We start from the raw sequence: 72,089 nt of genomic DNA on the forward strand, positions 1-72,089 counted from the left end.
ACATTTTAAGACAAAAGTCTAGGCCCAGGGAATAAATGTGACTGTTGGGGTCTGAGTGTTAACATCTTCTCAGATCCCAACAGTAATGGGAACCATCTACAACCCCCTTTACAGTTTCCTTTTAAAAATACCACTTCTGGGCTTCCCTGGTGGCGCAGTGGTTGAGAGTCTGCCTGCCGATTCAGGGGACACGGGTTCGTGCCCCGGTCCGGGAAGATCACACATGCCACGGAGCAGCTGGGCCCGTGAGCCATGGCTGCTGAGCCTGTGCGTCCGGAGCCTGTGCTCCGCAACGGGAGAGGCCACAACAGTGAGAGGCCTGCGTACTGCAAAAAAAAAAAAAAAAAAAACAAACCACTTCCGGGACTACCCTGGTGGTCCAGTGGGTAAGACTCCATGCTCCCAATACAGGGGGCCTGGGTTTGATCCCTGGTTGGAGAACTAGATCCCACATGCACCCCACAACTAAACATGTTGCAACGAAGATCCCATGTGCCACAACTAAGACCAGGTGCAGCCAAAATAAATAAATAAATAAATAAATAAATAAATAAATAAATAAATAAATAAATAAATAAATATATACCACTTTTCTCTGGGCATCCAGATCAGACTAGCTCAGATGGAACGGAGAGAAATTCCAAAAGATGGGGACTTGATGTGTCCCCTTATTTATTTTTTTATCATTCCAATAAAACATCTTTTTATTTTTTATTTTATTTTTTATAGCATTTCTTACATATTCTTTTATTTTTTTAAACATCTTTATTGGAGTATAATTGCTTTACAATGGTGTTTTAGTTTCTGCTTTATAACAAAGTGAATCAGTTATACATATACATATGTGTCCCCTTATTTTAATCAAACTACCCAGGTTCACACCCCACTTACTTAAGTGGCCTTGAGTAAGGTGCTTCCTCTCTCCTGCCTCCGTTGCCTGACCTGTCAGATGGGGATCATAGTAGCACATACTCATGAGTGGGGTTAAATGAATCACTGATGTAACTTATTGGGAACAGGGCCTGGCACATAGTAAGCACACAATAAACATTAGCTAAGCCCATGGGATGGCCACCTTTACACTACCATTCAGTTACTTAATGGGTTTTTACTTTTTTCTTTTTCTTTTTCCTTAAAAATCTCAGAATATGGTATTTAAGTGTTACCCTATCCCCTGTATTCCACCCTGTGGCCTGGCACAGAATACCGCTCTAGTTCATTTGTAAAAGTTCATCCAACCCTGCCTGGTAACAATCACATTACTACTCTCCTTGCCTTTCTTCTAGTATTTAGGGTTGAATGCCACTGGCTTTCAGGCCAGCTTTCCAAAATGAATGAAATGCTGAGCAAGAAGCAAGCAATGCTGAAAAGACCAAGCCAAATCTGACCATGGAGATGCTAACATGCTGGGGGAACCCCAGGCATGGCCTGGTTTGCAGCCGCATCTCCTAGAAAGTCTAATGCTGTGCTGGGGGTTCAGTAGGCCTAGTAAGCTTGATGACATTCACGCCAAGGTCACAGGGAGAGGGGGTGGGAATAGTGAGCAACAGGCCTCATTTCTTTTCAGTAATACCCATTGATAAAAGAAAATTTCACATATTGAGATATAGGGAAGTCATTCTGGCTTACACATGAGTTAACCTGAATTTTATGCTCAATAAAACAGCCTGTCTGTGGCCTATCAAACATACATTGTACATCTGCATTAATCATTAAAGAAAAGGGCACATTGACTAGAAGTAAAGAATGTCCATGATAAAAATAAAGATTAAATGCCCCTCTTCCTGGGACGCCAATGCTGGTACTTCTTTGATAATAAGGCTCCCTTCCCAGATGCCAAGGCCATACTGTCCATGCCGTATGTGTATGTGCTGGCATGGTTTTTGAAACCTTGAAGAAATGTATCTCTGACTTGTTTAGTATTCTTTACTCTGACAAGACATAAAACTGCTGAAAACCCTGCTTTTCTGGAGCAGCTTCTCAGAGAGAAGCTGGCTTCTGGGCTAGTCCTCAGTTTGGCTCAAATAAAACTCTTTTCTATTCTTACTATTGACTGTTTATCGGTTATTTTCATCGACACCATCAAGCAATGAGATGGCTAGACGGTAATTTCAGGAAGGGCAGACAGCTGCTGCTCTAGCACCATGCATGGTACATACAGGCACTTAACAACTAGACACGAGTTTGTTTTCATTTTCCCCTGCATCCAGCCCCCGTTAGGCCTAATGCAGGCCCTAGACACGCAATAGATAGTTAAAAAATATTGGTGGGTACCTCGAGCAATTATTGTGCTGCAAAATTGGTGTTAGCCTCAGTGAGCTGAATCACTGACAGGTATTCACCTGTCTTAAGTACTTTTCTGTCATGTTTGGTAAGGATACACATCCTCAATATGTTACTGTAGGGGAGAACGTTAAATCACTAAACAAATGCAGCTGTGTCCACTAAGTAAGTTGTTTTGCCTGCAGTGTTGAAGTATCAGGTTTACTGTCATTCACAGCAGCAGCAAGTATGTGTGAGGAAACAAGCCAGGTTAAGAGGGTACAAAGAGGCACCAGACACCAGCCCACAGGAGAGCTCAGCAAGGCTTTGATAAACAGAAGCCCTAAAACAGAAGGCAAGAGGAAGGGACAAAAGAGCAAAGGCCAGCTCTCACGTTTGCCTCTACCCTTTAGAAAATCAAGAGCTTCCAGGACTGCGAGAAATCACCACTGATGATCCCAGCTGCCTCCAGCATCAAGGTAGGAAATTTTCAGGGGACCACCCAGCCACACAGGTGCTTCCACAGCCAGAGGAGCAATAAAAACACTTCTGCCTCTCTTTCTCACTCAAAATCTCAGGCGAATGCGTCTCATTTGTGGAATCCAGCTGGGAACATGGGCAGTAAAGGATTCTGGGGAGTGTGGTTCTCAGGCTTCTAACCCCTGAGATAAGGGCGGAGTATAGAAGGGATGGAATGATGTTGAGTTGTCAACAGACAATTCAGCATGAAAGGCTTCTAAGGTAAACTTAGAAAAACAACACTAGAAGGCAGTTAACCTGTGCTAAGGACCTGAGAAGCAACACAATCTGTGCTTAAAGACAAGCATTGTCATTAAGACAAACTACTATGTATAAAATAAATAAGCTACAAAGATTACTGTACAGCACAGGGAATTTAGCCAATACTTTATAATAACTGTAAATGGAGTTTAAGCTATAAAAATTGTGAATCACTATGCTATACACCTGAAACTAATATAATATTCTAATATAGTAATGAGGTAAACCAACTATAACTCAATAGAAAATAATAAATTTTTGAAAAAAGATTAGGATTGGCATGAGAGTTGGAGCCTTTGAAGAAGGCTTTGGATACAGTCAAACCCCACGGCAAGACTTCATCAAATAGGTAATGAAAAAGAGGAAGAGCACATGGAAGTGAGCAGGCATACATTTATTGACTCATGCATTTAGTCATCCATATTCAGTGAATGTTTATTGCCAAGCATTGGGCTAGGCACTTGGGCTTCTAGACAGTGAGGAGCCACCGACTGTTTCTAAGAAAGGAAATAATATGATGAGATTTTTAGTGTAAAGAGATCATTATGAAAATGCATTTCCTTTCAGCTGTGTCTATGCACATATGCATTTTCATAATGCATTATGAAAATGCATATATGCATAGACACAGCTGAAAGGAAATTCACTTCAGTGTAATCAGTGCTCGTCTTTGGATGGTGAGATTGTGAATAAATATTATTTTCTTTTCTAAATCTTTCAGTATTTTACAAATATCCCACAATAAATATGTACAACTTTTTATCAGAAAAAAAAGTTTTAGGAAAGAAGATAGAAAGATCAAACTGGTAACAATGTGAAAGAAATTCATCACACATTTGTCATTTGATGCTTTTCTGTAGGGATACCCTTCCTTTGCTTTCACTTTCTTCCTCTTCCTTGTTGTCTCGTAGTCATTGCTCCATTTTCAGTTGAAACTGTCCTTCACTGAAAAGACTTGCCTGCCCCCTAAGGCTAGGTTAGTTGTCCATGTTTGACACTCACAGCCCCTGGGAGTGTCTCCCACCACTTGCTACACTTACAGGTATGGGCTTGATGCCCGTCTTTCTCATCAGAATGTAAGCCCCATAGGGAAGGCATCATACTGACCTTGTTCACAGCTGTTTCCCAAGTACATTTGTCATTCCATAAATATCGTTTGAATGATCAACTACCTCTATAAAAGATGTAAGACTGGAGACAGGCAGATTAGTAAGAAGGTGATTATGATAGCCTGTACAAACTAAACTAAAGAAAGGGCAGAGCAATGAAGGGGAGGAACCAGCCTGTGGAGTTGCTATGGTATCAAATCTGCAGAACCTAGTGACTTCTTCCTGGATTCATTCAACAAGAAGCAACGGTTTGGGGAATATTTGGTCGGTAGAACTTATTAAGACTTGCTGATGGATTAAACGTGAGAATGATGGAAAAAGAACTACCAAGAAGGCCTCAGGAGTTTTGGTCTTGAGCAGCTGGATATATCACGATACAATTTCCTGAGATGGAAAAGGTATTTGTGGGGGTAGGAATCAAGAGTTGCAATTTTGGATGAAAAGTAAGGATGGGGGAGAAATGTAGGGGAAGTTGCCAATTTGGGCTAGGGAGTTATTCTCTTAGGCAGGAAATACAGAAGGTGAACTAAGCTTGAGGAGAAATATTAATTCAGTTTTGGACATGTTAAGTTTGAGGTGTTCACTGAGACATCCAAGATATCCACCGAGATTATCAGGGTCTAGAATTCATGAGAGATTTCTGGACAGAGACAGAGATGCAGACTTAGTGGTGGTAGTTGAACCCATTGGGTGAATGAGAACATGTACAAAATGAGAAGGGCAGAAAGATACCAACGTTAAACCCTTGAGAAACTGATATTTATGGAAGAAGAGGTGCCCTAAAAGGAGATTGAGAGGGATTCAGAGGAGTTAGAATATCAGATTACATGAAACAAGGAGTGCCCTTTTGATCAAAACAAGAGTTCAAATAAGGGAGTAGTACATTGGAGTGGTAATAGAAGCCAGATTTTGGAGGTCCTTGAATGCAAGGCAAAGAAGTTGACTCTTTATCCAGAGCCTTCGTGATTAGTGCTGGTGACCGTGTATATGTTCTGGCTGTACCTGACTGAGCCTCCCAGCCCGGCAGGGAAATTGAGAAACATCGGTAGGTGAAGGGTCCAAAATCTTGATCCACATGGTCAAGACTTGGAGACAGGAAGTAGAGAGTGGCCCATTAAAAATATATTTCTTAAACAACATGTCATCTAACCCAAGTCACCACTGACTTGAGTAAGCTGAAGAGTACAACCCAGACTTTCAAAGGCCATCATTATTTTTGGTTGGTTCTTATAGCCAGACCCTCAGCAAAGACAAAGCAAAAACATTCCCCAGGAATCCTCCCAGTCTAGCCAACTCCAAAACCAAACACAGTGCATCCAATAGCCTCCGTGATAGCCTCTTTGGCACCACATGAGCCATGTGTTAGTTTATGTTCCAGAAGGAGCCATCAGACAAGTGCAGAAAAAATGTCTCTCCTCCTTTCCATTACAGTGTTCCAGAAGAAGAAGAAGATGGCCTGAGGCAAGGGAAGACAGGCACCAGGACTCTTCTAAACCCTGGCAGCTCTACCTTCTACCATACCACTGTGGTTTGGGGAGAGATTTGAAGCTAAGTTTCAAAAACAATTACAAATTAAGGGTCTGGCTAAACATAACCACAGAGGGAGAGGAAGATGAGCTGGATCTTTGCAGAAGGCATCAGGGTGTATATGGTGAATCTGTGAACCTGAATGTCCAGGAAGGTGCCTCAGCAGATGTCTTGGTGGGCAGCGCATATTAGGGAGCATGCATGTCACAGAAGGATACGTCTCTCCATGTAGATTGGAAAAATGAACAGCAATTCAGACCAATGGAAAGAGTACCAATGATGGTTAGCAACTGGCAGCGTGTTTGTGAATGTCTGCACGAGACGCACTTGGCATAAACACGTTGCAGACACACATTGTGTGGTTGCTTTCAGAAAGCCCTAAGGTTCCAGCCACTGACAGAAGCCAGGAGCTGCAGACTCTTGACTGGGAGATGAGCTGGACAGGTCTGCTGCCCTCGGGGGAATGGGCTGGCCCTGAGAACTCTGTGCTCGAGAGCCTGGTTGGGGAGAATAGGGAAGAAAGAGCAAGGTGAGCCCAGCTGAATAGGAGGCTCTTTGTTCCAAGCTTTTGGCCAACTCTCTCCCCAGTCCCCAGTTTCACTTCTAGGGGAAGGTGAGTGAACAGGCAGAGAAGTCTTTTAAGGAGAGAGGCCACCTCTGAGGGATGCAAAAGCCAGAGCCTGAGGAGCTGATGTTCTGAAGCACAAGAAGCCTGTGGTTGATCCCTGTAAGTGTCCTCAAGATGCGCCTTGTTGAGGCAAAAGAAATAAAAGCAAAAATAAACAAATGGGGCCAAATCAAACTTAAAAACTTTTGCACAGCAAAAGAAACCATCAACAAAACAAAATTGGGAGAAAATATTTGCAAATGATGCAATTGACAAGGGGTTATTATCCAAAATATACACACAGCTCATACAACTCCATTGCAGAAAAACAAACAACCCAATCGAAAAATGGGCAGAAGATCTAAATAGACATTTCTCCAAAGAAGACATACAGAGAGCCAACAGGCACATAAAAAGATGCTCAACATCACTAATTATTAGAGAAATGCAAATCAAAATCGCAATGAGATATCGACTCACACCAGTCAGAATGACTATCATCAAAAAGTTTACAAACAGTAAATTCTGGAGAGGGTGCGGAGAAAGGGGAACCCTCCAACACTGTTGGTGGGAATGTAAATTGGTGTAGCCACCATGGAAAACAGTATGGAGGTTCCTTGAAAAACTAAAAATAGAGGTATCTTATGACCCAGCAATCCCACTCCTGGGTATATATCCAGAAAAAAGTGAAAACTCTAATTCAAAAAGGTACATGCGCCCCAATGTTCATAGCAATATTATTTACAATAGCCAAGACATGGAAAAAACCCAAGTGCCCATCAACAGATGATTGGCTTAAAAAGATGTAGTATGTATATGGAATATTATGGAATCTAATAGTGGAATACTACTCAGTCATAAAAAAGAATGAAATATTGCCATTTTCAGCAACATGGATGAACCTAGAGAATATGATACTTAGTGAAGTTAAGTCAGACAAAGACAAATACTATATGATATCACTTATATATGGAATCTATAAATAATATAAATGAATAGAGAATGGATGTGTGGACACAGGGCAGGGGGAGAGGGGTGGGATGAATTGGGAGATTGGAATTGACATATATACACTACCATGTGTAAAGCAGATAGCTAGTGGGAATCTGCTGCACAGTGCAGGGAACTCAGCTCGGTGCTCTGTGGTGACCTAGAGGTGTGGGATGGGGTGGGGGGGGTCCAAGAGGAGGGGATATATGTACACTCATAGCTGATTCACTTCACAGCAGAAACTAACACAACACTGTAAAGCAACTATACCCCAGTTAAAAAACAAACAACAACAAAAAAAACCAGAAATAGACTCCAGACATAGGAAATAGACTATGGTTACCAAAAGGGAACAGGAGAGGGGGAGGGATAAATTAGGAATATGGGCTTAACAGACACAAACTACCATATATAAAATGGACAAGCAGCAAGGATTTACTGTATCTTGCAATAACCTACAATGGAATATAATGTGAAAAAATCTACAGTTGAATCACTTTGCTGTACACCTGAAACTAACACAATGTTGGAAATCAACCATACTTCAATTTTTTTTTAAAAAGTTGAGAAGATGTGCCTTATTGGAGAAGACAGGCCCCTCTTGACTCTTGACTCTGTGGTGAGGCCCAATATGTTTAGTGAAATCAAGGAGGCAAAACAGCGAGAGGGAAAGTCACAGGTAAAGAGGGACCAAGAAGGGGTCAAGGATAATAATTAGGTCTAAAAGTGAGGTCTAAGGCTAAGGGTATGATATCAAAGCCGGGGTGAAACAGGAAGCTATGCACCAAAGAGACAACCTCTGCTAGTTCCACCCAGTCCTGTCCTGTCCAGCAAACACGCAGGGCACCAGGCATCCTTCTGGGCGCTGCAAATCCAAAAGACAAGGTTCCCGCACTCACAGAGCTCACAGTATTCTAGACAAGCAGGCTCCTAAAAGTCTGTTAACACAGTGAATGCTGCAGGTCCAGGGTGCTAGGAACCAACAGAGGAGCAGCCCAAACCCTGTCTGGGGTCCCCAGAAAAAAGCCTCCTGGAGAAGACAGGTATAGGTGTTTTGAAGGTAGAAATAACATTGTGTGCACACGTGCATGTGTGTGTGTGTGTGTGTGCCCACGGGCACAGGTGTATAATCTATATTCCCCAAGGTCCTGTAGAGCATTTTGCATATGACAGATAATAATAAAGCTTGTTGAGTGAACACAAGGATTAGTTATTTTTTCTATTTGTATCTTTCTAACTGTTCCTCTGCTTCTTCTTCTTTTCCTTTGCTGGGAATGACCAGGGAGTTTCATTTGGAGGTAAGGTCCAATTATCTGGATGTCAACAAGATATAGAAATTGCCATTTTGTGACATGAGGCAATATTGGAGGAGAGGATACAGTGGCCTACAGTGAGAAGGGAAATCATCGTCATCATAATCATCATAGAGCATTTATTGAACAGAAACATCCAGGTGCTGTTTTAAGGGCTTTTAATATGAAATGTGCTAAATCAATACTATCACAGGTGAGGACTTCAGTCGATGTACCAACAGCTCATGTAACTTGGGCAAGGTCCCAGAGCGAGTAGATGGTGGAACCAACACCATCGGGCTCCAAACCTGCACCTTCTAACGCATCCCACCCTCAGGACTGAAGACGAAGGGCAAAGCATCTTGAGCTTGCCGCCAGTGTATGGGCCAGAGACCGCTGACTATTTTTAAACTTTTTAAAGTTACGTAATATCCATCAGTTCATTTTCCCTATTTCCTTCTGTTTCCCTGTAGAATTGAGCAGATCCTAAATTCAAGGAACTTTATAGATGATCACTTTTGCCTCAGCTATTATTCCAGTGGTAAGAAACATAAGTCGTAAAAAAATGAGATACTATTAGAATCACAGAGCACATTACTGTCTCCATCAGATAATAGTAGCAAGCCAAGGGCCTACTGCTTTCTGGCAATAGGAGCTCAGGAGGGCCTGGGGATTGGGATAAAGGACCACAAGGGCAGGACTGGCTTTACTGGCCTCAGGTCAGTGTCCATACTTTGGTGTCATCATCCAAAAAAATAGAGCTATTGCTTTTCGGGCACTACAAGATGAATAAAGTCATGTCTGTATCTGAGAAGTCTGAGTCTTCTCAGAGGAAACAATTATCACCAAGCTCAATTAATCCAAATATGACCAACAAGGACTAGTTGGTGCCAATCCTCTTTGATTCTTCCCCCATATTAAAATCAACATTAATCAAAACCCAACCTATTACTATAGAGGGGTAAAGGATAAGTAAATGAAGCAAAGGGAAGAAAGAGAATCCTGCAAGAGGCTTCTGTGGTAACCACGGCTGTCCCACACAGGCAATCATATTCTACAGTGAAGTGGCCACGTGTGCGGGCCTGTTCTTCCATCTTCATTACATCAACTTTTCCTACTGGGCAGCCACTCCCCTTCAGGACTGCAAATGCTCCTTCTCTTCCAGAAGCAGACCCTTGTGGTTACTGGAAGCATGAGGCTGAGGTTTTGTACCGAATCCCAGATCAAATCAGAGTGGGAGACACTCGGCCTGAGTCAGACCTCAAATGCATGAGAGGACAAGTCTAGTCTCTGCTGATTAATATAATCTGTAAGGATATACCGAATATAACCTGAACTCTATTCATTCAAATATTTATTGAATGCATGATATGTACTAGGGACTGTTCTAGGAGATGGGGATATAGAATTGAACAAAATAGACTCATCATCATCGCTGCCCTCTGAAGTTTCCATTTCTAGAAAGAAAGACAGATTAGCTCTCCCTGTAGTAGAAGTGAATCAATATTAGTGAAGTGCTGCCCTGTGGTTCTATGAAAGAAGTAAATGAATGAGTGGCAGTTTATGTTCTTCATGTGTCTTTTAGGGAATATACACTACAGTTCTCAGTGCTCTATAGGATACTAATGACCCTACAGCCTGAATCCTATGGAGATGTAGCAATTTAGGTAATTACCATTATACTTTGTTTCTCTTTTCTCGTTCCTAAGCAGAGAAATCGAGGATGCTTCCTCACCATGAGTTGCACCCAAGAAAGAAAAAGACAAAACCCCAAGTGGAACCCTGAAAGCAGATGTCCAGCAAGTCAAACTCAATCCGGTAATTTAATTACTTGATGAAAAGGTATTTACTGAGGACTGAATGCCCATTATGTGCTGTGCACTGTGAGAAATCCAAGAAAGTGTCATGACATGAATCCTACCCTCAGAGAGACTAGACATAAAACAAGTAGTGAATAACACCAAAGATTATATTAGCTATCTATGATGGCAAAGAGCAGAGAATGAAAAACACATCTAGAAATATAATTTTGGGGTGGTAATTTGGTTTTGCTAATTTTTATCGAAGTGTAGTTGATTTACAATGTTGTCTTAGTTTCTGGTGTACAGCAAAGTGATCCATATATATATATATATATTCTTTTTCAGATTCTTCTCCCTTATATGTTATTACAAGATACTGAATATAGTTCCCTGTGCTATACAGCAGGACCTTGTTTTTTATCTATTCTATGTATAGTAGTGTGTATCTGTTAATCCCGAACTTCTAATTTAGCCCTCCCCGCTTCCCCTTTGGTAACCATAAGTTTATTTTCTGTGTCTGTGAGTCTGTTTCTGTTTTGTAGAAACACAATTTTAATTTCCTTTTCTAAAATAAATCAGGACAAAATCCAAATCCACCCAGTTTTCCTGACAACTGATAAACTCAGCAGAAGACAAGGTATACCCAGGAACATTTTTCTTAGTCTAACTATGTTAGCCTGGAGGTGAGGGATGGGAGAGAACTTAAGGATTGTGGGTTTCTGGGAGAAAACCATGGAGAGGGCTGCTGGACAGACATGTAAAGTGAGTGTGCTCTCCCCTGGCTCCTTCCCAGGCCCCAGCATGGACCACGAACATGAGGACATGATACACACTTCTGCTCCGGGGCTGCTGGGTGGTCTGCAGAATCACACCATGTATCTTCTCCAGGAAAGGGAACCTCTGCCTTGTGCTGGCATCATCAGGACTCACCCTGTGGCTCTGCAGAGGTTTTCTACCCTTGAATCCCACTAACTTCTGACTCTTTGGTATTTTTGTCCCTCTAGCTACCAAAAGCGATGCACTTCAGCTAAACTGCTAATATTTTGCCTTTTCATCAGGGTTTGAAATTTAGAAAACTTAGGAAGAGGAGAAAGAAAAAAAAAGAAAAGGGGAAACAATGTGAAAGAAAGAAGCTACTTTCCTATCAACTGTTTATTCCCCCAAATGAAAATCTATTAAGAACGTTGCAAAAGAAAATGGGTGTGACCTTATCCCTGAAACCACACGAAACATTTTGTTTCAGCCTGGGCCACAAGCAGCTGGAGGAGAGGGCCTTGGAGGTCCCTGAGTTGGATCCAAAACCTCAGAGTAAGTGTAGACTTTCCTCTGGTAAGAGGAGAAGGAGGCACCCACACAGCTGGAGAGGCAGGAGTGAGCAACAGAATCAGATTGACAATCAAGAGGACCATGCTGGGGGGGAAAAGGCAGGGGGAGGGATAAATTGGGAGATTGGGATTAACATATACACACTATACACTACTATATGTAGTATAGTATAAATAAGGACCTACTTATAGCATAAGGACCTACTTCTAGCATAAGGAACTCTACTCAATACTCTGCAACGACCTATATGGGGAGAGAATATAAAAAAGAGTTGGTATATGTACATATATAGCTTATTCACTTTGCCGTACAGCAGAAACTAACACAACATTGTAAATCCACTATACTCCAATAAAAATTAAAAAAAAAAAAGAGGACCATGGCCTTGGGCAAGGAGGCCACAGGGAAAGAGAATGTCGTAGCCCTCCTGGAATTCCACTGAGGCAGGAGGTCTGGAATCCACGAAGGCCAGACAACCCTGGGGGTCCTGTCTCTCCAGGTAGCAGGCCAGGCTCTCTTGGGCATTCCAGGGGGTAGCAGAGCGACTACATGTGCTTGGGTTTCAGCCAGATTAATAAGCATTGTCATCATTATCCAGGGTTTGTTGGGTCTGGCGTTAGGGCAACATGCTTGATCCTAGGAATAAGGGGGCCAAGCCTGATCTTTACTTTCTTGCCAGGGGACAAGGCACATGCTTTATGACTGTGTTTTAGAGAAGGCCATGAGAGCTCTTCACTCCCCCGTCGTCCTCTGAGCCAGCTCTTGTTCTTCTCCAGAAGAGACTAAACGTCTATGTTACCCCATCAGCACTGCAAGCATGGTCTTTGCCATGCCTGGAAATGGAGAGACAGAAGGGCATTTTTTGCTAAAATACTAGGCCAGCAAGTTGTATTCATAGAGGCTGAACTTGAAGGGAATCCCACGAACCATGAAGGGAGAATTTTGTGCCAGTCCAGTTCTTTCCCATTCAGATCGACAGTGTCTGGTTAGGACATGGTCAAATATAAGAGTTTGAACAATTTTGATCCAACAAATATTTATGAACACCTACTACATTACTAGACATTCTGCTAGGAACTTGGGTATTAAGTTGAAAACAACATGTTGCCTTCAGGAACTTTCAAATAAGTAGGGGAAATTAATAAAAATTAATAAAACATGTCAAACAACTACGGTATTGAAAGAGCTATATGTGAGTCTATCAGTCCCACCCTCCCTAACCTTGACTTCTCCCCATGAGAAATTCTAGTAAATAGGTGCTTACCTTTGGATATCTCTTTAGAAAGTCAGGATGGTTGAATCTGGAGCGCACAAAGTACGAATCACTCCTAATGGAGTCAGATAGGAAAAGAGGAACTTGGAAATGAGACTGGGAAGAGCATTAGAAGTAGATGTGCTGCACTGCCATCTTGATAAAGCTGATGTAGTGAGTTGAATAGTGTCCCCCCAAAATTCATGTCTACCCAAAACCTCAGAACGTGACCATATTTGAAAATAGGGTCTTTGCAGTTGTAATTAAGGTTAAGGGCTGAGATGAGACCATTCAAACGACCTACATTCAAATGAGAATGTTCTTGTAAGAGGCAGAAGAGTGAGCAAAGACCACACAGGAAAGAAGGCAAGGAGCAGAGGCTGGAATAATGATGCTGCAAACCAAGAGGTGCCAGGGGCCACCAGAAGCCACAGGAGGAAGGAGCCTCCCCTAGAGCTTTTGGAGGGAGTGTGGTCCTCCTGACATTTGACTTTGGACTTCTGGCCTCCAGACCTGTGAGAGAATAAATTTCTATTGTTTTAAGTCACCCAGTTTGGGGCAATTTGTTGTGGCAGCCACAGGAAATGAATGCAATGAAGAAAAGTAAACCAGGTCCTTGGAATGGGGAATTAGCCCGAGAGGAAGGAGGCAGGTAGCTAAGATCGAAAGAGGAGTTGGTAGTAGGTGCTTCTGCATGCAGATACCAAGGCCATGACTGAGGTTATAAATCCTGGGAGCTGGATGGAAGGGTTGGGAATGACCTGCTGAGCTGTGTCTCATTGGTTAAATAAGATTATCTTAAACCATATCTATCTCAAGCACCAACTTACTTGACATCTCTGAATCATAGCAGAATTAAAGAAAAGCAACGCACCTACGAGCCAGGGAGACAGGCCTGGCAAAACGAGGGGGCCGTCACCTTAGCCAGTGCCAACCTGCACACCGTTTCCAGCGGCCTGCAGGCAGAACCAGGGAGGTGGAAAATCAACAATTCCAAGTCCTCGAGTCAGGAAGATACCGAATATGGGGATGGAACATGAGACTCAGAAAGGAAAAACCTCTTTGTATGCATATTATCTGCAACAAATCAAAACAAATATGCAAGCATCTCCTTGGAACTGCTGGGAAGAAAATGTAACATACTTTTTGAGTCGGGGAAGGTAAGTGGAAACTGAGTACCACATCCGCTACTACTAATTTAAAATGTGCAAGATATTAATTGCATCGCCTTTATTTAGATATCAGTCTTTATGATTAATGTAAAAATAAAAACCTTTTCATATATTTACCCCCACTCAGAGCCTTGTTTTTCCACAAGATCTCAAGTTCTACAAACGCAAAATTTCCTATCTCCTTACCAAAACCCCAGCAGTGGTTCTGGCCTGGTGAAAAAGTATTTTCAGTCCTCTCCACTGAGGTGGACTAGCTAAAAGCCTTTATGTGGGATTGTGTCCACACGTGACATATCCTGTGCTAACCCCAGTAACGTGTAGCGTCTTGAACTAAACAGAACTGGATGGAAAGGTTGCCTGAAATAAAGTCTTCACGAGAAAGAGTCACCCAGGGGAACCTTAGAAGGGGGTAATCCGGTGTGTCTAGGGGCTCTCGTGGGGATGGAAAGGGAGCTGCAGAGGGCTGGACTTCATTTTGCAGGAGAAAGGGAGCTACCAAAAGTGAGTCGTTGCAGTGTTTTAGAAAGTTCACTCTAGCAGCAGAAAAGCGTGGAGGTTTTGCAGGGGAAGGAAATGGGTTACGTTTTAAAAAAAAGGAGGCGAAAGAGCAATTAGGAATACACTTAATACTAGTTCAGGCAGAGATAAAGAGGGTCTGACCAAGAGGAACAACACTAGGAGAGGAGAAAACGAAAAAGACAATTAGAAGTAGTATCAGCAAGATTTGGGACGATCTGTTGGATGGGATATTTTTGTCTTAGCCTGAGCTCCCCTACGCACCCACCACTTGCAAAAGCAGACTCCATGACAGAGGTTTACGTGCGAGTAGCTGATATGGGCAGCAACCCCAGGGAGCAGGAATGAGGGGTGAGGGTGGTGACCAAGAAAGGGGGAAAAGGCAACACAAGGATGTGTTACTGCATTGGTGACAGGTGTTTCTATCGCTGAGAACTTCCAGGAGCCACAGGAAGCCCGTTATCCATAGGCTTCCATTGCTGGTTGGTTCAGAGTTTCCCAAGGGCGTCCACAGCCCCTGCATTTGGTGGCCGTGCACGTGTGGGTGCCGAGCTGTCCCCTGGTTCCTCAGGTGTCCCACATCAACCTCAGAGAAGGCCCAGAGCAAGAAGTGAGACGTGCCTGAGGTAAGTCCGAGGGGCTATCTCACTGCACCTGAGCTCCACTGGATCTTTTACTACCTTTAACAGTAGCTTTTTCCTGCTTTATGAACAAAGGGCCCTTACATTTTAATTTTGCACTGAGCGCTACACATCATGTAACCTGTCCTGCTCTTGAGTCCTACAAAAGAGGTAAACTCAGTTGCAAACACAGGTCGTACCTGATGATAGGCAACCTGTCATCAACTTACTTGGAGGACAGGTGTGGGGGGGGGGCACAGCCTGCTGGCAGGTGTTGGAGCTCAGATGTGCCGCTACTGCCACCTTGTGTTCAATTCCATGAACTACACACAGCTCTAGGAGGAGACTTCCGGGCCGGGGCCACGGCAGGTGCTTCTAGAAAGAAGTGCTAAGGCCACGACACTCCAGGGCCAAGCTGGTACAGCAGTAGGATTACTTTTCAGCTGGTGGTGTTTAATGAAAGCAGACTATCCATACACACTATTTCAGAGCCAGGGCTGAAAATGCTTGTGTGTGTGTGTCTGTGCCTTTCTCTCTCCCTCCAACACGTTCTTTTTCTCCTCTCTCACGTTCCTCCTCTTTGTTTTTGCTCTTGGCTGTCCCCACACACAGACCACCACAAGCCCAAGAAGTCTGGTTCTTTTGAGTCAAACCATATCCAGCTTTCCACGTGGGGGAGGCCTGGCCCTGGAGGCCCCTCCGGGAGGACGTCGTGGATGGGAAACACTGCAGGGGTGAAGCCGGGAGGGTATTCAGGTCCTAGGAAGTTGCTGAGTCAGCCTGGGCCAGACAAGGTCTCTAGGGACAGGCATAGACAGACATATCACCAAGTCAATATTCTTACTCTGTGACTCGAAGGGCTGCAGCCAAGTTAACCCTGTTATTTACCATTTACAAAACAATGAAAAGGAGTAATTAAATAATCCTCCCCCAAAACAGAGAGGCAAAGGACATGATCAGTCCTGTATTAGGTATAGACTAGACACCAAAGGAACAACTTATTTGATGGTAGATACAGAGGAGGCAGAGACATGAAACCCAAAGGGAGAGTGAATGACTAGTGCTAAATAGGAAGGCAGCAAGCATCCCTGGATTCTTCATTTCTTCCTGCTTTGTCCAGGGTTCTGACTGTGCCTGTCCCCAAGGGTTAGCATAGGCTATGGACTGGGGCCAGGTCGTGACCTTTTCCTTCATGCCCTCTGAGAAACACATTTTTCAAATATTTTAGGTGAAATAACAGAGGCATAAAAAGACAAGAATAGGTTAATTTTTTTTTTTTTCTTGGCTGCAGCGGCTCTTAGTTGCTGCATGCGGGATCTTCTTTGCTGCATGCGAGATCTTCGTTGTGGCATGCAGGATCTTTAGTTGTGCCATGCAGTCTCTTAGTTGTGGCATGCGGGCTCTTAGTTGTGGCATGTGGGATCTAGTTCCCTGACCAGGAATTGAATCTGGGCCCCTTGCATTGGGAGCACAGAGTCTTAAAACTGGACCACCAGGGAAATTCCAGTTAATATTTTTAAATCAACTTCAACATTTTTGTGAGTCTAAAAGTAAAATCTATACATGATAAGGAAATTGAAAAAACTTTTAAAACATAAATATCGCCAGTAATCTGGTCACTCAACCTATTACTCTTAGTATCTGAGTGTATTTCCTTCTTCATCTTTTTTCTATCTATCTGTCTATCTAACCTATAAATATACTGGTACGTTTAAACATATATATCTAAAATTTTGGAACCCACCAGATTTTTTAAACTAGAATTATAACATGTTATTTCTTAACTCATTTAACTCTCCCCCTACTGTTAGACTTTTAAGTTATTTGTTTGTTCTTATTATAAATAATCCCAGGGTATGTGTCCTTGTATATAAGTTTTAGAGTTTCCCAGTATTTCCTTGGTATAGATTCCTAAAAGTGCCATAACTAGGTCAATAGATAAAAACTTTGAAAAGAACCTTGCCAAATTGCTTTGTAGACAAGTTATACCAATTTATTTTTCTACCACTAGATTAAATCTCCCATTTCCCTATACCCATAACAACACCAAACTTTTTTTTTAACCTTTGTTAATTTGCTAGATTAAATTGTCATTGTTTTAATTTACATTCTCTTGGAAACTAATGAGGTTGGATAGTTGTAATGTTAGTAGACATTCTGAGACTTGTCTACTGGGATTTAAGTTTTAAAATATGTTCACCTAATAAGAACCTGCTATATATAGAAAAATAAAATAAAGTAAAATTCAAAAAAATAAAAATAATAAATTAAATAAAATTTGTTTGCCTATCTTTTCTTCTTTTTCAAGGCATTGTTAGCATTTAACTTTAACTTATCTAAAATTTATTTTGATAAATGGTAAGAGGTAAAGATATAATTAAAAGTTTTTCCCAGTTCTTTAACCAATTGTTCCAGTACCACTTGTTCAGTGATTTTATGCTTCCTTTAAGATATAACAAACTGTAATTACACTGCGGTTTCTTTCTGACCTAACTAATCTAGTTCATATACCTGTCTGTTGATTTTGGCATCAGTATCACACTAGTTCAATCACTATGGCTTTATAATATATAGCATTTTATAATCTGGTAGGGCAAGACCATTCATTATTTTTCCTCTTTGAAAATTTCATAGCTTTCTACCTCTTTCCCATCCCACTTAATCTTTTATATACATTTTAGTAGTATTTTAAGAAAATTTGCATTGAGGGTTTTTATTGAAATGGCATGAAACCTATACTTTAGCCAACTGATATGTTTTATAAGTAAGGATCCCAGGACAGGAGTCAAGCCTTTGTCCTGGAGCTGTCGCTTCTCCAGAGGACAGTGTTGAGCGGGGATTAAGGTTGTAGGTCTTGGTCTGGGACTAGTTCTGTGAGCTTGGCAAGTCATCTAACCTCTCTGTGCCTCAATTTCATCATCTATACAATGGTTCCTCTTATTTTATTATACCAAGAATCAATATGGTAACTAAAACAGTCTCTCACAATCAAATTTCAAAATGTTTAACAATTAACTTTTAATCTGTCTACCCAAAAAATAACGTTTAAGCCTCCAAGGGAAGGACTATCTGAAAAACCAAAGGCAACATAACTGGCAATGCTGAATATCTCCACCTACATCTAAATAATGCCCAACTGCATCAGAAGGGCAGGGATTTCTTTCTGTCACTGCGCCTCACACACATACACCATGGTACATGACAGGCATTTAATACATGTTTCTTAAATGAATAAATGAATGAATGCTGATGTTTCTCCTGATCTTAGAATTCCAGGACAGTAAGGCCAACAGCTTTCCCCACTTTCCGTCAAATGGCCAGGGAGAATCATAGACTTTTTTGGGAGAACATAAGGTAAAGCGATTCTTCTTTAGGCTTTGCCAGGCTTCCCCACCCAGTAATGGGGGGAGGGTGCACTGGGGGAAAACTCTTAGGCTGTTTTACAAAACCAACACAATTAATTAAAGAAAATCCTGGAGTCTTCTCTTACTGTCTCAGAGCTTCCTATCTTACCAGCCATTAAATTGCTTTAATCCCTTCTAAAGAAAAACAGCCTAATAACATACTAATACTGTTTAAGATATTTGTACATACATATATATTCATAGTAGCATTATTCACAATAGCCAAAAGGTAGAGGGAAAACAAGTGTCTATCGACAGATGAATAAAGAAACAAAATGTTGTACATCCACACAATGGAGTATTATTCAGTCATAAAATGTAAGGATGTATTGAAGCATGCTACAACAAGGATGAACCTTGAAGATGTTAAGTGAAAGAAGCCAGACACAAAAGAACAAGTGTATGATTCCACTTATGTAAGATATAGAGAGAGTAGAAAAATTCATACAGACAGAAAGCAGAATGGTGGTTGCCAGGGGCTGGGATGCAGGCGGAAGGGGAACTTACTGATTAATCAGTACAGAGTTTCAGTTGAGAAGATAAAGATGTTCTGGAGATTGATGGTGGTGATGGTTGCACAACAGCGTGAATGTACTTAATGCCACTGAACTGTACACTTAAAATGGTTAAGATGGTAAATTTTATGTTATGTATATTTTACCACAATTTTTTTTAAGTTACAATGCTGTTTAAAGATGCTTTCAGAACTAGTCTTACAGAAAGAAAACAAAAGGCTGCTGTGTATAAAGCTGACTCACCTACTTCGTGAGCTAATTGTGTTACTGAGTCTAAGCTCGTACTGCCCACCACACAACAGGCCAATAAATCAAGAGACAAGTTGTTGGGACAAGGAATAGTGACTTTATTTGGAAAGCTGGCAGACAGAGACAATGGTGGACTAGTCTCTTGAAGAACCGCCTTCCCAGAGTTAGAATTCAGGCTTCTTTTATACTAAAAGGGAAGGGGGTAAAGTCTTGGTTCTGGCCAGACTCCGGAGGGGACGAGTTAATTGCTTCCTTCCTGCAGCCATTCACAGGTGGGCCTGGTCAGGATGTTTCCCGTGAGCTAAATAAAGGTATTTTAGCTTAATGCTTATTATCTAGGAGGCAGGGTTCCCAGAAATGCACCATTACATATAATTTAAACTTATAGGTAACATCCCTTTAGTGATTAACTTGTAATAGAATACAACTGCAGAAGATAACCCTCAACTGTGCAGAGGTATTACATGGGCTAGAATTAGGACTAGATGCCTGCCTGACACTGGTTCAGGAATTTTCTGATTCTACCATGACAGGGGCTTATGCTGTCCTTTCCTGCCAGCTGGCCTCAATCAGTCCCTCCCCAGTTCATTACACATGTTCCAATACACTTGAATCTCTCTCTAAAGAAAGGAGTCTGCACTCAGCTTCCCTTCCCAGAAGACTCCTGTCCAATAATGTAGATGCAAATAGCACACAGGGGAATCTCCTCACTTCATCAATCAGCACATCTAAAATACAGGTCTTTGCCAAGCTAATATATACTCCTTGATACTCTTCTACCAGGGTGGTAGGTGGGTGGTACTTGCCTTACATCTACACAAAGTAAAGGAGTCCCACAAAAGGTTCATTCCAGACCAAGGACATTTGCTATGAAGATGAACTGAAAGTACCCTTTCAGCAATTTTTAAATGGCAATGCTTCCGGCCCCAGCCCCGCCCCCGAAAAAAAAATATTTTAAGCGCTTTTCACCTAAAGCTCCAATACACAATATACATATTTTTAAACATATATATTTTTTAAACCCTAGACATATAAATGGGAAGTATAGCATTCTCAACATGAGCACTATCTTTATAGCAGAGAGGAGAGATTTGCAAAATCCACACAGGAAGGAGGACAGAGAAGGAGGAGCTGTCCATACTTGTAGGTTTCTGGCAAGTAGCATCCTAAATTAATGGAGGATACAGGAGAAGTAGGTTGAGCGAGAAGAATTTGGGGAGAGAGAAATTAGTAACAGTGAACTGGTAGGTAAGGGAGAGTGGAAAAGGAGCTGGGTGGGGACGAAGGTAATTTAAGAGGGTGTGTAAAGCGCTCAGGAAACGAGGAACAGACAATGACCGTCAGACTCCAATATCAGTATCACAGCTCCGCTCCCAGATAGTTAATTTGCCCATATTCCGTTGAATACCGCGAGAACGTACATCCAATTAACTACGCCCTCCTTCCTATACGCTAAAGACCCGCCTGCCGCCCCGCCCCCTGCGGCCCAGGTCCCGCCCCTCGTGTCCTCGCTGTATCCGGCAGCGTTAATAAAGTTGCAGCAGTTTGACATTTGCGGCGGACAACATGGCGGCCTCCACGCTCGGCTCTCTGCTGCGGACAGTCCGGCAGGTCTGCGCCACGCCCTTATACCCTCCTCCCCCTCTCCTCTGAACCCCCAAACCCACGGGTCCCCCACTATTATGCCAGCTGTAGCGCCCAGTGCAGACTCGTCTCAGGGTTTTCGCTCTGCCCACTTCCCGCCTCCGGCCTGCTTCAGGGGAGGGCCGAGCTGCAGATGTAAATTTGATATTCGTAAGCTTAGAGCTGACTGGCGTTGAAAGCTACAGATTGACAGATAAGGAGTGTAGGTGGGGAGAGAAGGTGTCCGAGGAATGAGGCCCCAGAGCCTTCAATGTTAAGAGAGCCCAGCAAAGGAGACTTGAAAGAAGCAGAGCGAGGGAGGAGAGCGTGGTGGCCCGGAAGCACTCCAGGAGCAGGGAGTGGGCAACTCTCTGCTCAAAGTCAATTAAAAGACGAGCTGAGAATTGCTTGTTGGGTTTAGCAGAGTGGAAATTGTTGGGACCTCGATCTTAGCCGTTTCGATGGCGTGGTGGGGGCGAAAGCGTTCACGACAGAATAGGAGGAAAGAAATTGGAGACTACGAATATAGATAAGCCTTTGAAAACGTTTTGCCGCAAAGGGGAGCAGAAAAATGGGTCAATAACTGCAGAGGAGGTGGGTTAAGAGTGGGTGTTATGTGTTATTTTTTTTTAACGTGACAGAAGTAACTGCATGTTTTTGTATTAAAGGGAAAGATTCTGTAAAGTGGGGAAAATGGATGATGTAGGAGAGGGAAGAATTGCTGGAGCTGTACCGCTGTGTAGGCAAGAGATGTTGAGTTTCGTGTTCAATTGTTTGGTCTTAGGAACATAGTTAATCTGTAATAGCGTTGTCCAGTAGAAATAAAATGCCAACCACATATGTAACTTAAAAGTTTCTAAGTGGCCACATTAAAAAAAGTAAAAAGCAGATGAAATTAATTTTATTAAAATATTTTATTTAACTAGGTATGTCAAAAATATTATTTCAATATGTAGTCTTATAAACGTGATGTATGAGGTATTTACATTGTTTTTTTCATACTAGATCTTCAAAATCAGGTTTGTATTTTATACTTAAAGCACATCTTAGCTTGGATGCTAAATTTTCCACCATTAAAATGGAAAATGTAGGAGCTTCCCTGGTGGTGCAGTGGTTAAGAATCTGCCTGCCAACGTAGGGGACATGGGTTCGAGCCCTGGTCCGGGAAGATCCCACATGCCGCAGAGCAACTAAGCCCATGCACCACAACTATTGAGCCTGTGCTCTAGAGCGCGCGAGCCACGACTCCTGAAGCCTGGGCACCTAGAGCCTGTGCTCTGCAACAAGAGAAGCCACCACAAGGAGGACCCAATGCAGCCAAAAATAAATTTTTAAAAATAAATTTATTTTTTAAACGGAAAATATAGTCCTACCAAAACACTAAAGTTAATGTTTATCTTGCTTCCGTTTAAATTTTTTAATTAATTAAAATTAAATAAAATTAGGAATTACGTTTCTCTCGTTATATTTCAAACTCACTAGCTGTGTGTGGTTAGTGGCTACTGTATTGGACAGAGCAGATCTTTAATAACAGGATGGAATGTAGTACATGTGACTACAGATGCTTTTTTAAAAATTTATTTTAATTGAAGTATAGTTGATTTGCAATGTTGTGTTAATTTCTGCTGTACAGCAAAGTGATTCAGTTATACATATTTTTTTCATATTCTTTTCCATTATGGTTTATTATAGGATATTGAATATAGTTCCCTGTGTTATTCAGTAGGACCTTTTTGTTTATCCATTCTATATAATAGTTTGCATCTGCTAATCCCAAACCCTCATCTGTCCCTCCCCCTTGGCAGCCAGAAGTCTGTTCTCTATATCTGATTACAGGTGCTTTTAATTTCGTAATTAAAGAGAAATTGAAGTCATCAGCTAAATGTGGGGATGTGGGAGCAGGTGTCAGAGATTTGAGGAAAGATGGTGTAAAATAGTCAAGAGTAGATCGGAAGAATAGTGGCAAGAATTAGAGCCAGTACAGTGAAGTGAGAGAGGGACCAGGGAGTTGAGGGTGTCTGAAAGATGACATTGTATTTACGGACCATGGAATTCAGGCTGGGTAAGCGGGAGATAGGAAATCAAAAGCTGAGAGCCAGTGAAGAGCTGGTAGGAACAATGGATTAAAAGTCTCAGAGGAGCTGTTCTGAGGTGTTAGAAGGAGCAAGCTAGAAAGAAGTGATAGAGAATGAGATACACACAGCTGAGACAATGGAGGGCTTGCACCTACTGGTAATAAAAGACCTAGGGCATGGAAGTGAATAGGTAAAGAAGAGTGGAGGACAAAAATCACTGGAGGAAAAGAGTTCGAGGAATGGAGAGATCACAGTGTAATTTCATGTGTGTTGAGATCACCAGGAATTAAGACAGGAAGAATATTGGAGAGAGCGACAGTGAGCCAGCATTTACAGTGAGTGAAAAACGAAAGGGAATGGTGGGGGCTGTGGTAGATGACTGCAGTGGTGACCTGTGGTGGGAGTACAACCCAATGGCACAAGAGCCAAAGCTTACTTTCAGGAAGGAGGGACAGTCTGGAAGCTGCAGCAAAGAGCCAGGAAGCTTTCTCTCACTCGTGAGAGAAAAAAAGAGCTACGGGGAAACTATCTGGGATTCAAGATTCTCTAGAGCAAATATCTGAAGGAGATGTTAAGGAATTGAGGATTTAGAAAATTTCGGCGATGGTAGACCATGAGTTGAAGAGGGCCCAGTGGAAGAGTTTTAGGAGGTGAAGAGCGGTGAGAGAGAGGGGCAGGATAGGATAAGTACAGAACAATGCAATCTTAATATATAAAGCACTGTTATCAACTGGTAAGAAAATACTGACAATAGAAATGTGGGCAAAGGACATACACTATTTACAGAAGAAATTACTATAATAGACCAATAAATGTTTATTTTAAAAGTGTATTGCTTTTATAGTCAGAAAGAAAGTTGTGGAAAAAGAATGAAAGGTGTTTTGTTTTGTTTTCTTAAATAAATAGAAACCTGTTAGGAGATGGTAGAGAGGATGTTGATTAGGAATAGTCTGGAAAAGAATTGAGGGGAAAAATGTTTAATTTTGTTTTCTAATTCTCTTTAACTTTCAATGTCATAGATAAAAACAAACCTTGCATTGACCCTTAATGTGAATTGTTTCTCTCAGCCAAAATGATCTCCTCAGACCTTACCACTATATCTTGTTCATTTCCTCTTTTGGTTTGGAAAAACTTAACCTTCTCTTCCTTCCTTTCCATGATGCTCATTTCCAGCCACAGTGACCACGTGTTCATTTGACTCAGTCGTGTCAAATCGATATTGAAATTTCCTTCATGCTGTCTTATTTCCAAAAAGCAGATTTTAGAGTTGTTGTATTTCCCCATGAGACTTTGAAGCATTGAAGATGCTCAGTTTATCTTTTGTTAATAGATTGAAAAAACGTTTTCTTTCTAATCTACTATTCTCATTTTCAGCTTTATATTCTGTATAATGCTGTACATATATTTGTTTCTAAAACAGCAGTTATAAGAGACCATCATTATTTTCTATAGCTGCAATTTAACGAACATATAATATTTGCTCTGGTTTGGGGGAGACTAGAGTTTCTAGTGGCCTATACTCTCTCTGCCTGTACTGTCAGTCAGAATTGTAAACTCGCACCATGTAAACATGTGACAATGAGGAGCCTACTATTTTATTACTGGACAACTCATGCTAAGAAATATTAGGTCAATGATAATTTCAAATTATAATTTTGAAATAATGCTTTGACCCAGCAGTTCTGCTTCCAAGAATTTATCCTACTGATACATAGAAATATATATGAAATGATTTACATAAGACATTATTCATTGCAGCATTGTTTATAATGATAACTGGTGAGGTATGGTCTAGCTGTCCACCAGTAGGTCACAGGATAATAAATCATGATGCATCTGTGGGGAGGAAAAAGTAACTGCTTTATCTTCTTCTAAGTTCTCAGCTGGGGCCCTTGTAACAAGAGAAAATCATACAAATTTGTAAGTTTTACCCGACACAGGAAGTTTCATAGGGAAATGAAGACCCAAAGAAGTTAAACCTGAGTAGTTTTGTGCTAGGTTTGATGAAGCCTGGAAAGTCATGGGGAAATTTGATAAGACAAAAGGTATGGGCTAAGTGTAGAAAACTAAGGGAAACTTAGCAAGGCCTGTTATTCAGATTCTTCTCAGTGTCCCTCAGGCTTCAGACATAAAGATGCTTCTTTCATGCCCTGGCTATAGGGAGGGCACCTCTCACATAAGGGTCTTATGACCTGTTTCAGGGGAAGGTCAGAAAGCCCTTCTTGCACCTGCTGTTTCTCAAATTCCATTTGCTTGAAATAGTCAGTATGCCAAAGGAGCCATATTTTGAGGTAGTGTCTCCTGAACCTGGTCACATCCATATAGTGGAATATTATGTGACCTAAAACAATGTGGAAGCTTTTTGGCATATGGATATGGAAAGATCTCCAAGATGTATTGTTAAATGTGAAAAAAGGGGGTAGGGGAAGAAACATGGGAGTGGGTGTGTGTACATGTATTTTATAGACAAAAATCTCTGGAAGGCTGCACAAGAAACTAGTAACTGGATACCTCTGGAGGTGGGGGTGTGGTCACTTGGCTGGTGAGGGACGAGGTGGGAGGGTGAATCCACTGTATGTCTATACTTTTTTAAAATTTCATTTTTTTATTGAACTATAGTTGATTTCAGCAAAGTGATTTGGTTATATTTGGTGTGTTTTATATATTTTTTTCGATTCTTTTCCATTATAGGTTATTATAAGATCGAATATATTTCCCTGTGCTATACTGTAAATCCTTGTTTATCTGTTTTATATATGCTAATGTGTATCTGTTAATCCTATATTCCTGATTTATCTACCTCTCCTTCCTCCCGTCCTGTTACCCCTTTTGGTAACCATAAGTTTGTTTTCTGTGTCTGTGAGTCTGTTTCTGATTTGTAAATAAGTTCATTTGTACTATTTTTTAGATTCCACATATAAGTTATATTTATCTTTCTCTGACTTGCTTCACTTAGTATGATAATCTCTGGGTCCATCCATGTTGCTGCAAATGGCATTATTTCTTTTTTATGGCTGAGTAATATTTCATCTTCTTTATCCATTCACCTATTGATGGACACTTAGGTTGCTTCCATGTCTTGGCTGTTGTAAATAGTGCTGCTATGAACATTGGTCTTCATGTATCTTTTCTAATTAAAGTTTTTTTCCAGATATATGCCCAGGACTGGGATTGCAAGATCATATGGTAACTCTATTTTCAGTTTCTTGAGGAACCTCCATACTGTTTCCCATAGTGGCAGCACCAATTTACATTCCCACCAAAGTGTAGGAGGGTTCCCTTTTCTCACAACCTCTCCAGCATTTGTTATTTGTAGACTTTCTGATGGTGTCCATTCTGACCTGTGTGAAGTGATACCTCATTTTAGTTTTGATTTGCATTTTTCTAATAATTAGCAATATTGAGCATCTTTTCATATGCTTGTTGGCCATCTGTATGTCTTCTTTGGAGAAATGTCTATTTAGGACTATTTAGGTCTTCTGTCCATTTTTTGATTTTTTTTTTATATTAAGCTGTGTGAGCTGTTTGTATATTTTGGAAGTTAATCCCTTGTCAGAAGTATTGTTTGCAAATATTTTCTCCTAGTTGGTTGGTTTTCTTTTTGTTTTCTTTATGATTTCCTTTGCTGTGCAACAGCTTATTTTAACTGGGTCCCATTTGTTTATTTTTATTTCCATTTTGCTAGAAGGTGGATCCAAAAACATATTGTTGCAATTTATGTCAAAGAGTGTTCTGCCTATGTTTTCTTCTAGGAGTTTTATAGTATCTAGTCTTACATTTAGGTCTTTAATCCATTTTGAGTTTATTTTTATCTATTGTGTTCAAATTTCATTCTTTTGCACATAACTGTACAGTTCTTCCAGGACCTTTTAATGAAGAGACTGTCTTTTCTCCATTGTCTATTCTTGCCTCCTTTGTCATAGATTAATTGACCATAGGTGTGTGGGTTTATTTCTAGGCTTTCTATCCTGTTCCATTAATCTATGTGTCTGTTTTTGTTCCACTACCATACTGTATTGATTTCTCTAACTTTGTAGTATTGTCTGAAGTCAAGAAAGGTGATTCCTCCAGTACCATTCTTCTTTCTGAAGATTGTTTAGGCTTTTTGGGGTCTTTTCTGTTTCCATATAAATTTAAACATTGTTCTAGTTCTGTGAAAAATGCCATTGGTAATTTGATATGCCTTTAGATTACACTTGTCTTTTTCTTGTGGTTGATTTCTATCTAATCTATTGCCATTGGATTGCACTGAATCTGTAGATTGCCTTGGGTAGTGTGGTCATTTTAACAATATTGATTCTTCCAACCCAAGAACGTGGTATATCTTTCCATCTGTTTGTGCCATGTTCAGTGTCTCTCAGTTTTTGCAGTACAGGTTTTTTGCCTCCTTAGGTAGGTTTATTCATAGGTAGTTTATTCTTTTGATGGGAAACTTTAACTGTGCTGTCAACTTTGGAGAAGTATCCCAGTTGTACCATGTTGGGTTGGCATTGTACAGAAGTCAACAGCCATATTGGTCTAGAAACGTTAAACATAATTTTTTCCATTTGTACAGGGGTAGCACACTGTATTAAATATGTAAGGTCTTATCTACATGGGTTTGATTACAGAAACTAATAAAGTATTCTCTAAATAAAAAAATTGTTTATATTATTGTTAATAATATAAATTGTTTATATTGTTAATATAACAATATAAATTGTTTCCTCAATTTCTCATTCTGATATTCCATTGTTTGTGTATAGAAATGCAACAGATTTCTGTGTATTTATTTTGTATCCTACAACTTTATCAAATTCTTTGACGAGCTCTAGTAGCTTTCTTGTGGCGTCTTTAGGATTTTCTGTGTATAGTGTCATCTGAAAAGAGCAACAGTTTTATTTCTTCTTTTCCATTTTGGATTCCTTTAATTTCTTTTTGTCTCTGATTGCTGTGGCTAGGACTTCCAGAACTATGTTGAATAAAAGTGGCACGAGTGGCCATCCTTGTCTTGTTCCTGATCTTAGAGGAAATGCTTTCAGCTTTTCACCATTGAGTATGATGTTAGCTGTGGGTTTGTAATATATGGCATTTATTATGTTAAGGTAGGTTCCCTCTGTGCCCACTTTCTGGAGAGTTTTTATCATAAATGGATGTTGAATTTTATCAAAAGCTTTTTCTGCAACTATTGAGATAATCATATGCTTTTTATTCTTCATTGTTAATGTGGTGTATCACACTGATTGATTTGCAGATATTGAAAAATCCTTGCATCTCTGGGATAAATCCCACTTGATCATGGTATATGATCCTTTTAACCTATCGTTGGATTTGGTTTGATAATATTTAGTTGAGGATTTTTGAATCTATCTTCATCAGTGATATTGGCCTGTACTTTTCTTTTTTTGTGTGGGTTCTTTGTCTAGTTTTGGTATCAGGGTGATGGTGGTATCATAGAATGAGTTCAGAAGTGTTCCTTCCTCTGCCATTTTTGGGAATAGTTTCACAAGGATAGTTATTAACTCTTCTCTAAATGTTTGGTAGAATTCACCTGTGAAGCCATCTGGTCCTGGACTTTGGCTTGTTGGGAGTTTTTAAATTACCAACCCAATTTCACTACTTATAATTGGTCTGTTCATATTTTCTATTTCTTCCTGGTTCAGTCTTGCAAGATTGTACCTTTCTAAGAATTTGTCCATTTCTTCTAGGTTGTCCATTTTATTGGCATATAGTTGCTCAAAGTAGTCTCTTATGATTCTTTGTATTTCTGTGGTGGCAGTTGTAACTTCTCTATTTCTATTTTATTGATTTGGGACTGCTCGCTTTTTTTTCTTGATGAGTCTGGTAAAGGCTTATCAATTTTGTTTATCTTTTCAAAGAACTAGCTTTTAGTTTCATCATCATTCCTATTTTTTTAGTCTCTATTTCATTTCTGCTCTGATCTTTATGATTTCTTTCCTTCTACTAACTTTGGGTTTTGTTCTTCTTTCTCTAGTTGCTTTAGGTGTAAGGTTAGGCTGTTTATTTGAGATTTTTCTTGTTTCCTTGCATCTCTAAACTTCCCTCTAAGAACTGCTTTTGCTGTGTCCCATAGATTTTGGATTGTTGTGTTTTCATTTTCATTTGTCTCCAGGTATTTTTTGATTTCCTCTTTGACTTATTCAGTGATCCATTGATTGTTTAGTAGCATATTGTTTAACCTCCATGTGTTTGTGTTTTTGCAGTCTTTTTCTTGTAGTCGAATTCTATCCTCATAGTGTTGTGGTCAGAAAAGATGCGTGATATGATTTCAGTTTTCTTAAATTTACCAGGGTTTGCTTTGTTGCTCAGCATGTGATCTATCCTGGAGAATGTTCCATGTGCCCTTGAAAAGAATTTGTATTCTGCTGCTTTCAGATGGAATGCTCTATAAATATCAATTAAGTCTATCTGGTCTAATGTGTCATTTAAGGCCTGTGTTTCCTTATTGATTTTCTGTCTGGATGATCTGTCCATTGATGTAAGTGGGGTGTTAAAGTCCCCCACTAAAATTATTATATATTCTTGTATTGATCCTTTGATCATTATGTAGTGTCTTTCTTTGTCTCTTGTAACAGTCTTTTTTTTAAAGTCTATTTTGTCTGATATAAATATTGCTGTTCTGACTTTCTTTTGATTTGCATTTGCATGGAGTATCTTCTTCCATTCCCTCACTTTCAGTGTGTATGCGTCTTTAGATCTGAAGTGTGTCTCTTGTAGGCAGCAAATATACTGGTCCTGTTTTTGTATCCATTCAGTCAGTCTGTGTCTTTTGGTTGGAGCATTTGGTCTGTTTACATTTAAGGTAATTATCAATATGTATGTTCCTATTACTATTTTGTTAATTGCTTTGGATTTGTTTTTGTAGGTCTTTTTTTGCCCTTTTTTCTCCTGTTCTCCTGTGTTGTGATTTGATGACTATTTTTAGTGGTATGTTTGGATTCCTTTTTCTTTTTTGTGTCTGTATCTATCATAGATTTTTGTTTTGCAGTTACCATGAGGTTTTTGTATAGGAGTCTATATTTATGCATGCTTGTTTCAAGTTGCCCATCTCTTAATTTCTAATGCATTTTAGCTACACTCACTGCATTTGTAGTCTCCTTTCCTCACTATTACTGTTTTTTGGTTTTTTGGGTTGTTTTTTGCGGTACGCGGGCCTCTCACTGTTGTGGCCTCTCACTGTTGTGGCCTCTCCCGTTGTGGAGCACAGGCTCCGGATGCGCAGGCTCAGCGGCCATGGCTCACGGGCCCAGCCACTCCGCAACATGTGGGATCTTCCCAGACCGGGGCACGAACCCGTGTCCCCTGCGGTGGCAGGCGGACTCTCAACCACTGCGCCACCAGGGAAGCCCACTGTTACTGTTTTTGATTTTACATTTTACATCTGATTGTTTTGTGTATCGCTTAACTGCTTACAATGGTTACAAATGATTTTACTACTTTAGTCTTTTAACCTCCCTACTAGCTTTGTGCATGGATGATTTTCTACCTTTATTGTATGTTTGCCTTTATCAATGAGCTTTTCCATTTTGTAATTTGCTTGCTTCTAGTTGTGGCCTTTTCATTTCCGCCTGATGAAGTTCCTTTAGCAGGTGCTGTAAAGCTGGTTTGGTGGTGCTGAATTCTTTTAGCTCTTGCTTGTGTGTAAAGCTTCTGATTTCTCCATGAAATCTGAATGAGAGCCTTGCTGGGTAGAGTATTCTTGGTTGTAGGTTTTTCTCTTTTATCACTTTAAGTATATCATGCCACTCCCTTTTAGCCTGTAGTTTCTGCTGAAAAATCAGCTGATAGCCTTATCAGAGTTCCCTTGTGTGTTATTTGTTGCTTTTCCCTTGTTGCTTTTAATAGTCTCTCTTTATATTTAACTTTTGTCATCTTTCTTACAATGCATTGTGGTGTATTCCTCTGTGCGTTAATCCTGTATGGGACTCTCTGCACTTCCTGTACTTGGGTGCCTGTTTCCTTCCCCAGGTTAGGGCAGTTTTCAGCTATTATCTGTTCATTTATTTTCCAAGACCACCCTTTCTCCCTCCTTCTGGGATCCCTAAAATGCCAGTATTAGTGTGCTTGATGTTATCCCGGAGGTTTCTTAAGCTGTCCTCATTTCATTTCATTCTTTTTTCTTCTTTCTGTTTAGTGGCAGTGATTTCCACTACCTCTGTCTTCCAGCTCACTGATCCTTCCTTCTGAATCATTTAGTCTACTGTAGATTCCTTCTAGTGTATTTTTTATATCAGTTATTGTATTTTTAGTTCTTTATATTCTTTATATTTTCTAATTCTTTTTTAAAAACTTCTGATTTCTTGCTCTGTGCATCTATTCTCCTCCCAAGTTCTTTGATCGTCTTTACAATCATTACTCTGAACTCTTTCTTGGGTGGATTGCCTATCTCCACGTGACTTAGTTGTTCTTCTGGGGTTTTATCTTGTTTATTCGTGTGAAACATATTCCTCTGTTGCCTCATTTTATGTAAATTGCTATTTGTGTTTTTATGTATGTGGTAGGTTGGTTTCGGTCCTCCACCTTGGAAAACTGGCCCTCTGTAGGAAACGTCATTTGTGTCCCAGCAGTGCACTCCCCTCTCATCCCTCAAGGATCAGGGGCCAGCTGGTCCCAGGGTAGTGTCTGGCCTGTGTTTGTGGACTCAGTCTGCAGGCTGCGGAACTGTAGTTTTCGTGCTTCTAGTGACTGTCCCCTGGTAGGTGAGCCTGGTGTAGAGGCTTGTGCAGGCTTCTTGGTGGGAGGGGCTGGTGCCTGTCCCCTGGTGGGTAGAACTGGGTCTTGGTCCTCTGATGGACAGGACCATGTCTAGGGACATATCTAGAGGAGGCTGTGAGCTCAGGAAGTCTTTAGGTAGCCTGTCTGCTGATGGGTTTGACTGTGTCCCTGCCCATTGTATTGTTTGCCTCAGTGCCTCTCAGTACTTGAGCCTATGGATGGGTGGGGCCAGGTCTTTGCGCCAAAATGTCAGCCTCCACAAGAACTCACACATGCAGATGAATGCTCCCTGATACATCAGGCACCAGAGTCTGTGTCCCCAGGGTGGGCCACAGCCACCTCCCCAGGAGACCCTCCAAGACCAGCAGGTAGGTCTGGCCCAGGCTTCTGTCAGATTACTGCTTTTGCCCTTGGTCCGGCGCATGTGAGATTTTGTGTGCGCACTTTGAGAGTGAAGTCTCTATTTCCCCCATTCCTGTGGAACTCTTGCAATCAAGCCCCACTGGCCTTCAAAGCCAAATGCTCTGGGGGCTCCTCTTCCCCATGTCAGACCCCTGGGCTGGGAGTGGAGTCTGACAGGCTCAGAACTCTCACTTCTTTGGGAGAACCTGTGCAATATAATTATTCTCTAGTGGGAAGAGAGGAAGCACACCTGGGGGTATGGGATTTGATTATATCATGAGTGTGCCCATCTCATTGTGGTTCCATCTTTATGTATTTAGATGTAGAGAATCTTTTCTGCTAAGTTTCAGTCCTTTTTAACAATGGTTCTGCAGATTGTTCTGATTTTCGTGTGCTCGTGAGAGGAGGTGTGCTTAGGGTCCTTCTCTGCCATCTTGGCTGCTCTCCCTTCAGCATTTTTATTACTTCCTTTTTGGACTTGGAGTCATGTAGACTGGAGAGGTCTGTTTCATTGCTTGTTCTTTCAGGGGATTTCACCTGTTCTTTTAATTGGGAGTAATTCTTCTGCTTTTTCATTTTACTTATATTTCTCTTATTCTGAATTTATTTTTTTAAGTATTAAATTTATTTATTTATATTCTATTTTTGGCTGCGTTGGGTCTTCGTTGCATGTGGGCTTTCTTAGTTGCAGCAAGTGGGGCTACTCTTCATTGCGATGCATGGGCTTCTCATTGCAGTGGCTTCTCTTGTTGCGGAGCACGGGCTCTAGGTGCACAGGCTTCAGTAGTTGTGGCACACAGGCTCAGTAGTTGTGGCTCACGGGCTCTAGAGCACAGTCTCAGTAGTTTTGGCACACAGGCTTAGTTGCTCCGTGGCATGTGGGATCTTCCCAGACCAGGGCTTGAACCTGTATCCCCTGCATTGGCAGGCATATTGTTAACCACTGTGCCAGCAGGGAAGTCCCTCTTACTCTGAATTTAGGGAAAACAGTTGTCTACTGTGGTTTTGAAGGGCTGTTTTTATCTGTGAGTGACCCTGTGTAGACTGTATGAGTCCAGTATTTTTGGTGTGAGGGCTGTTTTTGGCTTGCTGTGTCTTTCCTCAGGGTGTACTGGCCCTTGTCTTCTTGATATAGGTGGTGTGTTTGATATTGTGTTGACTGGAGCCTGCACTGGATGTTGGGCAGGACCTCCTCTTTTCTCTGTGATTGTTAACAACCCTGTCAGGGGTAGAGTCTGCTCCCCGTTTGTTGGAGTGGAAGCCCCTAGATCCGATTCTAAGCTTCAATGTGAGGTAGGCAGGACTAGAACACTCCCTCTGGGAAAGGAGCCCCTGTGCATTCCTCCCCAGGAGCTGTTTGCTGTGATGTGCAACTCTGTGACACTGCCTGCCATCTGGTGTGCACACCCACAGAGATCACTGTTGCTGGCACTGCCCTCGGGGGCTGCATCTGCTGCAGGAGTGCTTGGAATCGGCTTGGAGGTTAGGTATGGGTGAGAAACCCTCACAAAACCATGGGCGAGAAAGTCCTCTGGAGCTGCAGCCCCACACCTAAAGCAGGAGTGCCAGTGATCACCTCAGTATTCAGTGCCGCCTCCATGTGTGTGTGCCCACAAAGTTTGCAAAACCCACTGCAGTTGGAGCTGTGCCCTGCTGTGAGCATGCTGATAGTGAGGCTGCTATAGTGGACTCATGCCCCTCCCTTCCCATGTTGACAGTGGGGCTCCTACGGCAGCCTCATGCTCCATCCTGTGCACACCCCCAGTTGTGGCTCGGGCCACACTCCAGGCCCTTTGGGCTGTCTTCACACAGCCAAACCGAGTCATCTCCCCAGGTCTGTCTACTGAGTTTCAACACCCAATCACTATGCACGCCAGCAGGTGCACCTCAGACTGGAAAGTGTGGCAATGTGGCAAAGACCGTCTGTGCTGGTCTCTCTACCCTGTGGGGCAGCAGACCAGCTCCTGCACTCTGCTTTTGAGCCTCTGAAGCTCCCTAGCTGTCCCAGCAGACCTCCCAGCCAGTGAAGGAGGCCCCCAGGGTGAGGGAACCTTTCGTCTTTCACAGCTCCCTCCCAAGGGTGCAGGTCCCATCCCAATTCCTCTTCTCCCTTTTCCCTTCATCCTACATGGTTTTGTGGAAATCTTTCTTGCAGCTTTGGTTGTCTGAGATCTTCCTCAGGCTTTCAGTAGGTAGCATGTATGGATTGTTCCACGTGTAGATGTATCTTTGGTGTATTTGTGGGAGCAGGTGAGCTCCATGTCTCTCTACTCCACCATCTTGGCCTCCTCCCCCTTTCTATACTTTTTTGACTTTTGAACCATATATTTATTAACCTAAGTAAAGGTAAAACAGAATTATATAAAAAATCTCAGAAAATTTTTCACTTTCCAACCCACATTATTAGCATTGTATTAATTACCACCATTTTGGCTTAATGTATGTCCATAAAAGTTATTTGTTCTGAATTAAGAAGTCTATTATTTTAAATTATTAAAGTTATCCATAATTACTTGGGGGATAAAAGGTCATAAATAGTGACTAAAAGAGGATCACAGGATGGAGAAACTGCCAGAGTCTGGGTCTGACTGTTCTTCACTTGTTCCTTGTCTCTGTCTCTTAGGTGGTTCCTTCATCAGCTTCAGGCCAAGTTCGAAGTTACTATGTAGATTGGAAAATGTTGCGTGATGTGAAGAGAAGAAAAATGGCCTATGAGTATGCAGATGAGAGGCTTCGGATCAATTCTCTCAGGAAGAATACCATTCTGCCAAAAGACCTTCAGGTTAGCTAAGTAAGATGAGTATCTACCATAAAATCATTAAATCAAATCAGATCACTTTTAATACAGTTTGTTGTGACTTAGTATCAATATACTTTCTGGAGAATGTAATCAGATTTTTTTCAATCAACGTAAACAAATACCCTTGTAACTGATTTTGATGAGTTTCAAATTAAAAAAGAACTATTCATTCTTAACTAGCTCTTTAACCATTTCATTAGGTGATGCTTAGAAAGTACTGATGCATGGTAGCCACACAGAAATTGGATAGTTATTTCTCCAATCATCCCAATCATTCACCTCTCAAGGCATTGGGAGTCTTTGCCAATGCGTGGGGCCAGGTGCCCAGCACATGGCCTACACCATTCCTTATCCAGGGCCATCCCTAAGCCTGCCTCTCCGAATTCCTGTGCCCATGCGGTGGACTTCCATTTAGGTTTACTTTCTTGTCACACTCTAACTTGAATAAGAGAATGTCAACTCTGTTTGATTCCCTGAATCATAAGTCCTGCCTAACTGGTGACATAAAATACCTGCATTCAAGAGTCTTATCAGGGACTTCCCTGGTGGCGCAGTGGTTGAGAGTCCACCTGCCGATGCAGGGGACACGGGTTCGTGCCCCGGTCCGGGAAGATCCCACATGCCGCGGAGCGGCTGGACCCGTGAGCCATGGCCGCTGAGCCTGCGTGTCCGGAGCCTGTGCTCCGCAACAGGAGAGGCCACAACAGTGAGAGGCCCGTGTACCGCAAAAAAAAAAAAAAAAAAGAAAGAGTCTTATCAGAGAGTATAACTCAAATTCAAAGCCATTAAACTTATCAAAAGCTCAGAGTAAATAATATTTCATTTATATAAATTTGGAGAATAATATACAGGCCCCTCATTACTGTGGATTCTTTTTAAATCTTGTCTAAATTAAGCCAGATAAGCAGAAAACTGAGTGCCCTGGACCATTCTGTTATGACTTTTACTGTAGTGACATTAAGCTACTTGCCTATATTTAGCGAGTAATAAGAAGTGGCTCCTGAGAAGCTCAGCTTAAGATGTTGTGGAGGACAAATGTATGAAGATCCCCAGAAGAGTCTGTGGTATGAGAACCAGCAATAGCTGTGCAGAGACTCTATGAATCATGGGAAGTGATCATGGCACTATGTTGCCTGCCAACTAGCTTACAAGTCAAATTTATGCCCCAGTGCTAACATACTTACAGGCTCTCACAGAATGCTCTTTTGTTTCATTTTCCCTTTGCCCAATTTCCTCATTTGTACACTGCCTTAAATCTTTACATTCACACATATGTAAACAATTTGTAGGTATTCTTCAAGTTCTGTCTCTATGAAACTTTACTTCATTCTGCCAGCCCAATCATTTCTCCTGTCTCCATAGCATTTACTGTCTACCATTCATTGACTTAATCATGTTGTTTTATATAATTCTCTCAGTATTTCTTTTTTTTTTCTTAATAGTATTTCTTAATAGCACATGCATAAGCTTTTGGAGATCAGGAACTACTCTTAATGCTTAATAGTTGATATAAATTTAGTGGCTTTCATATACATTTTCTCATTTATGTACTTCTAATATGTTAGAGTAATTATTTTGCTTCCATCATAGTCTAGTACAGGGTCAATCACACACATACACACACACATACACATGCACACACACGCACAATAATACACATACTTCAACCACATACATAAGACTAAATCTGTACTGACAAAACCTTAGTGCTAACTACTGCAGTCATCTCTGTTTTTCTCCCCTGAACCATTTTTGCCCTTACCATATTTATTTCCCTACGTTGCAAATGATCTTTTAAAAATGTAAGTCTCACTTGATCACTCATCTTTGCATCTCCAGCCGTCAGAGTCTTTACCGTAGGTGTCAAGGTTCTGAGGGCTCCTGCCCTTCCTTCTTCTTCAACTTCACCTCAAACCACATTTTCCTCCTACTTGATGTTCAGTCCAGAGGTTTCAGACTTTTATGATTCAAAAATCTTATGGGAAATAACCTAACTTACACCTCAAGGAACTAGAAAAAGAAGAACAGGTAAGCCCAAAGTTAGCAGAAACAAAGATCAGAGCAGAAATTAATGAAAATAGAAACCGGAAAAATTAAAGATCTGTGAAACTAAGAGCTGGTTTTTTGAAAAGATAAAATTGATGAGCCTTTAGTTTGGCTAACCTAGTAAAGAAGACAGAAGACTCCAATAAAATCAGCAATGAAAGAGGAAACATTACAACTGATACCAAATAAATACAGAGAATCATAAGAGACTGATAAGAGCAATTGTATGCCAACAAATTGGCTAGCCTAGAAGAAATGGATAAATTCCTAGAAACACATAACCTATCAAGACTGAATCATGAAGAACTAGAAAATCTGCAGTGACCAATAATGAGTAAGGAGATTGAATCAGTAATCAGAAACCTACTAAGAAAAGCCCAGGACTGTGCCTTCATGAGTGAATTCTACCAAACATTTAAAGGGGAATTAATGCCAATCCTTCTCAAACTCTTCCAAAAAATTGAAGAAGAGGGAAGCATTCCCAAAGTCATTTTATGAGCCCAGCATTGCCCTGATACCAAAGCCAGATCAGGACACTACAAGAAGAAAACTACAGGTCAGTATCCCTGATGAATAGAGATGTAAAAATTCTCAACAAAATACTAGGAAACCAAATTCAACAGTTTTTCCTCTAAGATCAGGAGCAAGACAAGGATGTCTACTCTTGCCACTTCTGTTCAACAGAGTACTAGAAAGCCTAGCCAGAGCTATCAGGCAAGAAACAGAGATAGAAGGCATCTAATCAGGAAGGAAGAAGTAAAACTCTCTCTATTTGCAGACAACATGATATTATATATAGAAAACCCTGAAGACTCCACCAAGGAACTGTTAGAACTAATCCATAAATTGAGTAAAGTTGCAGGTTACCAAATCAACCTACAAAATTTAGTTGTGTTTCTATACACTGACAAACTATCTGAAAAAGAAATAAAACAATCCCATTTACAATAGCGTCAAAACTAAACCTAGAAATTAAGAAGGTGAAAGATTTGTACACTGAAAACTATATGCACTGATGAAAGAAACTGAAGAAGCAAAAATAGAAAAAATAATCTTAAAATTTGTATGGAACTACAAAAGACCCTCGAATAGTCAAAGCAATCCCGAGAAAGAAAAGCAAAAAAAAAAAAGCTGGAGGTATCACATTTCCTGATTTAAAAGCTATAATATTCAAAATTGTATGGTATTGGCATAAAAACAGACACCCAGAAATGAAGCCACAGATACATAGTCAACAAATATTTGACAAGGTAGCCAAAAATACTCAGTGGGTATTGGATAGTTTCTCCATAAATGGTGTTGGGGAGACTGGATATTCGCATGTGAAAGAATGAAATTGGACCCCTATCTTACCGCACTCACAAAAATTAAATTGAAATGAGTTAAAGACTTAAAGGACAGATCTGAAAGTGTAAAACTGCTAGAAGAAAACAAAGGGTAAAAAAGTTCTTTGCCATTTGTCTTTGCAGTGATTCTTTAGGTGTGACACCAAAGGTGCGAGCAACAAAAGCAAAAATAAGCAAGTAGACTACATCACACTAAAAGAAACAACAACATGAAAAGGCACCCTACAAAATGGGAGAAAATATTTGCAAGTCATGTACTTCATAAGGGGTTAATACCCTGAAAATGTAAGGAAGTCATACAACTCAGTAGCCCCCCAAATTTTTTTTGATTAAAAAATGGGCAGAGAACCTGAATAGACATTTTTCTAAAAAAGACATAAAAATGGCCAACAGGTACATGAAAAGATGCTCAACATCACTTATCAGGGAAATGCAAATGAAAACACAAAGAGCTATCACCTCACACCTGTCAGAATGGCTACTATCCAAAAGACAAGAGATAAGTTTTGGTGAGGATGTGGAAAAGAGAACCCTTGTGCACTGTTGGCGGGAATGTAAATTGGTGCAGCCACTATGGAAAACAGTATGGAGGTTCCTCAAAAAATTAAAAATAGAACTACCATGTATGATCCAGGAATTCCATTTCTCAGTATAAATCTGAAGGAAATGAAATCACTAGATAGAAATAGAAGTGATATCTGCACCCCTATGTTCACTCCAGCATTATTCACAATAGCCAAGACATGGAAACCACTTGAATGTCCATCAACAGATGAATGTGACACTCAGTGTGATTCATACACAGGCACAGAGTACGATACTATTTAGCCATAAAACAGAAGGAAATCCTGCCCTTTGCAATAACGTGGATGTACCTTGAGGGCATTATGCTAAGTGAAGTAAGTCAGAAAAAGACAAATACTGTATGATCTCTCTTATATGTGGAATCTAAAATAACAAATTCATAGAAACAGAGTAGAATGGTGGTTACCAGAGACTGGGGACTGGGGAAAATGGGGAGATGTTGGCCAAAGGGTACAGACTTCCAGTTTTAAGGTGAATAAGTCCTGGGGTTGAATAAGTACAACATGGTGACTACAGTTAACAATACCATATTATATACTTGAAAGTTGCTAAAAGAGTAAATCTTAAGTGTTCTCACGCACACAAAAAAGTAATTATGTGGGGTGATGGAGGTGTTAACTAACCTTATTGCGGTAATTATTTTTCACAGTATATACATGCATCAAAATATCACATTGTACACCTTAAACTTATACAGTGTTATATGTCAATTATATCTCAGGAAAGCTGGGAAAAAATCGTTTGGGGAGACAACAGAAATGCATTCATACATTTTCCAAAAGAGAAATGAGAATGTCTGTAGCAGCTCTATTTGTAATAGCTCAAAACTAGAAACTACCCGGATGTCCATCAGCTGTACAATGGATAAATGAATTATGGCATATTCACACAATAAAAGCACCAATGAGAATGAACAACTTACAACACATGCACCAGTATGAAGACTCTCACAAGCATTTTATTGAGTGAAAGAAGCCAAACAGAAATGAATAAAAAAGAATGGTTTTTATTATACTCCATGGTTACATTTATATAAAATCAAAACAAGAAAAATTCATCTGTGGTGTTAGTAACCAGGTTAGCTCTTAGCCAGGAGGTCAGTGACTGAAAGGAGGCAGAGGGAAGGCTTGGGGTGCGGGTAATTTTTCTTAATCTAGTTGCTGGTTACACAGCTACGTTCTGTTTGTGAAAACTTGTTGAGCTTTACACTTATGGTTTGTGGATTCTTGTGTATCTACGTTGTTTCAATTAAATTTTGAAAAATTACATTGTATGTCAAACATTTCTGTCATTTTTCTGATCTGTTTGTTTCTACTCAGAGCTTAAATTTCACTATGGTGTCCAGGGTTCTTTTGCCAAACTTGGCTACATTAATGAATCTAGCCCTTCGTTCTCTTCCTCTGAGCATTAACTAATCATCTAGAATAAATAAATGCATGTGATCTGTGTAAATAATGTTGTGACTTCCCTTAGGAAGTGGCTGATGAAGAAATTGCTGCCCTTCCCCGGGATAGCTGTCCTGTTAGAATCAGAAATCGGTGTGTTATGACATCCCGTCCACGAGGTGTAAAGCGGCGCTGGAGGCTTAGTCGTATCGTCTTCCGTCACTTAGCCGACCATGGGCAACTGTCTGGGGTGCAGCGAGCAATGTGGTAATAATCAGCTCCAGAACCTACTGAGCTTACAGGAAAACCAGTTCTGGCAAGAAGAGACTTCTCTAATAGACAAAAACCTAGTTTTTATGGGGGTCCAGAATAAAGGTCTTCTCTACCTGATGCTATCTATAGTTAAATTACTTATAAATTTTAAATGAAAAAATTTGGAAGTTTCATTCTGTCAGTGAATTATCTTTTCTCCTGGACTTAATAAATTACTGTTCCCAAGCATAGTGTGAAGAGTAGAGTAATAAAAAATATTTCTGTGGAAATATGGTCTGTATAGTTGTCTTTTCCATCATGTTTATTAATCTTTTAGCAACAGGTAAGTGTTCCTGTACTTTAAGAGCATTATTTCATACAGCAGAATTATCTTCTTGTTAATTCAACTCATTGACATGCATGTCAGTGCTCATCTATGGCAGTTTTTAATCCTGGGATGGCTACCCTGACCTGCACAGCTCACTTTACTCTTAGTTGATTGTTAGACAATACATTGGAAAGTAAAGCTGATGCTCTGGATTATCTAACTAATGCTCAACTTCTTTGTGTGATGGCTGAACAAAAACAGAACCACTAATTGTTTTCTTTTTCCATCTTCAAGAGCCCTTAGAACAAAATATGTCCTTTAAGCCCTGAAAATCTGTCCAAAGAGGATGAGTTTTGCTAGAATGGTATATATTCTCTATATTCATATTTATTTCATCTGTAACAGAAATAAGTAAAGGTAGTAAAGTGTTGTCTCATGCAGTAACTCAGTAGTGTCATCAGCCCAGTGATAAAATGTACACAGGGTGGTATGGATGCACCTACCTAACACCAATCTGGAAGGTATTCCTGGAGCTGACACCTGAATTTAAATCAGGAGGCAAGGGATGAGGTTGTTTGCAAAGGGAACAGTGGAAGCAAAGGCGCTAAGGCATCAAACAGTGAAACTGCAGTCACTTCAGTGTATCAGAACTAAGCAGCACATGACAAAGGTCGTAAATACCAGCTGTTGGAGAGTTTTAAGCAAAGGAACGACATGATAGTTTGCTCTACAGACAAATGACAGCTGTGTGGTAGACGGCCATGAGAGGAAAAGACTACAAGCAAGATAAGCAGCTAGGAGGATGTCTTAATTGTTCAGGAAGACTAGGGCCTGATCTAAGGTAGTGGTATTAGCAAAGTAGATGAGGACAAATTTTAAAAGTGTTGTTTAGGAAGGAAAATTGGGCAACACTTAGAAACTGATTATATTTAATTGGTAAAGAACTTTCTGGGTTCCTGGTAAGGGCTACTATATAGATGGTAGAAGGCAACTCCAAAATAATTTGGGGGATAAAAGAATGGGTTTGGGGGAAACAGAAGATACGTACCTGAGTTCAGATTTCAGTTGTACAATGTTTGAGATGCAAGTGTCATCCCGATGGGAAAGTCAAGTCTGGAAACCAGGTGAGGTCATGAGAGGAAATTATGATATACCTTGGATTCGTATTTCCTAAATTTGTATTACGACTTACTAACTGAAATGCTCTAGCTAACATCTCAACTAGTAACCAGTATTAATCAAATCATAGCTAGAACATGAAAGTTGCTGGTTTCTGGCATATCATTGATAACCTACCTTTTCCTTTGTTTGAATCAGTGTCCAAGCATTATCCACATATTTGTTTTGATTGCCATCTCCTACTCCTCCCTTTTTTCTTCATATCATTCATTTGTTGAAGGAGCCAGGTCATTTATCCTGTAGGACGTCAACATATGGCTGTTTGCTTCTTTATGTGTCCTTTAACTTAGTCCTCTATCCCTATAAAGTGGAAGTTACATCCAGAGGCTTGACTAGATTCAGGTTCAGTATTTTAGGAATGAATTTTCTCAAGTGTGCTGTGTACTCTGTCCCTTCACATCAGAAGGCACGTATCTGGTTGTCCAACTTTAGTGATGATTTATCAGTGGATTCAGGTGGGGTCAGCCTGATCCCTGCATTTGAAGTTCACCATTTATTAACCTGTCACCTAATGATTTTAGCATTTCACTGGTGTATGTTACCCTGACCTCTACTTCAATTAATGGTGATTGTCTAAATTCCATCACTTTTTCTTCATTAGCTGGAATTTTTCTGTAAGGAACTTAACAATTTATCTTCCTGAAATACATTTCTTAAAGACCAGATAAATGCATGATTCTCTATCAGTTTTTAGAGTGAGTTGGTGCTCTAGCAACTTCCAAAGGAAACAAATGACTTTTCACTACAATGAGCTTGTAGATTTCCTGTGTATTTAATGTTTCAGTCTACTCCAGACATTATTTTGATGTTCAAATTAATCCTTCCACTCTTGGGTCCTGTATCTTGTTGACTTGATACACTTTGACTTCATACAGGACTTTTTGATAGTTCCTTGCTTTCTAGCATAAGATAACCCAGGCTTACCTTGTATATTTCCTGCCTCAGACATTTTTTTCAAGGGTCCCTCTTTTCGTAGGTGATGGTAGAGACCACATCTGGATGTTGTAAATAGTGCTACTGTGAACGTTGGGGTGCATGTATCTTTTCGAATTTTTGTCTTTTCTGGATATATGCCCAGGAGTGGGATCATATGGCAACTCTATTTTTAGTTTTTTAAGGAACCTCTATACTGTTGTCCATAGTGGCTGCACCAATTTACGTTCCCACCAGCAATATAGGAGGGTTCTCTTTTCTCCACACCCTCTCCAGCATTTATGTGTAGACTTTGATGATGGCCATTCTGACTGGTGTGAGGTGATACCTCATTGTAGTTTTGACTTGCATTTCTCTAATTACTAGCAATGTTGAGCATCTTTTCGTGTGCCTGTTGTTCATCTGTATGTCTTCTTTGGAAAGATGTCTATTCAGGCCTTCTGTCCATTTTTAATTGCGTTGTCTGTTGTTTTACTATTGAGTTGTATGAGCTGTTGGTATATTTTGGAAATTAAGCCTTTGTCAGTTGCATCGTTTGTGAATATTTTCTCCTAGTCCGTAGGTTGTCTTTTTGTTTTGTTTATGGTGTCCTTTGCTGTCCAAAAGCATATAAGCTTAACTGGGTCCCATTTGTTTATTTTTGCTTTTATTTCTGTTACCTTGGGAGACTGACCTAAGAAAACATTGCTACAATTTATGTCAGAGAATGTGTTTGCCTGTGTTCTCTTCGAGGAGTTTTATGGTGCCATATCTTGTGTTTATCTTGTCATATCTTGTATTTTCAGTTTATTTTTGTGTATGGTGTGAGGGAGTGTTCTAACTTCATGGATTTATATATGACTGTCCAGCTTTCCCAACACCACTTGCTGAAGAGACTTTTTTCTCCACTGTATAGTCTTGCCTCCTTTGTCGGAGATTAATTGACTGCAGGTGTGTGGGCTTATTTCTGGGCTTTCTATTCTGTTCCATTGATCCATATGTCTGTTTTTGTGCCAGTACCACGCTATTTTACTTAGTGTAGCTTTGTAGTATTGTCTGAATTCTGGGAGGGTTATGCCTCCAGCTTTGTTCTTTTTCCTCAGGATTGCATTGGCAATTCTGGGTCTTTTGTTGTTCCATATAAATTTCAGGATTATTTGTTCTACTTCTGAGAAAAATGTCATGGGTATATTGATCACATTAAATACATAGATTGCTTTCGGTAGTATGGCCATTTTAACTATATTAATTCTTCCAATCCAACAACATGGCATATCTTTCTGTTTCTTTGAGTCATCTTCAATATCCTCTATCAGTGTTTTATTGTTGTCAGCATGTAAGTATTTCACCTCCTTGGTTAGGTTTATTCCTAAGTTATTTTCTTGTCATTATTTTATTTTATTTTTATTATAATTAAATGTTTTATTGAAGTATAGTTGATTTACAGTGTTGTGTTAGTTTCAGGTGTACATCAATGTGGTTCAGCTATACATACATATATATCTATTTTTTTCCAGATTTTTTTCCCTTATAAGTTTTTTTTTTTTTTTTTTTTTTTTTGCGATACGCGGGCCTCTCACTGCTGTGGCCTCTCCCGTTGTGGAGCACAGGCTCCGGACGCACAGGCTCAGCAGCCATGGCTCACAGGCCCAGCCGCTCCGCGGTATGTGGGATCTTCCCAGACGGGGGCACGAACCCATGTCCCCTGCATCAGCAGGTGGACTCTCAACCACTGCGCCACCAGGGAAGCCCCCCTATAAGTTATTATAAAGTGAGTATAATTCTCTGTGCTATACAGTAAATCCTTTTTGGTTATCTATTTTATATATAGTAGTGTGTGTATGTTAATTCCAAACTCCTAACTTATCCCTCCCTCCCCCCTTTCCCCTTTGGTAACTGTAAGTGGTTTTCTATGTCTGTGGGTCTATTTCTGTTTTGTATATAATTTCATTTGTATCATTTTTTTTGAGATTCCACATATAAATGATATCATATGATATTTGTCTTTCTCTGACTTCACTTAGTATGATAAAGCGTAGGTCCATCCATGTTGCTGCAAATGGTATTATTCATTTTTTATGGCTGAGTAGTATTCTATTGTGTGTATATGTGTGTGTGTGTGTGTGTATGTGTGTATATATATATGTATCACATCTTCTTTATCCATTCATCTCTTGGTGAACATTTAGGTTGCTTCCATGTCTTGGCTATTGTAAACAGTGCTGCTGTAAACATAGGGGTGCATGTATCTTTTTGAATTATGGTTTTCTCTGGATATATTCCCAGGAGTTGGCTTGCAGGATCATATGGTAACACTATTTTTAGTTTTTAAGGAAACTCCATACTGTTCTCCATAGTGGCTATACCAGTTTACTTTGCCACCAACAGTATGAGAGGGTTCCTTTTTCTCCACACCCTCTCTAGCACTTAATATTTGTAGACTTTTTGATGATGGACATTCTGACTGGTGTGAGGTGATACCTCATGGTAGTTTTGATTTGCATTTCTCTATAATTAGCAATGTTGAGCATCTTTTCATGTGCCTTGTGGCCATCTGTATGTCTTCTTTAGAGAAATGTCTAGATCTTCTGCCCATTTTTGATTGGGTTGTTTGTTATTTTACTATTGAGTTGTGTGAGCTGTTTGTATATTTTGGAGGTTAAACTCTTGTCAGTGGCATCATTTGGAAATATTTTCTCCCATTCTATAGGTTGTCTTTTCATTTGTTTATGGGTTCCTTTGCCATGCAAAGGATTTTAAGTTTAATTAGGTCCCATTTATTTATTTTTGTTTTTATTTCTATTACTGTAGCAGAGAGATACAAAAAGATACTGCTGTGATTTATGTCCGAGTGTTCTTCCTATGTTTTCCTCTAGAAGTTTTATAGTATCCAGTCTTACATTTAGGTCTTTAGTCCATTTTGAGTTTATTTTTGTGTGTGGTGTTAGAGAATGTTCTAATTTCATTCTTTTACATGTAGTTGTCCGGTTTTCACAGCACCACGTATTGAAGAGACTGTCGTTTTTCCATTGTATATTCTTGCCTCCTTTGTCATAGATTAATTGACCATAGGTGTGTGGGCTTATTTCTGGGCTTTCTATCCTGTTCCATTGATCTGTATTTCTGTTTTTGTGCCAGTGCCATACTGTTTGGATGACTGTAGCTTTGTAGTGTAGTCTGAAGCCAGGGAGCCTGATTCCTCCATCTCAGTTCTTCATTCGCAAGATTGTTTTGTCTATTCGGGGTCCTTTTTGTTTCCATACAAATTAAAAAACTTTTTGGTCTAGTTCTGTGAAGAATGCTGTTCATAATTTGTTAGGGATTGCATTGAATCTGAAGATTGCCTTGGGTAGTATAGTCATTTTGACAATATTGATTCTTCCAACCCAAGATACAGTGTTTCCATCTGCGTGTGTCATCCTCAGTTTCTTTCATCAGTGTCTTACTGTTTTTGGAGTACAGGTCTTTTGCCTCCTTTTTAGGTATATTCCTAGGTATTTTATTCTTTTTGATGTGACGGTGATGGGATTCTTTCCTTAATTTCTCTTTTTGGTGTTTCATTTTTAGTGTATAGAAATGCAACAGATTTATGTGTATTAATTTTGTATTCCTGTGACTTTACCAGTTTCATTGATGAGCTCTAGTAGTTTCCTGGTGGCATCTTTAGGATTTTCTGTCTATGGTATCATGTCATCTGCAAATAGTGACAGTTTTACTTCTTCTGTTCCAATTTGAATTCCTTTTATTTCTTTTTCTTCTGATTGCCGTGGCTAGGAATTCTAGAACTATGTTGAATAGAAGTGGAGAGAGTGGACATCTTTGTCTTGTTCCTGATCTTAGAGGAAATGCTTTTAGCTCTTCATCATTGAGTATGCTATTAGCTGTGGTTTTGTCATATATGGCCTTTATTATGTTGAGGTTGGTTCCCTCTGTGCCCACTTTCTGGAGAGTTTTTAATCATAAATGGATGTTGAATTTTATCAAAAGCTTTTTCTGCATCTATTGACATCATATGGTTTTTATTCTTCAATGAGTTAATGTTGTGTATCACACTGATTGATTTGCAGATATTGAAAAATCCTTGTATCCGTGGGATAAATCCCACTTGATCATGGTATATAACCCTTTTAACCTATTGTTGGATTTGGTTTGCTAATATTTAGTTGAGGGTTTTTGAATCTAAGTTCATCAGTGACATTGGCCTGTAATTTTCTTTTTTTGTGTGGTTTCTTTGTCTAGTTTTGGTATCAGGGTGATAGTGGCCTCATAGCATGAGTTCAGAAGTGTTCCTTCCTCTGAAATTATTTGGAATAGTTTCAGAAAGATAGATGTTAACTATTCTCTAAATGTTTGGTAGAATTCACCTGTGAAGCCATCTGGTCCTGGACTTCTGCTTATTGGGAGTTTTTAAATAATTGATTCAATTTCAGTGCTAGTAATATGTCTACTCATATTTTCTGTATCTACCTGGTTTGGTACTTTTCTAAAAATTTGTCCATTTCTTCTAGGTTGTCCTTTTTATTGGCATTTTATAGCTGGCAGTGTCCGTTTTATAGTTGCTTATAGTAGTCTCTTATGGTCTTTTGTATTTCTGTGGTGTTGGTTGTAATTTCTCCTTTTTCATTTCTAATTTCGTTGATTTGGGCCCTCTTTTTTCTTGATGAGTCTAGCTAAGGGTTTATCAATTTTGTTTATCTTTTCAAAGAACCAGCTTTTAGTTTCATTGGGCTCTTCTATTCTTTTTTTCATCTCTATTTCATTTTTTCTGCTATGATCTTTATGATTTCTTTCCTTCTACTGACTCTGGGTTTTGCTTGTTCTTCTTTATCTAGTTGCTTTAGATGTAAGGTTAGGCTGTTTGAGATTTTTCTTGTTTCCTGAGGTAAGCTTGTATCACTATAAACTTCCCTCTTAGAACTGCTTTTACTGCTTTTACTGCATGGGGTTTGGATCATCATGTTTTCATTTTCATTTGTCTCTAGGTATTTTCTGAATTCTTCATCTCTTTAAATTCTTCAGTGATCCATTGGTTTTTCAGTAGCATACTGTTTAGCCTCCACGTGTTTGTGTTTTTTACAGTGTTTTTCTTGTAGTTGATCTCTAATCTCATAATGTTGTGGTTGGAAAAGATACTTGATATGATTTCAGTTTTCTTAAGTTTACCGAGACTTGCTTTGTGGCCAAAAATGTGATCTACCCTGGAGAATGCTCCATGTGCAATTAAAAAGAATGTGTATCCTGCTGCTTTCAGATGGAATGCTGTATAAATATTAATTAAGTCCATCTGATCTAATATGTCATTTAAGGCCTGTGTTTCCTTTTTTATTTTCTGTCTAGGTGAGCTGTCCATTGATGTAAGTGGGGTGTTAAAGTCCCCCACTATTATTGTATTAGTCAGTTTCTCATTTTATGTCTGTTAACATTTGGCTTATATATTGAGGTGTTCCTATATTGGATCATATATATTTACAGTTGTTATATCTTGTTGGATTGATCCTTTGATCATTATGTAGTGTCCTTCTTTGTCTCTTATAACCTTTATTTTAAAGTCTATTTTGGGGACTTCCCTGGTGGTCCAGTGGTAAAGAATCTGCCTTCCAATGCAGGGGACACGGGTTCAATCCCTGGTCAGGAAACCAAGATCCCACATGCCGCAGGGCAGCTAAGCCCACATGGCACAATTACAGAGACCACATGCCACAACTAGAGAGAGAAAACCCACATGCCACAACTAGAGAGAAGCCCACGCACCACAACGAAGAGACTGCATGCCTCAACGAAAGATCCTGCATGCCACAACCAAGATCCCACGTGCTAAAACTAAGACCTGGTGCAGCCAAAAATAATAAATTAATATATATTAAAAGAAGACTTCAGAGACAGACAATTGCAATGTAAAAAAGAATCAAAAAAAAATAATAAAGTCTGTGTTGTCTGAGTATTGCTCTTCCAGGTTTTACCTGATTTTCATTTGCATGGAATACATTTTCCATCCCCTCACTTTCATTCTGCATGTGTCTCGAGATCTGAAGTGGGTCTTTTGTAAACAGCATATATACGTGTCTTTTTGTATCCATTCAGCCAGTCTGTGTCTTTTGGTTGGAGTATTTAATCCCTTTACATTTAAGGTAATTATCGGTAAGTATGCTCTTACTGCCATTTTGTTAATTGTTTGGGATTTGTTTTTATAGGTCTTTTCCTTTTCTCTTTTATTCTCTTCACTTGTGATTTGATGACTATCTTTAGTGTTGTGTTTAGATTCCTTTTTTGTTTGTTTGTATGTTTATCTATTACAGATTTTTGGTTTTCAGTTACCATGAGGTTTTGATATAATGGTCTATATACATACATGATTGTTTTAAGTTGCTGGTTTCTTAATTTCAAATGCATTTCAAACAACCTACATTTGTACTCTGCTCCTCTCATGATTACCTGTTTATATATCATATTTTTGTGTGGATAATTTCATACCTTTACTATATGTTTGCCTTTACTGGTGAGCTTTTCCATTTCATAATTTTCTTGTTTCTACTTGTGGGCTTTTCCACCTAGAGAAGTTCCTTTAGCATTTGTTTCTTCTTTTTTTTTAATAGCCTGCCGTCCTAGAGGTCATGTCATTGTTTACAAAGCTTAATGATAAGTAAATGACTTGGACACAGATTTTGCTCAGACACCTCAAATCTGGTAAGTCTTTTACCCTCTGGTGATGGGTCTGGTTGGATATGGGTTGAGGAGTTCATTTAGTGTTCAGTCAGTTATCAAGTCTTGTCTTGGGTTTTTGTGTGTTTTTTAAAATTTTTTATTTTTTTATACAGCAGGTTCTTATTAGTCATCAGTCTTATACACATCAGTGTATACATGTCAATCCCAATCGCCCAATTCATCACACCACGACCACCACCACCCTGCCGCTTTCCCCCCTTGGTGTCCATACGTTTGTTCTCTACATCTGTGTCTCAATTTCGGCCCTGCAAACCAGTTCATCTGTACCATTTTTCTAGGTCCCACATATATGCATTAATATATGATATTTGTTTTTCTCTTTCTGACTTAATTCACTCTGCATGACAGTCTCTAGATCCATCCACATCTCAACAAATGACGCAATTTCGTTCCTTTTTATGGCTGAGTAATATTCCATTGTATATATGTACCAAATCTTCTTTATCCATTCGTCTGTCGATGGGCATTTAGGTTGCTTCCATGACATGGCTATTGAAAATAGTGCTGCAATGAATACTGGGGTGCATGTGTCTTTTTGAGTTATGGTTTTCTCTGAGTATATGCCCAGTAGTGGGATTGCTGGGTCATATGATAATTGTATTTTTAGTTTTTTAAGGAACCTCCATACTGTTCTCCATAGTGGCTGTATCAATTTACATTCCCACCAGCAGTGCAAGAGGGTTCCCTTTTCTCCACACCCTCTCCAGCATTTGTTGTTTGTAGATTTTCTGATGACGCCCATTCTAACTGGTGTGAGGTGGTACCTCATTGTAGTTTTGATTTGCATTTCTCTAATAATTAATGATGTTGAGCAGTTTTTCATGTGCTTCATGGCCATCTGTATATCTTCTTTGGAGAAATGTCTGTTTAGGTCTTCTGCCCATTTTTGGATTGGGTTGTTTGTTTTTTTAATATTGAGCTGCATGAGCTCTTTATATATTTTGGACATTAATCCTTTGTCCATTGATTCATTTGCAAATATTTTCTCCCATTCTGAGGGTTGTCTTTTCATGTTGTTTATGGTTTCCTTTGCTGTGCAAAAGCTTTGAAGTTTCATTAGGTCCCATTTGTTTATTTTTATTTCCATTACTCTAGGAGGTGGGTCAAAAAAGATCTTGCTGTGATTTATAATAAAGAGTGTCCTTCCTATGTTTTCCTCTAAGAGTTTTATAGTGTCCAGTCTTACATTTAGGTCTCTCATCCATTTTGAGTTTATTTTTGTATATTGTGTTAGAGAGTGTTCTAATTTCATTCTTTTACATGTAGCTGTCCAGTTTTCCCAGCACCACTTGTTGAAGAGACTGTCCTTTCTCCATTGTATATCCTTGCCTCCTTTGTCATAGATTAGTTCACCATAGGTGTGTGGGTTTATCTCTGGGCTTTCTGTCTTGTTCCATTGATCTATGTTTCTGTTTTTGTGCCAGTACCACATTGTCTTGATTACTGTAGCTTTGTAGTATAGTCTGAAGTCAGGGAGTCTGATTCCTCCAGCTCTGTTTTTTTCCCTCAAGACTGCTTTGGCTATTCAGGGTCTTTTGTGTCTCCATACAAATTTTAAGATTTTTTTGTTCTAGTTCTGTAAAAAATGCCATTGGTAATTTGATAGGGGTTGCATTGAATCTGTAGATTGCTTTGGGTGGTATAGTCATTTTCACAGTATTGATTCTTCCAGTCCAAGAACATGGTATATCTTTACATCTGTTGGTATCATCTTTAATTTATTTCATCAGTGTCTTATAGTTTTCTGCATGCAGGTCTTTGGTCTCCCTAGGAAGGTTTATTCCTAGGTATTTTACTCTTTTTGTTGCAATGGTAAATGGGAGTGTTTACTTAATTTCTCTTTTGGATTTTTCATCATTAGTATATAGGAATGCAGGAGATTTCTGTGCATTAATTTTTTATCCTGCAACGTTACCAAATTCATTGATTAGCTCAAGTAGTTTTCTGGTGGCATCTTTACGATTCTCTATGTATAATATGTCATCTGCAAACAGTGACAGTTTTACTTCTTCTTTTCCAATTTGTATTCCTTTTATTTCTTTTTCTTCTCTGATTGCCGCAGCTAGGACTTCCAAAACTATGTTGAATAATAGTGGTGAGAGTGGACATCCTTGTCTTGTTCCTGATCTTAGACTAAATGCTTTCAGTTTTTCACCTTTGAGAATGATGTTTGCTGTGGGTTTGTCATATATGGCCTTTATTATGTTGAGATAGGTTCCCTCTATGCCCACTTTCTGGAGAGTTTTTATCATAAATGGTGTTAAATTTTGTCAAAAGCTTTTTCTGCATCTATTGAGATGATCATATGGTTTTTATTCTTCAATTTGTTAATATAGTTTATCACATTAATTGATTTGCGTATATTGAAGAATCCTTGCATCCCTGGGATAAATCCCACTTGATCATGGTTTATGATCCTTTTAATGTGTTGTTGGATTCTGTTTGCTAGTATTTTGTGGAGGATGTTTGCATCTATATTCAGGGATATCGGTTTGTAATTTTCTTTTTTTGTAGTATCTTTGTCTGGTTTTGGTATCAGAGTGATAGTGGCCTCATAGAATGAGTTTGGGAGTGTTCCTTCCTCTGCAATTTTCTGGAAGAATTTGAGAAGGATGGGTGTTAGCTCTTCTCTAAATGTTTGATAGAATTCACCTGTGAAGCCATCTGGTCCTGGACTTTTGTTTGTTGGAAGATTTTTAATCACAGTTTCCATTTCATTACTTGTGATCGGTCTGTTCATATTTTCTGTTTCTTCCTGGTTCAGTCTTGGAAGATTATGCCTTTCTAAGAATTTGTCCATTTCTTCCAGGTTGTCCATTTTATTGGCATAGAGTTGCTTGTAGTACTCTCTTAGGATGCTTTGTATTTCCGTGGTGTCTGTTGTAACTTCTCGTTTTTCATTTCTAATGTTATTGATTTGAGTCCTCTCCCTCTTTTTCTTGATGAGTCTGGCTAATGGTTTATCAATTTTATCTTCTCAGAGAACCAGCTTTTAGTTTTATTGATCTTTGCTATTTTCTTTGTTTCTATTTCATTTATTTCTGCTCTGATCTTTATGATTTCTTTCCTTCTGCTAACTTTGGGTTTTGTTTGTTCTTCTTTCTCTAGTTCCTTCAGGTGTAAGTTTAGATTGTTTATTTAAGATTTTTCTTGTTTCTTGAGGTAGGCTTGTATAGCTATAAACTTCCCTCTTAGAATTGCTTTTGCTGCATCCCATAGGTTTTGGATCGTCATGTTTTCATTGTTATTTGTCTCTAGGTAGTTTTTGGTTTTTTTTTTGTTTTTGTGGTACGCGGGCCTCTCACTGTGGTGGCCTCTCCCATTGCAGAGCACAGGCTCCAGATGCACAGGCTGAGCGGCCATGGCTCACGGGCCTAGCTGCTCCGCGGCATGTGGGATCTTCCCAGACCAGGGCACAAACCTCTGTCCCCTGCATCGGCAGGTGGACTCTCAACCACTGCGCCACCAGGGAAGCCCTCTAGGTAGTTTTTTATTTCCTCTTTGATTTCTTCAGTGAACTCTTGGTTAATTTAGTAATGTATTGTTTAGCTTCTATGTGTTTGTGTTTTTTACGTTTTTTTCCCTGTAATTCACTTCTAATCTCATAGCGTTGTCGTCAGAAAAAATGCTTGATATGATTTCAATTTTCTTAAATTTATTGAGGCTTGATTTTTGACCCAAGATGTGATCTATCCTGGAGAATGTTCTGTGCGCACTTGAGAAGAAAGTGTAATCTGCTGTTTTTGGGTGGAATGTCCTATAAATATCAATTAAATATATCTGGTCTATTGTGTCATTTGGATGATCTGTCCATTGGTGTGAGGTGTTAAAGTCCCCCACTATTATTGTGTCGATTTCCTCTTTTATAGCTGTTAGCAGTTGCCTTATGTATTGAGGTGCTCCTGTGTTGGATGCATATATATTTATAATTGTTACATCTTTTTCTTGGATTGATCCTTTGATCATTATGTAGTGTCCTTCCTTATCTCTTGTAACATTCTTTATTTTAAAGTCTATTTTATCTGATATGAGTATTGCTACTCCAGCTTTCTTTTGATTTCCATTTGCATGGAATATCTTTTTCCATCCCCTCACTTTCAGTCTGTATGTGTCCCTAGGTCTGAAGTGGGTCTCTTGTAGACAGCATATATATGGGTCTTGTTTTTGTATCCATTCAGCAAGCCTGTGTCTTGTTGTTGGAGCATTTAATCCATTCACATTTAAGGTAATTATCGATATGTATGTTCCTATGACCATTTTCTTAATTGTTTTGGGTTTGTTTTTGTAGGTCCTTTCCTTTTCTTTTGTTTCCCACTTAGAGAAGTTCCTTTAGCATTTGTTGTAAAGCTGGTTTGGTAGTGCTGAATTCTCTTAGCTTTTGCTTGTCTGTAAAGCTTTTGATTTCTCCATCGAATCTGAATGAGATCCTTGCCGGTTAGAGTAATCTTGGTTGTAGGTTCTTCCCTTTCATCACTTTAAGTATATCATGCCACTCCCTTCTGGCTTGTAGAGTTTCTGCTGAGAAATCAGCTGTTAACCTTATGGGAGTTCCCTTGTATGTTATTTGTCGTTTTTCCCTTGCTGCTTTCAGTAATTTTTCTTTGTTTTTAATTTTTGCCAAGTTGATTACTATATGTCTTGGCATGTTTCTCCTTGGGTTTATCCTGTATGGGACTCTCTGCGCTTCCTGGACTTGGGTGGCTATATCCTTTCCCATGTTAGGGAAGTTTTCGACTCTAATCTCTTCCAGTATTTTCTCTGGTCCTTTCTCTCTCTCTTGTCATTCTGGGACCCCTATAAAGTGAATGATGTTGCGTTTAATGTCGTCCCAGAAGTCTCTTAGGCTGTCTTCATTTCTTTTCATTCTGTTTTCTTTATTCTGTTCCGCAGCAGTGAATTCCACCATTCTGTCTTCCAGGTCACTTATCCGTTCTTCTGCCTCAGTTATTCTGTTATTGATTCCTTGTAGTGTAATTTTTATTTCAGTTATTGTATTGTTCATCTCTGTTTGTTTGTTCTTTAATTCTTCTAGGTCTTTGTTAAACATTTCTTGCATCTTCTCGATCTTTGCCTCCATTCTCTTTCCGAGGTCCTGGATCATCTTCACTATCATTATTCTGAATTCTTTTTCTGGAAGGTTGCCTATCGCCACTTCATTTAGTTGTTTTTCTGGGGTTTTATCTTGTTCCTTCATCTGGTACATAGCCCTCTGCCTTTTCATCTTGTCTATCTTTCTGTGAATGTGGTTTTTGTTCCACAGGCTGCAGGATTGTAGTTCTTCTTGCTTCTGCTGTCTGCCCTCTGATGGATTTGGCTATCCAAGAGGCTTGTGCAAGTTTCCTGATGGGAGGGACTGGTGGTGGGTAGAGCTGACTGTTGCTCTGGTGGGCAGAGCTCAGTAAAACTTTAATCTGCTTGACTGCTGATGGTTGGGGCTGGGTTCCCTGCCTGTTGGTTGTTTGGCCTGAGGCAACCCAACACTGGAGCCTACATGGCCTCTTTGGTGGGACTAATGGTAGACTCTGGGAGGGCTCATGCCAAGGAGTACTTCCTGGAACTTCTGCTGCCAGTGTCCTTGTCCCCACAGTGAGCCACAGCCACCCCCCGCCTCTGCAGGAGACCCTCCAACACTAGCAGGTAGGTTTGGTTCAGTCTCCTATGGGGTCACTGCTCCTTCCCCTGGGTCCCAATGCACACACTACTTTGTGTGTGCCCTCCATGAGTGGAGTCTCTGTTTCTCCCAGTCCTGTCAATGTCCTGCAATCAAATCCCACCAGCCTTCAAAGTCTGATTCTCTATAGGAATTCCTCCTCCCGTTGCCGGACCACGTGGTTGGGAAGCCTGACGTGAAGCTCAGAACCTTCACTCCAGTGGGTGGACTTCTGTGGTATAAGTGTTCTCCAGTCTGTGAGTCACCCACCCAGCAGTTATGGGATTTGATTTTACTGTGATTGCACCCCTCCTACTGTCTCATTGTGGCTTCTCCTTTGTCTTTGGATGTGGGGTATCTTTTTTGGTGAGTTCCAGTGTCCTCCTGTTGATGATTGTCCAGCAGCTAGTTGTGATTCTGGTGTTCTCGCAAGAGGGAGTGATAACACATCCTTCTACTCTGCCATCTTGTATGGAAGTCTCTCCTTGAGCATTTGTTATGAAGCTGGTTTTGTGGTGCTGAATTCTCTTAGCTTTTGCTTGTCTGTAAAGCTTTTAATTTCTCCATCAAATCTGAATGAGAGCCTTGCTGGGTAGAGTATTCTTGGTTGTAGGTTTTTCCCTTTCATTACTTTAAATATATTGTGTCACTTCCTTCTGGCCTACAGAGTTTCTTATGAAACATCAGGTAATAATCTTATGGGAATTCCCATGTATGTTATTTGTTAGTTTTGCCTTGTTGCTTTTAGTATTTTTTCTTTATCCTTCATTTTTGTCAATGATTATTATGTGTCTCAGCTTGTTCCTCCTTGGGTTAATCCTGTGTGGGACTCTGTGCTTCCTGGACTTGGGTGGCTGTTTTGTTTCCCATGTTAGAGACGTTTTCACCTATTATCTCTTCAAATATCTTCTCAGGCTCTTTCTCTCTCTCTTCTCCTTCTGGGACCCCTATAATGCAAATGTTGGTGTGTTTGACCTTGTCTCAGAGGTCTCAAATTTGCCTGATTTCTTTTCATTCTTTTTTTACTTTATTCTGTTCTATGGCAATGATTTCCACCACTCTGTCTTCCAGATCACTTATCCATTATTCTGCCTTATTTATTCTGCTATTGAGTCTTTCTGGCGTGTTTTTCATTTAACTTATTGTGTTCTTGAACTCTGTTTGGCTGTCCTTTATATTTTCTATTTGTTGAAAACTTCTTGTAACTTCTTGCTCTGGATAGTCATTCTTTTCCTGAGTTCCTGGATCATCTTTACAATCATTACTCTGAACTCTTTCTTGGGTAGGTTGCCTATCTCCACGTCACTTAGTTGTTCTTCTGGGGTTTTATCTTGTTCCTTCTTCTGGAACATATTCCTCTGCCATCTCATTGTTTAAATTTCTATTTGTATTTTTATGTATATGGAAGGTTATTTATGTTTCTTGACTTTGGAGAGGTGGTCCTCTGTAGAGGATATCCTGTGCATCCCAGTGGTACACTCCCTTCTCTGGCCCTCCCACCCAAGGGCCAGAGACCAGCTATTCCCAGGGTAGGTTCTGAACTGCTTTTGCAGACTCGGTTCCACAGGTTGCTGGATAGTAGTTTGCTTGTTTCTGGTATCTGCCCACTGGTGGGTGGAGCTGGATCTTGGCCCTCTGGTTGGTATGGCCATGTCAAGGGGCATGTTTAGAGGTGGCTGTGGGCTCTGGAAGTCTTTAGGCAGCTTGTGCTGATGGGTGGGACTGTGTTCCTGCCCTGTTGGTTGTTTGGCCTGAGGCCTTCCAGGATCCTACAGGCTGTTGGGTGGGGCCAGGTCTTGGTGCCAAATGGTGGCCTCCAGAAGAGCTCATGCTGATGAATATTCCCCAGTACTTCCACCACCAGTGTCCTTGTCCCCACAGTGAGCCCCAGCTGTCCCTGCCTCCCCTGGAGACCTTGCAAGACCCTCAGGTAGGTCTGGCCCAGGCTCCTATGAAGTCACTATTTTTGCCCTGGATCCCAGTGAGCACAAGACCTTGTGTGTGCTCTCCAAGTGTGGAGTCTCTTTTTTCCCCATTCCTGTGGAGTTCCTGCACTTGAACCCCGCTGGCCTTCAAAGCCAAATGCTCTGGAAGCTCCTCCCTATTTCAGACCCACATACAGGGGAGCCTGACGTGAGGCTTAGAACTCTCCTATTAGAGAACTTCTGTGATGTAATTGTTCTCCAGTTTGTGGGTCACCTGTCCCAGGGGTATGGGATTTGATTATATTGCAGGTGTGCCCCTTTTACCATCTCATTGGGTTTCTTCTTTATGTCTTTGGATATAGAATATCTTTTTTGTTAGGTCCCAGTCATTTTTATTGATGGTTGTTCAGCAGTTAGTTTTGATTTTGGTGTGCTCATGAGAGGAAGTGAGCTCAAGGTTCTTCTACTCTGACATCTTGTCCTTGTAACAGTTTTAAAGGGGATTGTTTTTTACTCTGTGATATTTCATTGTTAGTGTAAAGAAATGCAACAGATTCCTGTATGTTAATCTTGTATCCTGCTACCTTGTTGAATTTATTAGTTCTAATAGTTTTTGTGTGTTTAGGGTTTCCTATATAGAGTATCATGTCATCTGCATATAATTACAGTTCTACCTCTTGCCTTCCCATTTGGTTACCTTTTATTTCTTTTTCTTCTCTGAGTACTAGGACTTCCAATACTCTGTTGAATAGAAGTGGTGGAGTGGTTATCCTTGTCTTGTTCTTAAATTTAGCAGGAAGACTTTTAGTATTTACTGTTGAGTATTGTGTTGGCTGTGGGTTTGGCATAAATGGCTTTTACCATGTTGCAATATATTCCCTCTATACCCACTTGAGTGAGAGTTTTTGTCATGAATGGATTTTGAATTTTATCAAATGCTTTTCCCACGCCTGTTGCAATGGTCATGTGGTTTTTGTTTTTTCTTTTGTCAATGTGGTGTATCACTTTGATTGATTTGCCTATGTTGAACCATCCTTGTCACACTGGGATTGATTGATTTGCCTATGTTGAACCGTCCTTGTCATACTGGGATTAATTCAGCTTGGTCATGGTGTATAATCTTTTTTATGTGTTGTTGGATACAGTTTGCTAATATTTTCTTGAAGATTTTTGCATCTATATTCATCAGTGACATCTGCCTGTGATTCTCTTTTTTTGTGGTATCTTTATCTGATTTTGGTACCAGCATGATCACAGCTTCATAGAATGACTTTGGGAGTGTTCCCTCCTGTTTGGTCTTTTGGAAGAGTTTGAGAAGGATAGGTATAAGTTCTTCTCTGTATATTTGGTAGAATTCCCCAGTGAAGCCATCTGGTCCTGGACTTTGGTTTGCAGAGAGTTTTGGGGGGTTTTTTGTTTTTGTTTGTTTTTAATTATTATTATAGATTCTATTTCACTTCTAGTGATCATTTTGTTCAAATTATTTTTTCTTGATTCAGTTTTGGTGGGCTGTATGTTTCTAGAAACTTGCTCATTTTTTTCTAGTTTGGCCAATTTGTTGGCGTATAATTGTTCATAGTATTCTCCTATGGTTTATTGGTAATTCTGTTTTATCAGTTGTTATTTCTCCTCTTTCATTTCTTACTTAGTTTATTTGGGTCCTGTCTCTTTTCTTCTTGGTGAGCCTGGCCAGAGGCCTGGCAATTTTGTTCATCCTTTCAGAAAACCAGCTCCTGGCTTGATTGATTTTTCTGTTGTCTTTTTAACCTATTTTATTTATTTCGTCTCTGATCTTTATTATTTCCTTTCTTCTGCTGACTTTAGGTTTTGTTTGTACTTCTTTTTCTAATTCTTGTAGGTGGTAAGTTAAGTTGTTTGAGATTTTTCTTGTTTTTTTTGGGAAAGGCTTGTATTGCTATGAACCTTCCTCTTACGACTGCTTCTGCTGCACCCCATAGATTTTGTATGGTTGCGTTTTCATTGTCATTTGTCTCAAGGTATTTTTTAATTTCCTCTTTGATTTCATCATTGACCCATTGGATATTCAGTAGCATGTTGTTTAGTCTCCTGGTAATTGGGTTTTTTTTTTTCCCCGTTTCTCTTTATGTGGTTGATTTCTAGTTTTATACCACTGTGGTCAGAAAAGATGCTTGAAATTCTTTCCTCTTAAATTTGTTGAGGCTTGTTTTGTGTCCTAGTATGTGGTCTATCCTACAGCATGTTCCATGTGCACTTGAAAAGAATGTCTATTCTGGGGGGTTTTTGGATGTAATATCCTAAAAATATCAATTAAGTCTAACTGTTGTATTGTGTCGTGTAGGGTTTCTGTGGCTTTATTTTCTGTCTGGAAGATCTGTCCATTGATGTCATTAGGGTGTTAACATCTCCTACTATTATTGTATTCCTGTCAATTTCTCCTTTTATGTCTGTTAGTATTTATTTTATATATTTAGATGCTTCTGTATTCCTTGCATATATGTTGAGTATATCTTCTTGTATTGATCCTTTTATCATTATATAGTTTCCTTTAGCTTTTTTTATGGCCTGTTTTAAAATCTATTTCGTCTGAGTATTGCTACCCCCTGCTTTCTTGTCATTTCCACTTAACCTACTGACATTTAAGGTAATTATTGATAAGTATGTATTTATTGCCATTGTAAACCTTGTTTTCCAGTTGATTTTGTACTTCTTCTGTGTTCCTTTCTTGTTCTTTTTGTTTTCCCTTTTGTGTTTTCTTGGTTTCTTTTCTATTCTTGAGTTTTCTTTTTGGTTTTTGTGAATCTATTATATGTTTTTGATTTGTGGTTACCCTGGTTTTCAAGTATGTTAACCCATTACTATATCTACGTGCTTTAGGCTGGTAGTCATATAATCTCAAACACGTTCTTTTAAAAATCTACATTTTCTTACTCCCCTCCCCCTCATTTTTTGATTTTGATGTCCTATTTTATATCTTCCTATTTATCCTTTTGGTGTTCATTGTAGTTACAATCACTTTCACAAAGTTGTTTTTGTTTTTGCGGTACGCGAACCTCTTACTGTTGTGGCCTCTCCCGTTGCGGAGCACAGGTTCCGGATGCGCAGGCTCAGCGGCCATGGCTCACGGGCCCAGCCGCTCCGCGGCATGTGGGATCTTCCCGGACTGGGGCACGAACCCGTGTCCCCTGCATCGGCAGGCGGACTCCCAACCACTGCGCCACCAGGGAAGCCCACAAAGTTTTTTTGGATATTCTTTTAATCTATGTACTGGCTATTTAAGTGATGTACAGTCCTTTTATATATGTCTTTCCTACTGTGATTTTCCCTTTCTTATAGATTCTTGCTTTTTTATTTAAAGCAGACCCTTCAATATTTCTTTTAGGATAGGTTTAGGATTGCTGTATTCTTTTAGTTTTTGCTTGTCTGAGAAATTCTTTCTCTTTCCTTCTATTCTAAATGATAATCTTACTGGGTAGAGTATGCTAGATAGTAGGTTTTTCCCTTTCACGACTTGGAATATATCTTGCCACTCCCCTCTGGCCTGCAAAGTTTCTGTAGAGAAATCAGCTGATAGCATTATAGAGGTTCCCTTGTAACTGACTCCTTGTTTCCTCTTGCTTCCTTTAGAATCCTCTGTGTTTAGCTTTTGCCATTTTAATTTTGATATGTCTTTGTGTAGGTCTGTTTAGATTCATCTTGTTTGGGACCCTCTGTGATTCCTTTACCTGGGTATGTTTCTTTCTTTGGGTTTGGGAAGTTTTCAGCTATAATTTCTTCAGATACATTTTCGATCCCCTTTTCTTTCTTCTCATTCTGAGATCTGTTATGCGTAGATTGGCATGCTTTATATTATCCCATAACTCTCGTATGTTGCTTTCATTCTTTTTCATTTGCTGTTCTGATTGGGTGGTTTGCATTATTCTGTTTTCCACATCACTTATTCGTTCTTCTACATTATTTATTTTGCTATTTATTGCCTTTAGATAGGTTTTCATCTTGGCAATTGAATTGTCTAATTTTAATTGGTTCCTCTTTATAGTGGTGTTACAGTGGTCTGCATTTCTATCAGTATTTCTTTCTTAATCCCTTCAGCATTTTTATTACCTCCTTTTGGGACTCAGGGTCTGGTAGACCGGAGAGGTCTGTTTCACTGTTCTTTTAATTGGGAATAGCTCCCCTGCTTTTTCTTACTTATATTTCTCTGAATCTATTATGAATTTAGGGAAAACAGTTATCTACTGTGGCCTTGAAGGGCTGTTTTTATGTGCAAGCACCCCCGTGTAGCTTGTGTGAGTCCAGTATTTTTGGTCGTAGGGCTCTTTTTGTTATGGGTGCCTACCACATCTTTCCTGTGTGTGCTGGCCGTTTTCCCAACAGAGGGTGTCTGGTGTTGTGGTGACCAGAGGCTGCACTGGATGTTGAGTGGGGCTTCCTCTTTCCTATGTGGTTGTCATAGCCCTTTGGGAGCAGGGTCTGCTCCCCAGGTGTTAAGAGTAGAAGCCCCAAGATCTGATTATAAGCTGTGGTGTGAGGTAGGTTGGGCTGGAGTGCTCCATCTGGGAAAGGAGCCACTGTGTATTCCTCCCCAGGAGCTGTCCACCAGGACCTGCACTCTCTGATGTCATTTGTCACTCACTGTGTGTGCTCACAAAGTACACTGTTGTTGGCACTACCCTCAGCTCTGCCTCCACGTGTGGGCAACCTACTGGTGTTTTGTGTGCTCCTAGAACTCAGTGGCTGACCTGTGCCCACTGTGAGCAAGCCGAGAATGAGGCTGCTATGGCGGGGCCATGCCCCTCTCTCATGTGTGTGTTAACAATTGGGCTCCCATGACGGACCCAGGCTCCATCCTGCACACTCCCACTTGTGGCCCTGAGCACATTCCAGGCCCTTCAGGCTGTCTCCAAAGAGTCCTCTCCCCCAGTCTGTCAGCTGAAATCCAAGTTTCAGCAGCGACTTGCTGTGCACACCAAGCAGGTGCTTCTCTCCTGCTGGGAAATGCAGCAAGATAGCAAGGACCCTCTGCACTGTCTCTGCTGGTTTCTGTCCTGCTTGCCACAAGTTAGGTGTTGCACTATCCTCCAAGTCTCAGGCTATCTTTCCTAGCTGACCTCTCAGCTGGTGGAGGAGGATCCCAGGGTGAGGAAACCTTTCATAGCTCCCTCCCAAGGGCACAGGTCTCATCCTACCTAGTTACCTGGTGTATTTCTTGCTGCTTTGGTTGTATGAAATCTGCCAGAATCCAGTAGGCATTCTGAGAATAATTCCACATGTAGGTGTATTTTTGATGTATTTGTATGAAGAAGTGAGCTCCATATCCTTTTATTCCGCCATCTTGATCTCATTCCAAGTTTTTATTTAGCTTTTAAATGCTTAAATTTTAGATGGTCAATACTATAGAAAGAGATAGTCACAGTACTGCTTCCATCCCATCTCTTTCCTCCCCCTATTGGTAACCATTTTTATTTGGGTTTACTCTTCCTTTTTGAATTTTATGCAAATACATGTATTGTACATTCATATTTCCCACTTTTTTGTGTGTGTGTGTGGTACGCGGGCCTGTCACTGCTGTGGCCTCTCCTGTTGCGGAGCACAGGCTTCAGACGCACACGCTCAGTGGCCATGGCGCATGGGCCCAGCCGCTCTGCGGCATGTGGGATCTTCCCAGACCGGGGCACGAACCCACATCCCCTGCATCGGCAGGCGGACTCTCAACCACTGCGCCACCAGGGAAGCCCTTCCCACTCTTATTGACACTAAGGTAGTTAAGTGTAGCATAAACAATGTTCTGCATGTTGCTTTTCCACTTACTGTATCCTGACTGATCACTGTGTATCAATATGTGGAAATAATCTTCATTTTTTGGTGACTATTAGTACTTCCTGTGTGGATGTCCCCAAGTACTAGTTTACTCAGCTAGTCCCCTATGAGTTGACATTTGGGTGTTTCCAATCTTTTGTATATATCACTCCAAATTTTTGCCAGTGTTACTTTTGGGAAAGAGCCTAGAAGTAGAATTGTGAATTAGAGGATAAATGCACATATAATTCTGGTAAATACTACCAACAACTACTCTTCTATACAAGTTTTAAGCTTCTCAACCTTTTCATTCCATTACCATATATGTTATTTCCCCATACCCTGAATAGTACATATGTTTTAGAGTTTTTCCAATAAAAGTTAAAATACAGTATTTTTTATATGCTAAATTCTTTTTATATGTTAAATGGTCACTGAGGGATTTCCTGGTGGCACCGTGGTTAAGAATCCACCTGCCAATGCAGAGGACACAGGTTTGAGCCCTGGTCCAGGAAGATCCCACACACTGCAGAGCAACTAAGCCCATGCACCGCAACTACTGAGCCTGCACTATAGAGCCTGTGAGCCACAACTACTGAGCCCACACACCACAACTACTGAAGCCCGTGTGCCTAGAGCCTTTGCTCTGCAACAAGAGAAGCCGAACAACGAGAAGCCTGCACACCGCAACGAAGGGTAGCCCCCACTCGCCGCGACTACAGAATGCCCATGCACAGCAACGAAGACCCAACACAGCCAAAAAGGTTATAAACAAACCAAAAAAAAGTCACTTACATTCCTTTTACTAATGAAGTGTTTGTTAATAATTTTGGAATTTTCTCCATGTGTCATGTTTTTGGTAATTGTGGGGGGTTGCCATGTGAACATTACATAGTTAAAATTATCAATATTTAGCTTTGTTACAGCTAGATTTTAAGTAAGTCACATAGTATAGTTTTCCCTCACTGAGGTTACGATGGAGTCTTTCAGTACTCATGTGGCTTCACTTTTACATTTAGATTTTCTGATCTGTTTGGAATGTACCCATATGGCTATTTTTAGTTATCTCAATAAGAGCCCATCTCCTCCCCATAGTTACGAAATGCTATTTACTGTATTCTAAACCTTCCATACACCTTGGGTATTTTTTATTCTGTTCCATTGGTCTGTTTATTCATGTGCCAACATCACAGCTTTAATTACAGAGGTTTTACAATGTGTTCAATATTTAGTAATAGTTATCCTACATATTGGCTGTTTTTTTATGTTAATTTTAAACCCCACCAAACTTTACCCTAGTACTTTTACCAAATTCTCTTATTAAGTGTAGTAGTTTTGGATTTCTTCTCTACGCATTTAATTTGCTTTCTCTTTTCTAATTGCAGTGGCAAATAGCTCCAATACAACATAGTTATGGAAATCACAGGCATCTTTCTTGCTCTTACTTCTGATTTTAGGGGGAGTAATACCCTCTGAAATAAACAATTCCCCTAAAAGCCTGACTTTTCTGACATACATCTGGACATCTGCTACATGATAGGTTTTTATTCAGCACAATAGATGGATTTCATATTTTACTTTACAGTTATTGTTTTTACAAGCCATCTGATCCATGGCAAACCCACTTACTGGTACTATATAAATATGTGTATTCTCAAGTTTCGATTTAGTTCTAATTTATTCATAAATATATTTAAATCTAGAGAAAAATATTTGTGATTAGATTATTAGGGCATGTTAATTCGTGGTATATACATTACTTAAGCTGTGAATAGATCAATCTCTGTAACAACCTTGAAACACAAGTATGAATTTGCATTTTATGCAAAAATTCACGTTTTATTTTTATTCTTACGTTGGTGGGAGCTGATGTCAGAACTGGAAGGCAAGCAATAACTTTTGTTTCTACCTCTTAGCTGAACAAGACACACAATGTGGCATTTTCATTAGGTAAGACTTGTTTCTTTACATTTCACACTAGAATACATTACCCTTTTCTTGAATAAAATGACCCGGTTACTAAGGAAACCATCTTTGGAGGGAGTGTTTGTTTAATAAGCATATTTTATTTAAATAAATCCTCCAACAGGAAATGGAGAATTCACTGCCTTTACTTAGACTGTGTAAGTAGTTACATGTGAAATTTATCTGTGCAGCTCACCAACATGTCCTCATTGGAAACATCAATATTTCCACATCACAGTTCCCAAAAAGACTAAAGTCTCAGAATTCTGTATCTCCTTTGGCTTGCTTCTCTCTTGATTCCACCCAGGCTTTATTAATGGTTCGCTTCATATCATCATCTCCATCTTCATAAATTTTCTTTAGAACATTCATTAATCCCTCACTAGGATCTGTTTCAGTGTCGTAGGAGGGCTTTCTGTTAAAAAGAAAACACACGCAATCAATAATGGAGGAATATATATAATGTACATGAAACATATAATAGTAATAATAATATATAGAATGTAGAAATATATATAAATAATCCCATTTACTAACAAATTTTATAGGTATGATTACTAAGTATGAAAAGAGACAAATTAGTATGTAGGAAGTACAAGAGTGGGGGTAAGAGGAAGACAGAGTATCCAAACATACTCTGACAATCAAAACATGTACAGATTCATCTTAAACAATATATAACCACACTTAGTGCATCAAAGAATGGGCATCAAAAATGGTTAAGGGGGACTCCCCTCGTGGCTCAGTGGTTAAGAATCCACTTGCCAATGCAGGGGACATGGGTTTGAGCCCTGGTCCAGGAAGATCCCACATGCAGCTAAGCCTGGGCGCCACAACTACTGAGCCTGTGCTCTAGAGCCCACGAGCCACAACTACTGAGCCCACATGCCACAACTACTGAAGCCCATGCATCGTAGAGCCCATGCTCCACAACAAGAGAAGCCACTGCAGTGAGAAGCCCACGCACTGCAACATAGAGCAGCCCCCACTCGGCGCACTAGAGAAAGCCCAGGTGCAGCAACAAAGACCCAACACAGCCAAAAATTAATTAATTTTTAAAACAACGGTAAGGGGTTATCTTGGGACTATGGGATTTTAGGTTAATTTTTAGCAGGAAAAGTAAAGAAATAAGCTTTTACTTTTCTAAACTTTTAATTTTCTTAAAAGCATGTTTCCTCATATAATATGAAAAACAATTTCATTGACAAAAAACAAACATATGTTATATATGGACACATACTGAAGCTCATATTTTTTAATTAGAAAAGCCTTCTCTTAAACCTGAGATACCTGAGTTTTGGACCTGGTGGTATAAAAGCACAGCCCTCAATGTAGTCAACACTTCTAGTTCAATCAGTGTGCAAACTGGGCTCATTAACTTTATACTTAATTTTTCACTTAGCTCATTTATTAAGTGCCAGATTCTGTACTGGACCCTGGGGATACAGTAACAGTAAAACAGGTTCCTATACTCAGGTAATCCATTCTAGATTTAAAAGCAATTCCACAGGTAATGCCTAACACCTTAGCCAACCACATCCCAAATGCACACTGGCTATGGGAGGGAGGAGTGAGAGAAATGTGGATGGCTAATTGACTCAACGTAGTACATTACTACTGCAGGAAAGCAGAGGAATGTTTTACCTAGGATGGAAGTATCTTTGAATAAACATTTTTCAGAATAGCCATTATTAAGGAGGATAAAAATATTCTCTTTTTCACTCTATACCAGTGATAGTGAAATTCTAACTATATATCAGAAACTTCTGTGGAATTAAAAAACCATATATGGGTATCTGGGCTACTATGGAACTACTGAAATGGAATCTCTCAGAATGAGCACAGCACCTATATAGCAGCACCACTGGCCCAGGGTTAAGAACCAGCACAAAAGAACCAACCACAAGTACAAAGATCTCCTTAAAAAGCAACTTGCTAGATACATGCCCTCTTCGGGTGCCCTCTTCGGGTGCCCTCTGACAAGTGAAAGCAGATATAACTAACTGGGTTAATCAGAGGACATTAGAAGGTAAATGGTCAAATTGCAGACTATACACCTCCATTACTGATGAACATCTACAACCCTAGCACAGAATACATTATAATTCTTAAATAAATGAAAGCAGACTCACTCTTTCTCTTTGCATTCTTTTTCAACCTGAGTCAGGTAGTCCCACCGTGTGTTTTCTGCTTTCTTCCTACATAAGATAAGAACTGTATCTGTCTTGATCTGGAAGAAAAGTGGAAAACAGGTACAACTTAGAACACATGGAGATAGGCATGAATATTTAGAAAATAATTATTTACTCAATTACTCGAGTTACTGTTACGTACAGTAACAGTTTTAGGTGCTAGTAATACTTTTATGAATAGGCTGGAAAATCATACACAAACTAATTCCTTCAAATACTAGATGCTATCAAGACAAAGAGGATGTTAATGAGTATTGGGGAAGGAACTTCACTAGGAAAGCCTCTCTGGGGTGAAATGTGAGCTGTGGCCCAAGCTCCAGGAAAGAGGGCCTTCCAGACAGTTGACACAGGAGGAGATGATTCTGGTGTCTTTGAAAACAAGGAGGAGGAATGGCTGGATTTTGATGATTGAAGGAGAGAATAAAACAGTAAGAGGGGTCAGAGACAGGCAGAAAATCATGTAAGGCAGTATTGGTTAGGGAGTTTGCAAGGTGAGCAGAAACAGCAAGAATATACAGCCCTTTCAACAATGATCCACATAACTCTAGGACTCTTGAGTAATACTTCAACATGTGATTAGTGGACAAAGAAGGGAGCAGGGAGTCACAAGTTAATCATTAAATTATATTCTAATATTACCTTTAAGCTGCTACATAACTCTATGTAAACACAGACAGCAGAATGGCACATCTGTGTACCAGGGGCATTAAACTTCATTTATTTAAATTAGGTAGGAACAGAAGGATTATCTGAATTAGTGAAAAATGAATAATGTTGTTTCAAAGACAGTTTATTTCAATTTTGTAAAACAAATTATTATTCCCATTGTACAAATGAGAAAGCTGAGGTATAAAGTGATTAAGTGAGCTGCCAAAGGTCACAATTAATATGTGATAAAACTGGCATTAAAACTCAAGTCTGGGCTTCCGTGGTGGTGCAGTAGTTGAGAATCTGCCTGCCGATGCAGGGGACACGGGTTCGAGCCCTGGTCTAGGAAGATCCCACATCCCGCGGAGCAACTAGCCCCGTGAGCCACAATTACTGAGCCTGCGCGGCTGGAGCCTGTGCTCCGCAACAAGAGAGGCCGCGATAGCGAGAGGCCGGCGCACTGCGATGAGGAGTGGCCCGCGCTTGCCGCAACTAGAGAAAGCCCTCGCACAGAAACGAAGAGCCAACACAGCCATGAATAAATAAATAAATAAAAGTTAAAAAAAAAAACCCTCAAGTCTCATTCTTAACCACTTTCAGTTTATTCAACACCCTCCTGATTCTAATGCAATATTCTTATAATCTATTTTTCTAGAGCAGGAGCTGGCAAACTTTTTCTGTAAAGAGCTAGATAATTAGTATTTTAGGCTTTGTGGGCCACACGGTCTGTTGTAGCTACTTAACTCTGCCACTGAAACACAAAAGTAGCCAGACAACACATACACAAATGAGCACTGATATGTTCAAATAAAACTTTATTTACAAAACAGGCAACAGGATAAATTAATTCTAGTTCATCTTAATTCTAAACTGGCCAGGTAATTTCATGAGGTTTCACAATATTATGAAAAAATATTATGACAATTATGACAATATTACAACAAAAAAGTAAACCTACCTTTTTTGAACTGCCTTCCACAGAGATGGGTTTCAAGAGATTGTTCACAATCATGGAGTAACTCTTCCCATTTAGATTCTTTACCAAAAGATCAAATGACCTACAACACAATAGTGAACACTTTATCTTTCTGGTTCTGTGAAAGGTGCTCTTCAGTCGTTGTGGAAATAAAGCCAGTTTTACTTTAGGATGTGCACCTGGCCATCCCAGATGATAAGACTCAACCTTTAAAGCAGATGTAAAGGATAATTTTAAATTTAAGCAGAATTTTAGAAGCTGAAAAGAACCCATAATAAGGCACTGTCTTCCCCATTATGAGAACTCACCTCTCTGTGAAATGCACCTGCACATTCTCAGCGGGGACTTGATGAACTCCAGTTAAGGTAATGTAGATTTTCACAAACTTATCTGACTGATCCCATCCTGGTTAACAACAACAAAAAATGGACCATGAATAAAGTCTGATACTATCTCTGGAATAGCAAATGCACACAGCTCATAATAAAACTCACTAAGATAAAAATCTAGTAATAGAAACATGAAAGAAAGAAAGATATAAGAAACTTTTTAGATGGAAAAATTGAGCTTCAAAGCAGTTAAGTAATCTACCCAAAGTTAGGCATCTAGCTAGTGAAACAGCCTGGATTCAAATCCAGGTTTACTGAACACAAAGCCCATGTTCTTTTTATTCCTTAGAGTAAGCAATATGATCGTTAAATACTTCCTTAATTGTAGCTCATTTCCCCTTTTTATGGATATAATTTTGTCCTATTCCTAAATATTGATAATCTCCACCAAGCTGGATGGCTAAACATCAGCTTGTCTAATCAGTATTAGCTAATTCCATAATCATTTCTACTTCTCTAAGCAGTTCAACAAATGCAAACCCAGCTTCCTCAATTCCTTTCCCTGATAAAGCAGAATATAAATTTAGAGTCAAATTCGTCCAAATCTGCCAATTTAATTAACCTACCAATATCTAGAACTTATTTCATTTTTTTATTATCAAGCTAGTCTCTAACCTATATGAATTCTGCTAACAGAAAATACACAAATGTCACATAAAAAGCACATCATATAATAAAATATATATTTATCTAGTTATTGTACTATATGACTTTTTCTTACTTAGTCCTATAGAAATCTAGTGTTAATAATAAAAAAAAAAGATGTTCTAGAGGGTTCTGTACTTCATTTAGTTACTTACCATCCGTTCAACCCATCCTCCACAATGATAAGTATTTCTCCCTAAACACAAATTTAGGTTCCTAGTTACTATGCCAGAATCCTACCACCTTCAGACCAGTTTCCTATCGTCAACGAAGTACACAGCGTATCTCCTATAGTACTGCAGTACATCACTTAAACACAACACACACACTGCTTTTTGCTATGACGATACCCAAAACACATGATGCGTTTCACGTCTCTACTCATGTGCTTTGCTCATGCAATTCCCTTCTTTTCTTCATACTTGACGAACTCACCTTTTAAACTCAAATGTCTCTTCTAATTCTCCCTGACTGTTCCTCCCCTCCAGCAGAATTACTTTATCAGCTATATTCTCATAATACTTCATAAATCTCTATTCAGTTAATGAAATATTAAGTACTTACTGTGTGCTAGATATTGTGAGCACAAAGGAAAATAAGACTGTCCCTGCCTTCGTGAGAGCTCATTACTCAGACTTCAAGTTGCATTGCTTCCAAAATAAAAAAAGTCTATAATCAATTTAGGGAAAATGGTATTATGACATTGTTATGGCATTAATTGTACGTCTATGTCCCAACCACACCATGAGCAGGGATTGGGTCTTGCTCACTGTTGTGTATCCACAAGTCCAAGTACAATAAAGGCACATACTAGGTGCTCAAAAATGTTGTTTGAATATAACTGGATTCTCTTCCTCAGTTAATATCGGTGATTGTTTGGCAAACAGAAATGCAAAACAGGAAGAAAAACAAAACAAAAAGCTGTGTCCATATATACTCAATATATTTCAGAATAGGTTCCTTCTTGCTGCTACTCACCATTGTACTAATCATCTTGCTCTCTTATTAATTAATTAGCTTTTAGAATGCAGCATTTTCTTTTTAATATCTTAAAAAGCATCTTATTAAATAAGAACTAATGGGTCTTCTCTTTAAAATCACCAAAAACAAACACTCAAGACTATTAAAGAATTGATTTTGTTAGTGGGTCACTACTAAGGAATACATTGCTCAGAGGCAGAAATAACTGTATAGAGCTGTATGTAGGGGCGAGTCATACCATAATTACTGATTTTCACTGTATATCCTGTTGTAATAGGAGCAACCACAGCGGCTGGCTTTTCGTTTTCCAGAAGTTCTGCTTTCCTCTGTGATTTCTGCTGCATCTTATTCTTGATTTCTGTCTCAATCCTGGATTTTTCAGCTGTCAGGGCATCACGTACTCTTTTTCTAGTGGCTTTTTCCAGCAGCACCTTCACCTCTTCTAGATCTTTCTGTAGCTGTGTTAAAATAAAAGATAAGTTAGCTATGATAAATAAGACAATAGTTTGATATTGTGCATATCGGTCATTTCAATTTACTGAATAAGAGCTAAGAATAGGAGGTTCATTTAAATTTCCTAGGGTTGGGTAGCAACAAGGATTCTTTCCTCCAGCCTACTGAATTGTAAATAACTCAAGATTCCTTTCTTTTAAAAAGGAAAACTTAATCTTGAAGTAACAATAGGTAATCAAGCCAAATTTTTCCAGTTTGGTAGACTGTTATCTACCTTTGTTTTAAAACATTTTATTTACAAGATACGAGTGTGATTTATAAACATTTTCTGATTATAACATGAAGAAATCCAACAAAAGGGAATCGTGAATTTCCTTGTAACATCCAGTCCTAGTCAAGAGATATTAGGAATTTTTTAAATCTTGAAATAAAAGAGATGAGTGAGTACATGGTAAGTGTGGTGAAATGCTACAGCAACTTGACTGAGGTAATACTCTACTTTCCGTCAGTGATGCGTCCTCACTGATCTTCCTACCCCTAGTAATACACATAAGAAAGTTTAAATTTTTAAGACAAAAGATAAAAAAATAAAGACATATTTCTTCTTCTAAGAAGTTAGACAACTTCTTAATTCTAAAGCTCCTGGTTAATTTTACTGTCAAAAGTCTGGGACTTGGTTGCACAGTAGAGAAT

General features: G+C 39.7%; 2 protein-coding genes across 2 annotated transcripts in view; one reads left to right on the forward strand and one right to left on the reverse strand.

The window, feature by feature from the left end:
• Positions 1–20,902: 20,902 nt before the first annotated feature.
• MRPS14 (mitochondrial ribosomal protein S14) lies at positions 20,903–40,942 on the forward strand. Its single transcript, XM_027086256.1, has 3 exons — positions 20,903–21,034; positions 34,862–35,020; positions 40,489–40,942. Exons 1-3 carry the CDS (start codon positions 20,990–20,992, stop codon positions 40,669–40,671), a joined length of 387 nt encoding a protein of 128 aa, XP_026942057.1. The 5' UTR covers positions 20,903–20,989; the 3' UTR covers positions 40,672–40,942.
• A 24,013-nt stretch (positions 40,943–64,955) lies between these two features.
• The window catches only part of CACYBP (calcyclin binding protein), a 10,585-nt gene continuing 3,451 nt past the window's right edge, over positions 64,956–72,089 (reverse strand). Inside the window, exons 2-6 of the mRNA XM_027086255.1 lie at positions 71,182–71,401; positions 69,237–69,333; positions 68,911–69,010; positions 67,245–67,342; positions 64,956–65,527 (exon numbers count right to left, since the gene is read on the reverse strand). Coding sequence (XP_026942056.1) covers positions 65,371–65,527; positions 67,245–67,342; positions 68,911–69,010; positions 69,237–69,333; positions 71,182–71,401 — 672 coding nt within the window. The 3' untranslated portion in view covers positions 64,956–65,370. The remainder of the gene's footprint in view (positions 65,528–67,244; positions 67,343–68,910; positions 69,011–69,236; positions 69,334–71,181; positions 71,402–72,089) is intronic.

Source organism: Aethalodelphis obliquidens, unplaced genomic scaffold (assembly GCF_003676395.1).
Source record: "Aethalodelphis obliquidens isolate GAN/ISIS:26980383/991018 unplaced genomic scaffold, ASM367639v1 scaffold55, whole genome shotgun sequence".
In the NCBI taxonomy this organism is placed as follows: Eukaryota; Metazoa; Chordata; class Mammalia; order Artiodactyla; family Delphinidae; genus Aethalodelphis; species Aethalodelphis obliquidens.

Bases quoted from the DNA above. Each gene is read 5' to 3' on its own strand.
- MRPS14 (XM_027086256.1), top strand. From the start codon at position 20,990: ATGGCGGCCTCCACGCTCGGCTCTCTGCTGCGGACAGTCCGGCAG. The intron at 21,035-34,861 runs GTCTGCGCCACG...TCTGTCTCTTAG, and splicing joins TGCTGCGGACAGTCCGGCAG to GTGGTTCCTTCATCAGCTTC. The intron at 35,021-40,488 runs GTTAGCTAAGTA...GACTTCCCTTAG, and splicing joins TTCTGCCAAAAGACCTTCAG to GAAGTGGCTGATGAAGAAAT.